The 72,089-nt window shown below is 47.9% G+C and overlaps 1 pseudogene; it reads right to left on the bottom strand.

Moving 5' to 3' along the window:
* Nucleotides 1-47,790: 47,790 nt before the first annotated feature.
* Nucleotides 47,791-70,387, bottom strand: LOC140000940 (kinesin-like protein KIF27; annotated as a pseudogene).
* Nucleotides 70,388-72,089: the final 1,702 nt, after the last annotated feature.

The following is a 72,089-nucleotide window of genomic DNA, read 5'->3' as shown; positions in this document are numbered from 1 at the left end:
CCCACATGCAACTGGACGCTCCGGGTTTGCTGTTTCCGAGCAACCCTAAATATAACCCTAGCCAGCATGGCAGAAGACTGAAAACTCGGGCCACAGAAAAAGCGTTTCAAGCCCCATTCACCCATCCAGAAGTGCCCCCAAAGGAAGGATTTGGGTAGAAGTGAACTCCCCAGGGGAGCCTTTATGCAGACCCACATGCAACTGGACCCTCCGGGTTCACTCTTTCACCGCAAGCCTAAATATAGCCCTCGGCGCAATGGGAGAAGACTGAAAACTCGGGCCCCAGAAAATGCTTTCTGAGCCCCTTTCGCCCATTCAAAAGTGCCCCCAGAGGAAGGCTTTGGGTACAAGTGAACTCCCCAGGGGAGCCTTTATGCAGCCCCACATGCAACTGGACCCTCCGTATTCGCTCTTTCACAGCAACCCTAAATATAACCCTAGCCCGCAGGGCAGACGACTGAAAAATCGGGCCCCAGAAAACGCGTTACAAGCCCCATTCGCCCATCCAGAAGTGCCCCCAGAGGAAGGCTTTGTGTACAAGTGAACTCCCCAGGGGAGCCTTTATGCAGCTCCACATGCAACTGGACCCTCCGGGTTCACTCTTTCACCGCAAGCCTAAATATAACCCTCGGCGCAATTGGAGAAGACTGAAAAAGCGGGCCTCAGAAAACGCATTGCGATTCCCCTTGGACCATCCAAAAGTGCCCCCAAAGGAAGGCTTTGGGTACATCTGAACTCCCCAGGGGAGCCTTTATGCAGCCCCACATGCAACTGGACGCTCCGTGTTCGCTGTTTCCGAGCAACCCTAAATATAACCCTAGACAGCATGGCAGAAGACTGAAAACTCGGGCCACAGAAAAAGCGTTTCAAGCCCCATTCACGCATCCAGAAGTGCCCCCAAAGGAAGGCTTTGGGTACAATTGAACTCCCCATGGGAGCCTTTATGCAGCCCCACATGCAACTGGACCCTCCGGGTTCACTCTTTCACCGCAAGCCTAAATATAACCCTCGGCGCAATTGGAGAAGACTGAAAAAGCGGGCCTCAGAAAACGCATTGCGATTCCCCTTGGACCATCCAAAAGTGCCCCCAAAGGAAGGCTTTGGGTACATCTGAACTCCCCAGGGGAGCCTTTACGCAGCCCCACATGCAACTGGACCCTCCGGGTTCACTCTTTCCGAGCAACAATAAACATAACCCTAGCCGGCACGGCAGACGACTGAAAAATCGGGCCCCAGAAAACGCGTTACAAGCCCCATTCACCCATCCAGAAGTGCCCCCAAAGGAAGGCTTTGGGTACAACTGAACTCCCCAGGGGAGCCTTTATGCAGCCCCACATGCAACTGGACCCTCCTTATACGCTCTTTCACAGCAACCCTAAATATATCCCTGGCCCGCATGGCAGACGACTGAATAATCGGGCCCCAGAAAACGCTTTCTGAGCCCCTTTCGCCCATTCAAAAGTGCCCCCAGAGGAAGGCTTTGGTTACAAGTGAACTCCCCAGGGGAGCCTTTATGCAGCTCCGCATGCAACTGGACCCTCCGGGTTCACTCTTTCACCGCAAGCCTAAATATAACCCTCGGCGCAATTGGAGAAGACTGAAAAAGCGGGCCTCAGAAAACGCATTGCGATTCCCCTTGGACCATCCAAAAGTGCCCCCAAAGGAAGGCTTTGGGTACATCTGAACTCCCCAGGGGAGCCTTTATGCAGCCCCACATGCAACTGGACCCTCCGTGTTCACTGTTTCCGAGCAACCCTAAATATAACACTAGCCAGCATGGCAGAAGACTGAAAACTCGAACCACAGAAAAAGAGTTTCAAGCCACGTTCGCCCATCCAAAAGTGCCCCCAGAGGAAGGCTTTGGGTACAAGTGAACTCCCCAGGGGAGCCTTTATGCAGCCCCACATGCAACTGGACCCTCCGTATTCGCTCTTTCACAGCAACCCTAAATATAACCCTGGCCCGCATGGCAGACGACTGAAAAATCGGGCCCCAGAAAACGCGTTACAAGCCCCATTCGCCCATCCAGAAGTGCCCCCAGAGGAAGGCTTTGGGTACAAGTGAACTCCCCAGGGGAGCCTTTATGCAGCTCCACATGCAACTGGACCCTCTGGGTTCACTCTTTCACCGCAATCCTAAATATACCCCTCTGCGCATTTGGAGAAGACTCAAAAAGCGGGCCTCAGAAAAAGCATTGCGATTCCCCTTGGACCATCCAAAAGTGCCCCAAAGGAAGGCTTTGGGTACATCTGAACTCCCCAGGGGAGCCTTTATGCAGCCCCACATGCAACTGGACGCTCCGTGTTCGCTGTTTCCGAGCAACCCTAAATATAACCCTAGCCAGCATGGCAGAAGACTGAAAACTCGGGCCACAGAAAAAGCGTTTCAAGCCCCATTCACCCATCCAGAAGTGCCCCCAAAGGAAGGCTTTGGGTACATCTGAACTCCCCAGGGGAGCCTTTATGCAGCCCCACATGCAACTGGATGCTCCGGGTTCGCGGTTTCCGACCAACCCTAAATATAACCCTAGCCAGCATGGCAGAAGACTGAAAACTCGGGCCACAGAAAAAGCGTTTCAAGCCCCATTCACCCATCCAGAAGTGCCCCCAAAGGAAGGATTTGGGTAGAAGTGAACTCCCCAGGGGAGCCTTTATGCAGCCCCACATGCAACTGGACCCTCCGGGTTCACTCTTTCACCGCAAGCCTAAATATAGCCCTTGGCGCAAAAGGAGAAGACTGAAAAATCGGGCCCCAGAAAACGCGTTACAAGCCCCATTCGCCCATCCAGAAGTGCCCCCAGAGGAAGGCTTTGGGTACAAGTGAACTCCCCAGGGGAGCCTTTATGCAGCCCCACATGCAACTGGACCCTCCGGGTTCTCTCTTTCCGAGCAACACTAAATATAACACTGGCCCGCATGGCAGACGACTGAAAAATCGGGCCCCAGAAAACGCGTTACAAGCCCCATTCGCCCATTCAGAAGTGCCCCCAGAGGAAGGCTTTGGGTACAACTGAACTCCCCAGGGGAGCCTTTATGCAGCCCCACATGCAACTGGACCCTCCGGGTTCACTCTTTCACCGCAAGCCTAAATATAGCCCTCGGCGCAATGGGAGAAGACTGAAAACTCGGGCCCCAGAAAACGCTTTCTGAGCCCCTTTCGCCCATTCAAAAGTGCCCCCAGAGGAAGGCTTTGGGTACAAGTGAACTCCCCAGGGGAGCCTTTACGCAGCCCCATATGCAACTCGACCCTCCGTGTTCGCTGTTTACAAGCAACCCTAAATATAACACTAGCCAGCATGGCAGAAGACTGAAAACTCGGGCCACAGAAAAAGAGTTTCAAGCCCCGTTCACCCATCCAGAAGTGCCCCCAGAGGAAGGCTTTGGGTACAAGTGAACTCCCCAGGGGAGCCTTTATGCAGCCCCACATGCAACTGGACCCTCCGTATTCGCTCTTTAACAGCAACCCTAAATATAACACTGGCCCGCATGGCAGACGACTGAAAAATCGGGCCCCAGAAAACGTGTTACAAGCCCCATTCGCCCATCCAGAAGTGCCCCCAGAGGAAGGCTTTGGGTACAAGTGAACTCCCCAGGGGAGCCTTTATGCAGCTCCACATGCAACTGGACCCTCTGGGTTCACTCTTTCACCGCAAGCCTAAATATACCCTTCGGCGCAATTGGAGAAGGCTCAAAAAGCGGGCCTCAGAAAACGCATTGCGATTCCCTTTGGACCATCCAAAAGTGCCCCCAAAGGAAGGCTTTGGGTACATCTGAACTCCCCAGGGGAGCCTTTACGCAGCCCCACATGCAACTGGACCCTCCGTGTTCGCTCTTTACAGCAACCCTAAATATAACCCTAGCCACCATGGCAGAAGACTGAAAACTCGGGCCACAGAAAAAGCGTTTCAAGCGCCATTCACCCATCCAGAAGTGCCCTCAAAGGAAGGCTTTGGGTACAACTGAACTCCCCAGGGGAGCCTTTATGCAGCCCCACATGCAATTGGACCCTCCGGGTTTGCTCTTTCCGGTCAACACTAAACATATCCCTAGCCGGCATGGGAGGCGACTGAAAACTCGGGCCCCAGAAAACGCTTTCCGAGCCCCTTTCGCCCATTCAAAAGTGCCCCCAGAGGAAGGCTTTGGGTACAAGTGAACTCCCCAGGGGAGCCTTTATGCAGCCCCACATGCAACTGGACGCTCCGTGTTCGCTGTTTCCGAGCAACCCTAAATATAACCCTAGACAGCATGGCAGAAGACTGAAAACTCGGGCCACAGAAAAAGCGTTTCAAGCCCCATTCACGCATCCAGAAGTGCCCCCAAAGGAAGGCTTTGGGTACAATTGAACTCCCCAGGGGAGCCTTTATGCAGCCCCACATGCAACTGGACCCTCCGGGTTCACTTTTCACCGCAAGAGTAACTATAGCCCTAGCCTCAAAGGGAGAAGACTGAAAAAGCGGGCCTCAGAAAACGCATTGCGATTCCCCTTGGACCATCCAAAAGTGCCCCCAAAGGAAGGATTTGGGTAGAAGTGAACTCCCCAGGGGAGCCTTTATGCAGCCCCACATGCAACTGGACTCTCCGTATTCGCTCTTTCACAGCAACCCTAAATATAACCCTGGCCCTCATGACAGACGACTGAAAAATCGGGCCCCAGAAAACGAGTTACAAGCCCCATTCGCCCATCCAGAAGTGCCCCCAAAGAAAGGCTTTGGGTACATCTGAACTCCCCAGGGGAGCCTTTATGCAGCCCCACATGCAACTGGACCCTCCGGGTTCACTCTTCCACCGCAAGCCTAAATATAGCCCTCGACACAATGGGAGAAGACTGAAAAAGCGGCCCTCAGAAAACGCATTGGGATTCCCCTTGGACCATACAAAAGTGCCCCCAAAGGAAGGCTTTGGGTACATCTGAACTCCCCAGGGGAGCTTTTATGCAGCCCCACATGCAGCTGGACCCTCCGGGTTCACTCTTTCACCGCAAGCCTAAATATAGCCCTCGGCGCAATGGGAGAAGACTGAAAACTCGGGCCCCAGAAAATGCTTTCTGAGCCCCTTTCGCCCATTCAAAAGTGCCCCCAGAGGAAGGCTTTGGGTACAAGTGAACTCCCCAGGGGAGCCTTTATGCAGCCCCACATGCAACTGGACCCTCCGTATTCGCTCTTTAACAGCAACCCTAAATATAACCCTAGCCCGCAGGGCAGACGACTGAAAAATCGGGCCCCAGAAAACGCGTTACAAGCCCCATTCGCCCATCCAGAAGTGCCCCCAGAGGAAGGCTTTGTGTACAAGTGAACTCCCCAGGGGAGCCTTTATGCAGCTCCACATGCAACTGGACCCTCCGGGTTCACTCTTTCACCGCAAGCCTAAATATAACCCTCGGCGCAATTGGAGAAGACTGAAAAAGCGGGCCTCAGAAAACGCATTGCGATTCCCCTTGGACCATCCAAAAGTGCCCCCAAAGGAAGGCTTTGGGTACATCTGAACTCCCCAGGGGAGCCTTTATGCAGCCCCACATGCAACTGGACGCTCCGTGTTCGCTGTTTCCGAGCAACCCTAAATATAACCCTAGACAGCATGGCAGAAGACTGAAAACTCGGGCCACAGAAAAAGCGTTTCAAGCCCCATTCACGCATCCAGAAGTGCCCCCAAAGGAAGGCTTTGGGTACAATTGAACTCCCCATGGGAGCCTTTATGCAGCCCCACATGCAACTGGACCCTCCGGGTTCACTCTTTCACCGCAAGCCTAAATATAACCCTCGGCGCAATTGGAGAAGACTGAAAAAGCGGGCCTCAGAAAACGCATTGCGATTCCCCTTGGACCATCCAAAAGTGCCCCCAAAGGAAGGCTTTGGGTACATCTGAACTCCCCAAGGGAGCCTTTACGCAGCCCCACATGCAACTGGACCCTCCGGGTTCACTCTTTCCGAGCAACAATAAACATAACCCTAGCCGGCACGGCAGACGACTGAAAAATCGGGCCCCAGAAAACGCGTTACAAGCCCCATTCACCCATCCAGAAGTGCCCCCAAAGGAAGGCTTTGGGTACAACTGAACTCCCCAGGGGAGCCTTTATGCAGCCCCACATGCAACTGGACCCTCCTTATACGCTCTTTCACAGCAACCCTAAATATATCCCTGGCCCGCATGGCAGACGACTGAAAAATCGGGCCCCAGAAAACGCTTTCTGAGCCCCTTTCGCCCATTCAAAAGTGCCCCCAGAGGAAGGCTTTGGTTACAAGTGAACTCCCCAGGGGAGCCTTTATGCAGCTCCGCATGCAACTGGACCCTCCGGGTTCACTCTTTCACCGCAAGCCTAAATATAACCCTCGGCGCAATTGGAGAAGACTGAAAAAGCGGGCCTCAGAAAACGCATTGCGATTCCCCTTGGACCATCCAAAAGTGCCCCCAAAGGAAGGCTTTGGGTACATCTGAACTCCCCAGGGGAGCCTTTATGCAGCCCCACATGCAACTGGACCCTCCGTGTTCACTGTTTCCGAGCAACCCTAAATATAACACTAGCCAGCATGGCAGAAGACTGAAAACTCGAACCACAGAAAAAGAGTTTCAAGCCACGTTCGCCCATCCAAAAGTGCCCCCAGAGGAAGGCTTTGGGTACAAGTGAACTCCCCAGGGGAGCCTTTATGCAGCCCCACATGCAACTGGACCCTCCGTATTCGCTCTTTCACAGCAACCCTAAATATAACCCTGGCCCGCATGGCAGACGACTGAAAAATCGGGCCCCAGAAAACGCGTTACAAGCCCCATTCGCCCATCCAGAAGTGCCCCCAGAGGAAGGCTTTGGGTACAAGTGAACTCCCCAGGGGAGCCTTTATGCAGCTCCACATGCAACTGGACCCTCTGGGTTCACTCTTTCACCGCAATCCTAAATATACCCCTCTGCGCATTTGGAGAAGACTCAAAAAGCGGGCCTCAGAAAAAGCATTGCGATTCCCCTTGGACCATCCAAAAGTGCCCCAAAGGAAGGCTTTGGGTACATCTGAACTCCCCAGGGGAGCCTTTATGCAGCCCCACATGCAACTGGACGCTCCGTGTTCGCTGTTTCCGAGCAACCCTAAATATAACCCTAGCCAGCATGGCAGAAGACTGAAAACTCGGGCCACAGAAAACGCGTTTCAAGCCCCATTCACCCATCCAGAAGTGCCCCCAAAGGAAGGCTTTGGGTACATCTGAACTCCCCAGGGGAGCCTTTATGCAGCCCCACATGCAACTGGATGCTCCGGGTTCGCGGTTTCCGACCAACCCTAAATATAACCCTAGCCAGCATGGCAGAAGACTGAAAACTCGGGCCACAGAAAAAGCGTTTCAAGCCCCATTCACCCATCCAGAAGTGCCCCCGAAGGAAGGATTTGGGTAGAAGTGAACTCCCCAGGGGAGCCTTTATGCAGCCCCACATGCAACTGGACCCTCCGGGTTCACTCTTTCACCGCAAGCCTAAATATAGCCCTTGGCGCAAAAGGAGAAGACTGAAAAATCGGGCCCCAGAAAACGCGTTACAAGCCCCATTCGCCCATCCAGAAGTGCCCCCAGAGGAAGGCTTTGGGTACAATTGAACTCCCCAGGGGAGCCTTTATGCAGCCCCACATGCAACTGGACCCTCCGGGTTCTCTCTTTCCGAGCAACACTAAATATAACACTGGCCCGCATGGCAGACGACTGAAAAATCGGGCCCCAGAAAACGCGTTACAAGCCCCATTCGCCCATTCAGAAGTGCCCCCAGAGGAAGGCTTTGGGTACAACTGAACTCCCCAGGGGAGCCTTTATGCAGCCCCACATGAAACTGGACCCTCCGGGTTCACTCTTTCACCGCAAGCCTAAATATAGCCCTCGGCGCAATGGGAGAAGACTGAAAACTCGGGCCCCAGAAAACGCTTTCTGAGCCCCTTTCGCCCATTCAAAAGTGCCCCCAGAGGAAGGCTTTGGGTACAAGTGAACTCCCCAGGGGAGCCTTTACGCAGCCCCACATGCAACTCGACCCTCCGTGTTCGCTGTTTACAAGCAACCCTAAATATAACACTAGCCAGCATGGCAGAAGACTGAAAACTCGGGCCACAGAAAAAGAGTTTCAAGCCCCGTTCACCCATCCAGAAGTGCCCCCAGAGGAAGGCTTTGGGTACAAGTGAACTCCCCAGGGGAGCCTTTATGCAGCCCCACATGCAACTGGACCCTCCGTATTCGCTCTTTCACAGCAACCCTAAATATAACCCTGGCCCGCATGGCAGACGACTGAAAAATCGGGCCCCAGAAAACGTGTTACAAGCCCCATTCGCCCATCCAGAAGTGCCCCCAGAGGAAGGCTTTGGGTACAAGTGAACTCCCCAGGGGAGCCTTTATGCAGCTCCACATGCAACTGGACCCTCTGGGTTCACTCTTTCACCGCAAGCCTAAATATACCCTTCGGCGCAATTGGAGAAGGCTCAAAAAGCGGGCCTCAGAAAACGCATTGCGATTCCCCTTGGACCATCCAAAAGTGCCCCCAAAGGAAGGCTTTGGGTACATCTGAACTCCCCAGGGGAGCCTTTACGCAGCCCCACATGCAACTGGACCGTCCGTGTTCGCTCTTTACAGCAACCCTAAATATAACCCTAGCCACCATGGCAGAAGACTGAAAACTCGGGCCACAGAAAAAGCGTTTCAAGCGCCATTCACCCATCCAGAAGTGCCCTCAAAGGAAGGCTTTGGGTACAACTGAACTCCCCAGGGGAGCCTTTATGCAGCCCCACATGCAATTGGACCCTCCGGGTTTGCTCTTTCCGGTCAACACTAAACATATCCCTAGCCGGCATGGGAGGCGACTGAAAACTCGGGCCCCAGAAAACGCTTTCCGAGCCCCTTTCGCCCATTCAAAAGTGCCCCCAGAGGAAGGCTTTGGGTACAAGTGAACTCCCCAGGGGAGCCTTTATGCAGCCCCACATGCAACTGGACGCTCCGTGTTCGCTGTTTCCGAGCAACCCTAAATATAACCCTAGACAGCATGGCAGAAGACTGAAAACTCGGGCCACAGAAAAAGCGTTTCAAGCCCCATTCACGCATCCAGAAGTGCCCCCAAAGGAAGGCTTTGGGTACAATTGAACTCCCCAGGGGAGCCTTTATGCAGCCCCACATGCAACTGGACCCTCCGGGTTCACTTTTCACCGCAAGAGTAACTATAGCCCTAGCCTCAAAGGGAGAAGACTGAAAAAGCGGGCCTCAGAAAACGCATTGCGATTCCCCTTGGACCATCCAAAAGTGCCCCCAAAGGAAGGCTTTGGGTACATCTGAACTCCCCAGGGGAGCCTTTACGCAGCCCCACATGCAACTGGACCCTCCGGGTTCACTCTTTCCGAGCAACAATAAACATAACCCTAGCCGGCACGGCAGACGACTGAAAAATCGGGCCCCAGAAAACGCGTTACAAGCCCCATTCACCCATCCAGAAGTGCCCCCAAAGGAAGGCTTTGGGTACAACTGAACTCCCCAGGGGAGCCTTTATGCAGCCCCACATGCAACTGGACCCTCCTTATACGCTCTTTCACAGCAACCCTAAATATATCCCTGGCCCGCATGGCAGACGACTGAAAAATCGGGCCCCAGAAAACGCTTTCTGAGCCCCTTTCGCCCATTCAAAAGTGCCCCCAGAGGAAGGCTTTGGTTACAAGTGAACTCCCCAGGGGAGCCTTTATGCAGCTCCGCATGCAACTGGACCCTCCGGGTTCACTCTTTCACCGCAAGCCTAAATATAACCCTCGGCGCAATTGGAGAAGACTGAAAAAGCGGGCCTCAGAAAACGCATTGCGATTCCCCTTGGACCATCCAAAAGTGCCCCCAAAGGAAGGCTTTGGGTACAAGTGAACTCCCCAGGGGAGCCTTTATGCAGCCCCACATGCAACTGGACCCTCCGGGTTCTCTCTTTCCGAGCAACACTAAATATAACACTGGCCCGCATGGCAGACGACTGAAAAATCGGGCCCCAGAAAACGCGTTACAAGCCCCATTCGCCCATTCAGAAGTGCCCCCAGAGGAAGGCTTTGGGTACAACTGAACTCCCCAGGGGAGCCTTTATGCAGCCCCACATGCAACTGGACCCTCCGGGTTCACTCTTTCACCGCAAGCCTAAATATAGCCCTCGGCGCAATGGGAGAAGACTGAAAACTCGGGCCCCAGAAAACGCTTTCTGAGCCCCTTTCGCCCATTCAAAAGTGCCCCCAGAGGAAGGCTTTGGGTACAAGTGAACTCCCCAGGGGAGCCTTTACGCAGCCCCATATGCAACTCGACCCTCCGTGTTCGCTGTTTACAAGCAACCCTAAATATAACACTAGCCAGCATGGCAGAAGACTGAAAACTCGGGCCACAGAAAAAGAGTTTCAAGCCCCGTTCACCCATCCAGAAGTGCCCCCAGAGGAAGGCTTTGGGTACAAGTGAACTCCCCAGGGGAGCCTTTATGCAGCCCCACATGCAACTGGACCCTCCGTATTCGCTCTTTCACAGCAACCCTAAATATAACCCTGGCCCGCATGGCAGACGACTGAAAAATCGGGCCCCAGAAAACGTGTTACAAGCCCCATTCGCCCATCCAGAAGTGCCCCCAGAGGAAGGCTTTGGGTACAAGTGAACTCCCCAGGGGAGCCTTTATGCAGCTCCACATGCAACTGGACCCTCCGGGTTCACTCTTTCACCGCAAGCCTAAATATACCCTTCGGCGCAATTGGAGAAGGCTCAAAAAGCGGGCCTCAGAAAACGCATTGCGATTCCCCTTGGACCATCCAAAAGTGCCCCCAAAGGAAGGCTTTGGGTACATCTGAACTCCCCAGGGGAGCCTTTACGCAGCCCCACATGCAACTGGACCCTCCGTGTTCGCTCTTTACAGAAACCCTAAATATAACCCTAGCCACCATGGCAGAAGACTGAAAACTCGGGCCACAGAAAAAGCGTTTCAAGCGCCATTCACCCATCCAGAAGTGCCCTCAAAGGAAGGCTTTGGGTACAACTGAACTCCCCAGGGGAGCCTTTATGCAGCCCCACATGCAATTGGACCCTCCGGGTTTGCTCTTTCCGGTCAACACTAAACATATCCCTAGCCGGCATGGGAGGCGACTGAAAACTCGGGCCCCAGAAAACGCTTTCCGAGCCCCTTTCGCCCATTCAAAAGTGCCCCCAGAGGAAGGCTTTGGGTACAAGTGAACTCCCCAGGGGAGCCTTTATGCAGCCCCACATGCAACTGGACGCTCCGTGTTCGCTGTTTCCGAGCAACCCTAAATATAACCCTAGACAGCATGGCAGAAGACTGAAAACTCGGGCCACAGAAAAAGCGTTTCAAGCCCCATTCACGCATCCAGAAGTGCCCCCAAAGGAAGGCTTTGGGTACAATTGAACTCCCCAGGGGAGCCTTTATGCAGCCCCACATGCAACTGGACCCTCCGGGTTCACTTTTCACCGCAAGAGTAACTATAGCCCTAGCCTCAAAGGGAGAAGACTGAAAAAGCGGGCCTCAGAAAACGCATTGCGATTCCCCTTGGACCATCCAAAAGTGCCCCCAAAGGAAGGCTTTGGGTACATCTGAACTCCCCAGGGGAGCCTTTACGCAGCCCCACATGCAACTGGACCCTCCGGGTTCACTCTTTCCGAGCAACAATAAACATAACCCTAGCCGGCACGGCAGACGACTGAAAAATCGGGCCCCAGAAAACGCGTTACAAGCCCCATTCACCCATCCAGAAGTGCCCCCAAAGGAAGGCTTTGGGTACAACTGAACTCCCCAGGGGAGCCTTTATGCAGCCCCACATGCAACTGGACCCTCCTTATACGCTCTTTCACAGCAACCCTAAATATATCCCTGGCCCGCATGGCAGACGACTGAAAAATCGGGCCCCAGAAAACGCTTTCTGAGCCCCTTTCGCCCATTCAAAAGTGCCCCCAGAGGAAGGCTTTGGTTACAAGTGAACTCCCCAGGGGAGCCTTTATGCAGCCCCACATGCAACTGGACCCTCCGTATTCGCTCTTTCACAGCAACCCTAAATATAACCCTGGCCCGCATGGCAGACGACTGAAAAATCGGGCCCCAGAAAACGCGTTACAAGCCCCATTCGCCCATCCAGAAGTGCCCCCAGAGGAAGGCTTTGGGTACAAGTGAACTCCCCAGGGGAGCCTTTATGCAGCTCCACATGCAACTGGACCCTCTGGGTTCACTCTTTCACCGCAATCCTAAATATACCCCTCTGCGCATTTGGAGAAGACTCAAAAAGCGGGCCTCAGAAAAAGCATTGCGATTCCCCTTGGACCATCCAAAAGTGCCCCAAAGGAAGGCTTTGGGTACATCTGAACTCCCCAGGGGAGCCTTTATGCAGCCCCACATGCAACTGGACGCTCCGTGTTCGCTGTTTCCGAGCAACCCTAAATATAACCCTAGCCAGCATGGCAGAAGACTGAAAACTCGGGCCACAGAAAAAGCGTTTCAAGCCCCATTCACCCATCCAGAAGTGCCCCCAAAGGAAGGCTTTGGGTACATCTGAACTCCCCAGGGGAGCCTTTATGCAGCCCCACATGCAACTGGATGCTCCGGGTTCGCGGTTTCCGACCAACCCTAAATATAACCCTAGCCAGCATGGCAGAAGACTGAAAACTCGGGCCACAGAAAAAGCGTTTCAAGCCCCATTCACCCATCCAGAAGTGCCCCCAAAGGAAGGATTTGGGTAGAAGTGAACTCCCCAGGGGAGCCTTTATGCAGCCCCACATGCAACTGGACCCTCCGGGTTCACTCTTTCACCGCAAGCCTAAATATAGCCCTTGGCGCAAAAGGAGAAGACTGAAAAATCGGGCCCCAGAAAACGCGTTACAAGCCCCATTCGCCCATCCAGAAGTGCCCCCAGAGGAAGGCTTTGGGTACAATTGAACTCCCCAGGGGAGCCTTTATGCAGCCCCACATGCAACTGGACCCTCCGGGTTCTCTCTTTCCGAGCAACACTAAATATAACACTGGCCCGCATGGCAGACGACTGAAAAATCGGGCCCCAGAAAACGCGTTACAAGCCCCATTCGCCCATTCAGAAGTGCCCCCAGAGGAAGGCTTTGGGTACAACTGAACTCCCCAGGGGAGCCTTTATGCAGCCCCACATGCAACTGGACCCTCCGGGTTCACTCTTTCACCGCAAGCCTAAATATAGCCCTCGGCGCAATGGGAGAAGACTGAAAACTCGGGCCCCAGAAAACGCTTTCTGAGCCCCTTTCGCCCATTCAAAAGTGCCCCCAGAGGAAGGCTTTGGGTACAAGTGAACTCCCCAGGGGAGCCTTTACGCAGCCCCACATGCAACTCGACCCTCCGTGTTCGCTGTTTACAAGCAACCCTAAATATAACACTAGCCAGCATGGCAGAAGACTGAAAACTCGGGCCACAGAAAAAGAGTTTCAAGCCCCGTTCACCCATCCAGAAGTGCCCCCAGAGGAAGGCTTTGGGTACAAGTGAACTCCCCAGGGGAGCCTTTATGCAGCCCCACATGCAACTGGACCCTCCGTATTCGCTCTTTCACAGCAACCCTAAATATAACCCTGGCCCGCATGGCAGACGACTGAAAAATCGGGCCCCAGAAAACGTGTTACAAGCCCCATTCGCCCATCCAGAAGTGCCCCCAGAGGAAGGCTTTGGGTACAAGTGAACTCCCCAGGGGAGCCTTTATGCAGCTCCACATGCAACTGGACCCTCTGGGTTCACTCTTTCACCGCAAGCCTAAATATACCCTTCGGCGCAATTGGAGAAGGCTCAAAAAGCGGGCCTCAGAAAACGCATTGCGATTCCCCTTGGACCATCCAAAAGTGCCCCCAAAGGAAGGCTTTGGGTACATCTGAACTCCCCAGGGGAGCCTTTACGCAGCCCCACATGCAACTGGACCCTCCGTGTTCGCTCTTTACAGCAACCCTAAATATAACCCTAGCCACCATGGCAGAAGACTGAAAACTCGGGCCACAGAAAAAGCGTTTCAAGCGCCATTCACCCATCCAGAAGTGCCCTCAAAGGAAGGCTTTGGGTACAACTGAACTCCCCAGGGGAGCCTTTATGCAGCCCCACATGCAATTGGACCCTCCGGGTTTGCTCTTTCCGGTCAACACTAAACATATCCCTAGCCGGCATGGGAGGCGACTGAAAACTCGGGCCCCAGAAAACGCTTTCCGAGCCCCTTTCGCCCATTCAAAAGTGCCCCCAGAGGAAGGCTTTGGGTACAAGTGAACTCCCCAGGGGAGCCTTTATGCAGCCCCACATGCAACTGGACGCTCCGTGTTCGCTGTTTCCGAGCAACCCTAAATATAACCCTAGACAGCATGGCAGAAGACTGAAAACTCGGGCCACAGAAAAAGCGTTTCAAGCCCCATTCACGCATCCAGAAGTGCCCCCAAAGGAAGGCTTTGGGTACAATTGAACTCCCCAGGGGAGCCTTTATGCAGCCCCACATGCAACTGGACCCTCCGGGTTCACTTTTCACCGCAAGAGTAACTATAGCCCTAGCCTCAAAGGGAGAAGACTGAAAAAGCGGGCCTCAGAAAACGCATTGCGATTCCCCTTGGACCATCCAAAAGTGCCCCCAAAGGAAGGCTTTGGGTACATCTGAACTCCCCAGGGGAGCCTTTACGCAGCCCCACATGCAACTGGACCCTCCGGGTTCACTCTTTCCGAGCAACAATAAACATAACCCTAGCCGGCACGGCAGACGACTGAAAAATCGGGCCCCAGAAAACGCGTTACAAGCCCCATTCACCCATCCAGAAGTGCCCCCAAAGGAAGGCTTTGGGTACAACTGAACTCCCCAGGGGAGCCTTTATGCAGCCCCACATGCAACTGGACCCTCCTTATACGCTCTTTCACAGCAACCCTAAATATATCCCTGGCCCGCATGGCAGACGACTGAAAAATCGGGCCCCAGAAAACGCTTTCTGAGCCCCTTTCGCCCATTCAAAAGTGCCCCCAGAGGAAGGCTTTGGTTACAAGTGAACTCCCCAGGGGAGCCTTTATGCAGCTCCGCATGCAACTGGACCCTCCGGGTTCACTCTTTCACCGCAAGCCTAAATATAACCCTCGGCGCAATTGGAGAAGACTGAAAAAGCGGGCCTCAGAAAACGCATTGCGATTCCCCTTGGACCATCCAAAAGTGCCCCCAAAGGAAGGCTTTGGGTACATCTGAACTCCCCAGGGGAGCCTTTATGCAGCCCCACATGCAACTGGACCCTCCGTGTTCACTGTTTCCGAGCAACCCTATATATAACACTAGCCAGCATGGCAGAAGACTGAAAACTCGAACCACAGAAAAAGAGTTTCAAGCCCCGTTCACCCATCCAGAAGTGCCCCCAGAGGAAGGCTTTGGGTACAAGTGAACTCCCCAGGGGAGCCTTTATGCAGCCCCACATGCAACTGGACCCTCCGTATTCGCTCTTTCACAGCAACCCTAAATATAACCCTGGCCCGCATGGCAGACGACTGAAAAATCGGGCCCCAGAAAACGCGTTACAAGCCCCATTCGCCCATCCAGAAGTGCCCCCAGAGGAAGGCTTTGGGTACAAGTGAACTCCCCAGGGGAGCCTTTATGCAGCTCCACATGCAACTGGACCCTCTGGGTTCACTCTTTCACCGCAAGCCTAAATATACCCTTCGGCGCAATTGGAGAAGGCTCAAAAAGCGGGCCTCAGAAAACGCATTGCGATTCCCCTTGGACCATCCAAAAGTGCCCCCAAAGGAAGGCTTTGGGTACATCTGAACTCCCCAGGGGAGCCTTTACGCAGCCCCACATGCAACTGGACCCTCCGTGTTCGCTCTTTACAGCAACCCTAAATATAACCCTAGCCACCATGGCAGAAGACTGAAAACTCGGGCCACAGAAAAAGCGTTTCAAGCGCCATTCACCCATCCAGAAGTGCCCTCAAAGGAAGGCTTTGGGTACAACTGAACTCCCCAGGGGAGCCTTTATGCAGCCCCACATGCAATTGGACCCTCCGGGTTTGCTCTTTCCGGTCAACACTAAACATATCCCTAGCCGGCATGGGAGGCGACTGAAAACTCGGGCCCCAGAAAACGCTTTCCGAGCCCCTTTCGCCCATTCAAAAGTGCCCCCAGAGGAAGGCTTTGGGTACAAGTGAACTCCCCAGGGGAGCCTTTATGCAGCCCCACATGCAACTGGACGCTCCGTGTTCGCTGTTTCCGAGCAACCCTAAATATAACCCTAGACAGCATGGCAGAAGACTGAAAACTCGGGCCACAGAAAAAGCGTTTCAAGCCCCATTCACGCATCCAGAAGTGCCCCCAAAGGAAGGCTTTGGGTACAATTGAACTCCCCAGGGGAGCCTTTATGCAGCCCCACATGCAACTGGACCCTCCGGGTTCACTTTTCACCGCAAGAGTAACTATAGCCCTAGCCTCAAAGGGAGAAGACTGAAAAAGCGGGCCTCAGAAAACGCATTGCGATTCCCCTTGGACCATCCAAAAGTGCCCCCAAAGGAAGGCTTTGGGTACATCTGAACTCCCCAGGGGAGCCTTTACGCAGCCCCACATGCAACTGGACCCTCCGGGTTCACTCTTTCCGAGCAACAATAAACATAACCCTAGCCGGCACGGCAGACGACTGAAAAATCGGGCCCCAGAAAACGCGTTACAAGCCCCATTCACCCATCCAGAAGTGCCCCCAAAGGAAGGCTTTGGGTACAACTGAACTCCCCAGGGGAGCCTTTATGCAGCCCCACATGCAACTGGACCCTCCTTATACGCTCTTTCACAGCAACCCTAAATATATCCCTGGCCCGCATGGCAGACGACTGAAAAATCGGGCCCCAGAAAACGCTTTCTGAGCCCCTTTCGCCCATTCAAAAGTGCCCCCAGAGGAAGGCTTTGGTTACAAGTGAACTCCCCAGGGGAGCCTTTATGCAGCTCCGCATGCAACTGGACCCTCCGGGTTCACTCTTTCACCGCAAGCCTAAATATAACCCTCGGCGCAATTGGAGAAGACTGAAAAAGCGGGCCTCAGAAAACGCATTGCGATTCCCCTTGGACCATCCAAAAGTGCCCCCAAAGGAAGGCTTTGGGTACATCTGAACTCCCCAGGGGAGCCTTTATGCAGCCCCACATGCAACTGGACCCTCCGTGTTCACTGTTTCCGAGCAACCCTAAATATAACACTAGCCAGCATGGCAGAAGACTGAAAACTCGAACCACAGAAAAAGAGTTTCAAGCCCCGTTCACCCATCCAGAAGTGCCCCCAGAGGAAGGCTTTGGGTACAAGTGAACTCCCCAGGGGAGCCTTTATGCAGCCCCACATGCAACTGGACCCTCCGTATTCGCTCTTTCACAGCAACCCTAAATATAACCCTGGCCCGCATGGCAGACGACTGAAAAATCGGGCCCCAGAAAACGCGTTACAAGCCCCATTCGCCCATCCAGAAGTGCCCCCAGAGGAAGGCTTTGGGTACAAGTGAACTCCCCAGGGGAGCCTTTATGCAGCTCCACATGCAACTGGACCCTCTGGGTTCACTCTTTCACCGCAAGCCTAAATATACCCTTCGGCGCAATTGGAGAAGGCTCAAAAAGCGGGCCTCAGAAAACGCATTGCGATTCCCCTTGGACCATCCAAAAGTGCCCCCAAAGGAAGGCTTTGGGTACATCTGAACTCCCCAGGGGAGCCTTTATGCAGCCCCACATGCAACTGGACCCTCCGTGTTCGCTCTTTACAGCAACCCTAAATATAAGCCTAGCCACCATGGCAGAAGACTGAAAACTCGGGCCACAGAAAAAGCGTTTCAAGCGCCATTCACCCATCCAGAAGTGCCCTCAAAGGAAGGCTTTGGGTACAACTGAACTCCCCAGGGGAGCCTTTATGCAGCCCCACATGCAATTGGACCCTCCGGGTTTGCTCTTTCCGGTCAACACTAAACATATCCCTAGCCGGCATGGGAGGCGACTGAAAACTCGGGCCCCAGAAAACGCTTTCCGAGCCCCTTTCGCCCATTCAAAAGTGCCCCCAGAGGAAGGCTTTGGGTACAAGTGAACTCCCCAGGGGAGCCTTTATGCAGCCCCACATGCAACTGGACGCTCCGTGTTCGCTGTTTCCGAGCAACCCTAAATATAACCCTAGACAGCATGGCAGAAGACTGAAAACTCGGGCCACAGAAAAAGCGTTTCAAGCCCCATTCACGCATCCAGAAGTGCCCCCAAAGGAAGGCTTTGGGTACAATTGAACTCCCCAGGGGAGCCTTTATGCAGCCCCACATGCAACTGGACCCTCCGGGTTCACTTTTCACCGCAAGAGTAACTATAGCCCTAGCCTCAAAGGGAGAAGACTGAAAAAGCGGGCCTCAGAAAACGCATTGCGATTCCCCTTGGACCATCCAAAAGTGCCCCCAAAGGAAGGCTTTGGGTACATCTGAACTCCCCAGGGGAGCCTTTACGCAGCCCCACATGCAACTGGACCCTCCGGGTTCACTCTTTCCGAGCAACAATAAACATAACCCTAGCCGGCACGGCAGACGACTGAAAAATCGGGCCCCAGAAAACGCGTTACAAGCCCCATTCACCCATCCAGAAGTGCCCCCAAAGGAAGGCTTTGGGTACAACTGAACTCCCCAGGGGAGCCTTTATGCAGCCCCACATGCAACTGGACCCTCCTTATACGCTCTTTCACAGCAACCCTAAATATATCCCTGGCCCGCATGGCAGACGACTGAAAAATCGGGCCCCAGAAAACGCTTTCTGAGCCCCATTCGCCCATTCAAAAGTGCCCCCAGAGGAAGGCTTTGGTTACAAGTGAACTCCCCAGGGGAGCCTTTATGCAGCTCCGCATGCAACTGGACCCTCCGGGTTCACTCTTTCACCGCAAGCCTAAATATAACCCTCGGCGCAATTGGAGAAGACTGAAAAAGCGGGCCTCAGAAAACGCATTGCGATTCCCCTTGGACCATCCAAAAGTGCCCCCAAAGGAAGGCTTTGGGTACATCTGAACTCCCCAGGGGAGCCTTTATGCAGCCCCACATGCAACTGGACCCTCCGTGTTCACTGTTTCCGAGCAACCCTAAATATAACACTAGCCAGCATGGCAGAAGACTGAAAACTCGAACCACAGAAAAAGAGTTTCAAGCCACGTTCGCCCATCCAAAAGTGCCCCCAGAGGAAGTCTTTGGGTACAAGTGAACTCCCCAGGGGAGCCTTTATGCAGCCCCACATGCAACTGGACCCTCCGTATTCGCTCTTTCACAGCAACCCTAAATATAACCCTGGCCCGCATGGCAGACGACTGAAAAATCGGGCCCCAGAAAACGCGTTACAAGCCCCATTCGCCCATCCAGAAGTGCCCCCAGAGGAAGGCTTTGGGTACAAGTGAACTCCCCAGGGGAGCCTTTATGCAGCTCCACATGCAACTGGACCCTCTGGGTTCACTCTTTCACCGCAATCCTAAATATACCCCTCGGCGCAATGGGAGAAGACTCAAAAAGCGGGCCTCAGAAAAAGCATTGCGATTCCCCTTGGACCATCCAAAAGTGCCCCCAAAGGAAGGCTTTGGGTACATCTGAACTCCCCAGGGGAGCCTTTATGCAGCCCCACATGCAACTGGACCCTCCGTGTTCACTGTTTCCGAGCAACCCTAAATATAACACTAGCCAGCATGGCAGAAGACTGAAAACTCGAACCACAGAAAAAGAGTTTCAAGCCCCGTTCACCCATCCAGAAGTGCCCCCAGAGGAAGGCTTTGGGTACAAGTGAACTCCCCAGGGGAGCCTTTATGCAGCCCCACATGCAACTGGACCCTCCGTATTCGCTCTTTCACAGCAACCCTAAATATAACCCTGGCCCGCATGGCAGACGACTGAAAAATCGGGCCCCAGAAAACGCGTTACAAGCCCCATTCGCCCATCCAGAAGTGCCCCCAGAGGAAGGCTTTGGGTACATCTGAACTCCCCAGGGGAGCCTTTATGCAGCCCCACATGCAACTGGACCCTCCGGGTTCACTCTTCCACCGCAAGCCTAAATATAGCCCTCGGCGCAATGGGAGAAGACTGAAAAAGCGGGCCTCAGAAAACGCATTGGGATTCCCCTTGGACCATCCAAAAGTGCCCCCAAAGGAAGGCTTTGGGTACATCTGAACTCCCCAGGGGAGCCTTTATGCAGCCCCACATGCAACTGGACCCTCCGGGTTCTCTCTTTCCGAGCAACACTAAATATAACCCTGGCCCGCATGGCAGACGACTGAAAAATCGGGCCCCAGAAAACGCGTTACAAGCCCCATTCGCCCATTCAGAAGTGCCCCCAGAGGAAGGCTTTGGGTACAACTGAACTCCCCAGGGGAGCCTTTACGCAGCCCCATATGCAACTCGACCCTCCGTGTTCGCTGTTTACAAGCAACCCTAAATATAACCCTAGCCAGCATGGCAGAAGACTGAAAACTCGGGCCACAGAAAAAGAGTTTCAAGCCCCGTTCACCCATCCAGAAGTGCCCCCAGAGGAAGGCTTTGGGTACAAGTGAACTCCCCAGGGGAGCCTTTATGCAGCCCCACATGCAACTGGACCCTCCGTATTCGCTCTTTCACAGCAACCCTAAATATAACCCTGGCCCGCATGGCAGACGACTGAAAAATCGGGCCCCAGAAAACGCGTTACAAGCCCCATTCGCCCATCCAGAAGTACCCCCAGAGGAAGGCTTTGGGTACAAGTGAACTCCCCAGGGGAGCCTTTATGCAGCTCCACATGCAACTGGACCCTCTGGGTTCACTCTTTCACCGCAAGCCTAAATATACCCTTCGGCGCAATTGGAGAAGTCTCAAAAAGCGGGCCTCAGAAAACGCATTGCGATTCCCCTTGGACCATCCAAAAGTGACCCCAAAGGAAGGCTTTGGGTACATCTGAACTCCCCAGGGGAGCCTTTACGCAGCCCCACATGCAACTGGACCCTCCGTGTTCGCTCTTTACAGCAACCCTAAATATAACCCTAGCCACCATGGCAGAAGACTGAAAACTCGGGCCACAGAAAAAGCGTTTCAAGCGCCATTCACCCATCCAGAAGTGCCCTCAAAGGAAGGCTTTGGGTACAACTGAACTCCCCAGGGGAGCCTTTATGCAGCCCCACATGCAATTGGACCCTCCGGGTTTGCTCTTTCCGGTCAACACTAAACATATCCCTAGCCGGCATGGGAGGCGACTGAAAACTCGGGCCTCAGAAAACGCTTTCCGAGCCCCTTTCGCCCATTCAAAAGTGGCCCCAGAGGAAGGCTTTGGGTACAAGTGAACTCCCCAGGGGAGCCTTTATGCAGCCCCACATGCAACTGGACCCTCCGTATTCGCTCTTTCACAGCAACCCTAAATATAACCCTAGCCCGCATGGCAGACGATTGAAAAATCGGGCCCCAGAAAACGCGTTACAAGCCCCATTCGCCCATCCAGAAGTGCCCCCAGAGGAAGGCTTTGGGTACAAGTGAACTCCCCAGGGGAGCCTTTATGAAGCCCCACATGCATCTGGACCCTCCGTATTCGCTCTTTCACAGCAACCCTAAATATAACCCTGGCCCTCATGACAGACGACTGAAAAATCGGGCCCCAGAAAACGAGTTACAAGCCCCATTCGCCCATCCAGAAGTGCCCCCAAAGGAAGGCTTTGGGTACATCTGAACTCCCCAGGGGAGCCTTTATGCAGCCCCACATGCAACTGGACCCTCCGGGTTCACTCTTCCACCGCAAGCCTAAATATAGCCCTCGACGCAATGGGAGAAGACTGAAAAAGCGGGCCTCAGAAAACGCATTGGGATTCCCCTTGGACCATCCAAAAGTGCCCCCAAAGGAAGGCTTTGAGTACATCTGAACTCCCCAGGGGAGCCTTTATGCAGCCCCACATGCAACTGGACCCTCCGGGTTCACTCTTTCCGAGCAACACTAAATATAACCCTGGCCCGCATAGCAGACGACTGAAAAATCGGGCCTCAGAAAACGCGTTACAAGCCCCATTCGCCCATCCAGAAGTGCCCCCAGAGGAAGGCTTTGGGTACAAGTGAACTCCCCAGGGGAGCCTTTATGCAGCCCCACATGCAACTGGACCCTCCGGGTTCACTCTTTCACCGCAAGCCTAAATATGACCCTCGGCGCAATTGGAGAAGACTGAAAAAGCGGGCCTCAGAAAACGCATTGCGATTCCCCTTGGACCATCCAAAAGTGCCCCCAAAGGAAGGCTTTGGGTACATCTGAACTCCCCAGGGGAGCCTTTATGCAGCCCCACATGCAACTGGACCCTCCGTGTTCGCTGTTTACGAGCAACCCTAAATATAACCCTAGCCAGCATGGCAGAAGACTGAAAACTCGAACCACAGAAAAAGAGTTTCAAGCCACGTTCGCCCATCCAGAAGTGCCCCTAAAGGAAGGCTTTGGGTACAAGTGAACTCCCCAGGGGAGCCTTTATGCAGCCCCACATGCAACTGGACCCTCCGTATTCGCTCTTTCACAGCAACCCTAAATATAACCCTGGCCCGCATGGCAGAAGACTTAAAAATCGGGCCCCAGAAAACGCGTTACAAGCCCCATTCGCCCATCCCGAAGTGCCCCCAGAGGAAGGCTTTGGGTACAAGTGAACTCCCCAGGGGAGCCTTTATGCAGCTCCACATGCAACTGGACCCTCTGGGTTCACTCTTTCACCGCAAGCCTAAATATAGCCCTCGGCGCAATGAGAGAAGACTGAAAAAGCGGGCCGCAGAAAACGCATTGCGATTCCCCTTGGACCATCCAAAAGTGCCCCCAAAGGAAGGCTTTGGGTACATCTGAACTCCCCAGGGGAGCCTTTATGCAGCCCCACATGCAACTGGACGCTCCGTGTTCGCTGTTTCCGAGCAACCCTAAATATAACCCTAGCCAGCATGGCAGAAGACTGAAAACTCGGGCCACAGAAAAAGCGTTTCAAGCCCCATTCACCCATCCAGAAGTGCCCCCAAAGGAAGGCTTTGGGTACATCTGAACTCCCCAGGGGAGCCTTTATGCAGCCCCACATGCAACTGGACGCTCCGGGTTCGCGGTTTCCGAGCAACCCTAAATATAACTCTAGCCAGCATGGCAGAAGACTGAAAACTCGGGCCCCAGAAAAAGCGTTTCAAGCCCCATTCACCCATCCAGAAGTGCCCCCGAATGAAGGATTTGGGTACAAGTGAACTCCCCAGGGGAGCCTTTATGCAGCCCCACATGCAACTGGACCCTCCGGGTTCACTCTTTCACCGCAAGCCTAAATATAGCCCTTGGCGCAAAGGGAGAAGACTGAAAAAGCGGACCTCAGAAAACGCGTTACAAGCCCCATTCGCCCATCCAGAACTGCCCCCAGAGGAAGGCTTTGGGTACAAGTGAACTCCCCAGTGGAGCCTTTATGCAACCCCACATGCAACTGGACCCTCCGGGTTCACTCTTTCACCGCAAGCCTAAATATAGCCCTCGGCGCAACGGGAGAAGACTGAAAAATCGGGCCCCAGAAAACGCGTTACAAGCCCCATTCTCCCATCCAGAAGTGCCCCCAGAGGAAGGCTTTGGGTACATCTGAACTCCCCAGGGGAGCCTTTATGCAGCCCCACATGCAACTGGACCCTCCGGGTTCCCTCTTCCACCGCAAGAGTAAATATATCCCTCGGCGCAATGGGAGAAGACTGAAAAAGCGGGCCTCAGAAAACGCATTGCGATTCCCCTTGGACAATCCAAAAGTGCCCCCAAAGGAAGTCTTTGGGTACATCTGAACTCCCCAGGGGAGCCTTTATGCAGCCCCACATGCAACTGGGCCCTCCGGGTTCTCTCTTTCCGAGCAACACTAAATATAACCCTGGCCCGCATGGCAGACGACTGAAAAATCGGGCCCCAGAAAACGCGTTACAAGCCCCATTCGCCCATCCAGAAGTGCCCCCAGAGGAAGGCTTTGGGTACAAGTGAACTCCCCAGGGGAGCCTTTATGCAGCCCCACATGCAATTGGACCCTACGGGTTTGCTCTTTCCGGTCAACACTTAACATATCCCTAGCCGGCATGGGAGGTGACTGAAAACTCGGGCCCCAGAAAACGCATTCCGAGACCCTTTCGCCCATTCAAAAGTGCCCCCAGAGGAAGGCTTTGGGTACAAGTGAACTCCCCAGAGGAGCCTTTATGCAGCCCCACATGCAACTGGACCCTCCGGGTTCACTCTTTCACCGTAAGCATCAATACAGCCCTCGGCGCAATGGGAGAAGACTGAAAAAGCGGGCCTCAGAAAACGCATTGCGATTCCCCTGGGAACATCCAAAAGTGCCCCCAGAGGAAGGCTTTGGGTACAAGTGAACTCCCCAGGGGAGCCTTTACGCAGCCCCACATGCAACTGGACCCTCCGTGTTCCCTGTTTACGAGCAACCCTAAATATAACCCTAGCCAGCATGGCAGAAGACTGAAAACTCGGGCCACAGAAAAAGCGTTTCAAGCCCCATTCACCCATCCAGAAGTGCCCCCAAAGGAAGCCTTTGGGTACAAGTGAACTCCCCAGGGGAGCCTTTATGCAGCCCCACGTGCAACTGGACCCTCCGGGTTCTCTCTTTGCGAGCAACACTAAACATAGCCCTAGCCGGCATGGCAGACGACTAAAAAATCGGGCCCAAGAAAACGCGTTACAAGCCCCATTCGCCAATCCAGAAGTGCCCCCATAGGAAGGCTTTGGGTACAAGTGAACTCCCCAGGGGAGCCTTTATGCAGCCCCACATGCAACTGGACCCTCCGGGTTCACTCTTTCACCGCAAGCCTAAATATAACCCTTGGCGCAATGGGAGAAGACTGAAAAAGCGGGTCTCAGAAAACGCATTGCGATTCCCCTGGGACCATCCAAAAGTGCCCCCAGAGGAAGGCTTTGGGTACAAGTGAACTCCCCAGGGGAGCCTTTATGCAGCCCCACATGCAACTGGACCCTCCGTATTCGCTCTTTCACAGCAACCCTAAATATAACCCTGGCCCGCATGGCAGACGACTGAAAAATCGGGCCCCAGAAAACGCGTTACAAGCCCCATTCGCCCATCCAGAAGTACCCCCAGAGGAAGGCTTTGGGTACAAGTGAACTCCCCAGGGGAGCCTTTATGCAGCTCCACATGCAACTGGACCCTCTGGGTTCACTCTTTCACCGCAAGCCTAAATATACCCTTCGGCGCAATTGGAGAAGTCTCAAAAAGCGGGCCTCAGAAAACGCATTGCGATTCCCCTTGGACCATCCAAAAGTGCCCCCAAAGGAAGGCTTTGGGTACATCTGAACTCCCCAGGGGAGCCTTTACGCAGCCCCACATGCAACTGGACCCTCCGTGTTCGCTCTTTACAGCAACCCTAAATATAACCCTAGCCACCATGGCAGAAGACTGAAAACTCGGGCCACAGAAAAAGCGTTTCAAGCGCCATTCACCCATCCAGAAGTGCCCTCAAAGGAAGGCTTTGGGTACAACTGAACTCCCCAGGGGAGCCTTTATGCAGCCCCACATGCAATTGGACCCTCCGGGTTTGCTCTTTCCGGTCAACACTAAACATATCCCTAGCCGGCATGGGAGGCGACTGAAAACTCGGGCCTCAGAAAACGCTTTCCGAGCCCCTTTCGCCCATTCAAAAGTGGCCCCAGAGGAAGGCTTTGGGTACAAGTGAACTCCCCAGGGGAGCCTTTATGCAGCCCCACATGCAACTGGACCCTCCGTGTTCGCTGTTTACGAGCAACCCTAAATATAACCCTAGCCCGCATGGCAGACGATTGAAAAATCGGGCCCCAGAAAACGCGTTACAAGCCCCATTCGCCCATCCAGAAGTGCCCCCAGAGGAAGGCTTTGGGTACAAGTGAACTCCCCAGGGGAGCCTTTATGAAGCCCCACATGCATCTGGACCCTCCGTATTCGCTCTTTCACAGCAACCCTAAATATAACCCTGGCCCTCATGACAGACGACTGAAAAATCGGGCCCCAGAAAACGAGTTACAAGCCCCATTCGCCCATCCAGAAGTGCCCCCAAAGGAAGGCTTTGGGTACATCTGAACTCCCCAGGGGAGCCTTTATGCAGCCCCACATGCAACTGGACCCTCCGGGTTCACTCTTCCACCGCAAGCCTAAATATAGCCCTCGACGCAATGGGAGAAGACTGAAAAAGCGGGCCTCAGAAAACGCATTGGGATTCCCCTTGGACCATCCAAAAGTGCCCCCAAAGGAAGGCTTTGAGTACATCTGAACTCCCCAGGGGAGCCTTTATGCAGCCCCACATGCAACTGGACCCTCCGGGTTCACTCTTTCCGAGCAACACTAAATATAACCCTGGCCCGCATAGCAGACGACTGAAAAATCGGGCCTCAGAAAACGCGTTACAAGCCCCATTCGCCCATCCAGAAGTGCCCCCAGAGGAAGGCTTTGGGTACAAGTGAACTCCCCAGGGGAGCCTTTATGCAGCCCCACATGCAACTGGACCCTCCGGGTTCACTCTTTCACCGCAAGCCTAAATATGACCCTCGGCGCAATTGGAGAAGACTGAAAAAGCGGGCCTCAGAAAACGCATTGCGATTCCCCTTGGACCATCCAAAAGTGCCCCCAAAGGAAGGCTTTGGGTACATCTGAACTCCCCAGGGGAGCCTTTATGCAGCCCCACATGCAACTGGACCCTCCGTGTTCGCTGTTTACGAGCAACCCTAAATATAACCCTAGCCAGCATGGCAGAAGACTGAAAACTCGAACCACAGAAAAAGAGTTTCAAGCCACGTTCGCCCATCCAGAAGTGCCCCTAAAGGAAGGCTTTGGGTACAAGTGAACTCCCCAGGGGAGCCTTTATGCAGCCCCACATGCAACTGGACCCTCCGTATTCGCTCTTTCACAGCAACCCTAAATATAACCCTGGCCCGCATGGCAGAAGACTTAAAAATCGGGCCCCAGAAAACGCGTTACAAGCCCCATTCGCCCATCCAGAAGTGCCCCCAGAGGAAGGCTTTGGGTACAAGTGAACTCCCCAGGGGAGCCTTTATGCAGCTCCACATGCAACTGGACCCTCTGGGTTCACTCTTCCACCGCAAGCCTAAATATAGCCCTCGGCGCAATGGGAGAAGACTGAAAAAGCGGGCCGCAGAAAACGCATTGCGATTCCCCTTGGACCATACAAAAGTGCCCCCAAAGGAAGGCTTTGGGTACATCTGAACTCCCCAGGGGAGCCTTTATGCAGCCCCACATGCAACTGGACGCTCCGTGTTCGCTGTTTCCGAGCAACCCTAAATATAACCCTAGCCAGCATGGCAGAAGACTGAAAACTCGGGCCACAGAAAAAGCGTTTCAAGCCCCATTCACCCATCCAGAAGTGCCCCCAAAGGAAGGCTTTGGGTACATCTGAACTCCCCAGGGGAGCCTTTATGCAGCCCCACATGCAACTGGACGCTCCGGGTTCGCGGTTTCCGAGCAACCCTAAATATAACTCTAGCCAGCATGGCAGAAGACTGAAAACTCGGGCCCCAGAAAAAGCGTTTCAAGCCCCATTCACCCATCCAGAAGTGCCCCCGAATGAAGGATTTGGGTACAAGTGAACTCCCCAGGGGAGCCTTTATGCAGCCCCACATGCAACTGGACCCTCCGGGTTCACTCTTTCACCGCAAGCCTAAATATAGCCCTTGGCGCAAAGGGAGAAGACTGAAAAAGCGGACCTCAGAAAACGCGTTACAAGCCCCATTCGCCCATCCAGAACTGCCCCCAGAGGAAGGCTTTGGGTACAAGTGAACTCCCCAGTGGAGCCTTTATGCAACCCCACATGCAACTGGACCCTCCGGGTTCACTCTTTCACCGCAAGCCTAAATATAGCCCTCGGCGCAACGGGAGAAGACTGAAAAATCGGGCCCCAGAAAACGCGTTACAAGCCCCATTCTCCCATCCAGAAGTGCCCCCAGAGGAAGGCTTTGGGTACAAGTGAACTCCCCAGGGGAGCCTTTATGCAGCCCCACATGCAACTGGACCCTCCGGGTTCACTCTTTCACCGCAAGAGTAAATATAGCCCTAGCCTCAAAGGGAGAAGACTGAAAACTCGGGCGCCAGAAAATGCTTTCCGAGCCCCTTTCGCCCATCCAAAAGTGCCCCCAAAGGAAGGCTTTGGGTATATCTGAACTCCCCAGGGGAGCCTTTATGCAGCCCCACATGCAACTGGACCCTCAGGGTTCTCTCTTTCCGAGCAACACTAAACATAGCCCTAGCCGGCATGGCAGACGACTAAAAAATCGGGCCCAAGAAAACGCGTTACAAGCCCCATTCGCCAATCCAGAAGTGCCCCCATAGGAAGGCTTTGGGTACAAGTGAACTCCCCAGGGGAGCCTTTATGCAGCCCCACATGCAACTGGACCCTCCGGGTTCACTCTTTCACCGCAAGCCTAAATATAACCCTCGGCGCAATGGGAGAAGACTGAAAAAGCGGGCCTCAGAAAACGCATTGCGATTCCCCTGGGACCATCCAAAAGTGCCCCCAGAGGAAGGCTTTGGGTACAAGTGAACTCCCCAGGGGAACCTTTACGCAGCCCCACATGCAACTGGACCCTCCGTGTTCGCTGTTTACAAGCAACCCTAAATATAACCCTAGCCAGCATGGCAGAAGACTGAAAATTCGGGCCACAGAAAACGATTTTCAAGCCCCGTTTGCCCATCCAGAAGTGCCCCTAAAGGAAGGCTTTGGGTACAAGTGAACTCCCCAGCGGAGCTCTTATGCAGCCCCACATGCAACTGGACCCTCTGTATTCGCTCTTTCACAGCAACCCTAAATATAACCCTGGCCCGCATGGCAGACGACTGAAAAATCGGGCCCCAGAAAACGCGTTACAAGCCCCATTCGCCCATCCAGAAGTGCCCCCAGAGGAAGGCTTTGGGTACAAGTGAACTCCCCAGGGGAGCCTTTATGCAGCCCCACATGCAACTGGACCCTCCGGGTTCACTCTTTCACCGCAAACCTATATATAACCCTCGGCGCAATGGGAGAAGACTGAATAACGGGCCTCAGAAAACGCATTGCGATTCCCCTTGGACCATCCAAAAGTGCCCCCAAAGGAAGGCTTTGGGTACATCTGAACTCCCCAGGGGAGCCTTTATGCAGCCCCACATACAACTGGACCCTCCGTATTCGCTCTTTCACAGCAACCCTAAATATAACCCTGGCCCGCATGGCAAACGACTGATAAATCGGGCCCCAGAAAATGCGTTACAAGCCCCATTCGCCAATCCAGAAGTGCCCCCAAAGGAAGGCTTTGGGTACAAGTGAACTCCCAGGGGAGCCTTTATGCAGCCCCACATGCAACTGGACCCTCCGGGTTCTCTCTTTCCGAGCAAAAATAAACATAGCCCTAACCGGCATGGAGGACGACTGAAAAATCGTTCCCAAGAAAACGCGTTACAAGCCCCATTCGTTAATCCAGAAGTGCCCCCAGAGGAAGGCTTTGGGTACAAGTGAACTCCCCAGGGGAGCCTTTATGCAGCCCCACGTGCAACTGGACCCTCCGGGTTCACTCTTTCACAGCAACCCTAAATATAACCCTGGCCCGCATGGCAGACGACTGAAAAATCGGGCCGCAGAAAACGCGTTACAAGCCCAATTCGCCCATCCAGAAGTGCCCCCAGAGGAAGGCTTTGGGTACAAGTGAACTCCCCAGGGGAGCCTTTACGCAGCCCCACATGCAACTGGACCCTCCGGGTTCACTCTTTCACCGCAAGCCTAAATATATCCCTCGGCGCAATGGGAGAAGACTGAAAAAGAGGGCCTAAGAAAACGCATTGCGATTCCCCTGGGACCATACAAAAGAGACCCCAAAGGAAGGCTTTGGGTACAAGTGAACTCCCCAGGGGAGCCTTTATGCAGCCCCACATGCAACTGGACCCTCCGTATTCGCTCTTTCACAGCAACCCTAAATATAACCCTGGCCCGCATGGCAGACGACTGAAAAATCGGGCCCCAGAAAACGCGTTACAAGCCCCATTCGCCCATCCAGAAGTGCCCCCAGAGGAAGGCTTTGGGTACAAGTGAACTCCCCAGGGGAGCCTTTATGCAGCCCCACATGCAACTGGACCCTCCGGGTTCACTCTTTCACCGCAAGCCTGAATACAGCCCTCGGCGCAATGGGAGAAGACTGAAAAAGCGGGCCTCAGAAAACGCATTGCGATTCCCCTGGGACCATCCAAAAGTGCCCCCAAAGGAAGGCTTTGGTACATCTGAACTCCCCAGGGGAGCCTTTATGCAGCCCCACATGCAACTGGACCCTCCGGGTTCTCTCTTTCCGAGCAACACTAAACATAGCCCTAGCCGGCATGGCAGACGACTGAAAAATCGGGCCCAAGAAAACGCGTTACAAGCCCCATTCGCCAATCCAGAAGTGCCCCCAGAGGAAGGCTTTGGGTACAAGTGAACTCCCCAGGGGAGCCTTTATGCAGCCCCACATGCAACTGGACCCTCCGGGTTCACTCTTTCACCGCAAGCCTAAATATATCCCTCGGCGCAATGGGAGAAGACTGAAAAAGCGGGCCTCAGAAAACGCATTGCGATTCCTCTGGGACCATCCAAAAGTGCCCCCAGAGGAAGGCTTTGGGTACATCTGAACTCCCCAGGGGAGCCTTTACGCAGCCCCACATGCAACTGGACCCTCCGTATTCGCTGTTTACAAGCAACCCTAAATATAACCCTAGCCAGCATGGCAGAAGACTGAAAACTCGGGCCACAGAAAAAGCGTTTCAAGCCCCGTTCGCCCATCCAGAAGTGCCCCTAAAGGAAGGCTTTGGGTACAACTGAACTCCCCAGCGGAGCTTTTATGCAGCCCCACATGCAACTGGACCCTCCGTATTCGCTCTTTCACAGCAACCCTAAATATAACCCTAGCCCGCATGGCAGACGACTGAAAAATCGGGCCCCAGAAAACGTGTTACAAGCCCCATTCGCCCATCCAGAAGTGCCCCCAGAGGAAGGCTTTGGGTACAAGTGAACTCCCCAGGGGAGCCTTTATGCAGCCCCACATGCAACTGGACCCTCCGGGTTCACTCTTTCACCGCAAGCCTAAATATAGCCCTCGGCGCAATGGGAGAAGACTGAATAAGCGGGCCTCAGAAAACGCATTGCGATTCCCCTTGGACCATCCAAAAGTGACCCCAAAGGAAGGCTTTGTGTACATCTGAACTCCCCAGGGTAGCCTTTATGCAGCCCCACATGGAACTGGACCCTCCGGGTTCGCTGTTTCCGATCAACCCTAAATATAACCCTAGCCATCCTGGCACTCAACTGAAAACTCGGGCCACAGAAAAAGCGTTTCAAGCCCCATTCACCCATCCAGAAGTGCCCCCAAAGGAAGGCTTTGGGTACAACTGAACTCCCCAGGGGAGCCTTTATGCAGCCCCACATGCAACTCGACCCTCCGTATTCGCTCTTTCACAGCAACCCTAAATATATCCCTGGCCCGCATGGCAGACGACTGAAAACTCGGGCCCCAGAAAACGCGTTACAAACCCCATTCGCCAATCCAGAAGTGCCCCCATAGGAAGGCTTTGGGTACAAGTGAACTCCCCAGGGGAGCCTTTATGCAGCCCCACATGCAACTGGACCCTCCGGGTTCACTCTTTCACCGCAAGCCTAAATATAGCCCTCGGCGCAATGGGAGAATACTGAAAAAGCGGGCCTCAGAAAACGCATTGCGATTCCCCTGGGACCATCCAAAAGTGCCCCCAGAGGAAGGCTTTGGGTACAAGTGAACTCCCCAGGGGAGCCTTTACGCAGCCCCACATGCAACTGGACCCTCCGTGTTCGCTGTTTACAAGCAAACCAAATATAACCCTAGCCAGCATGGCAGAAGACTGAAAACTCGGGCCACTGAAAAAGAGTTTCAAACACCATTCACCCATCCAGAAGTGCCACAAAGGAAGGCTTTGGGTACAAGTGAACTCCCCAGGGGAGCCTTTATGCAGCCCCACATGCAACTGGACCCTCCGTATTCGCTCTTTCACAGCAACCCTAAATATAACCCTGGCCCGCATGGCAGACGACTGAAAAATCGGGCCCCAGAAAACGCGTTACAAGCCCCATTCGCCCATCCAGAAGTGACCCCAAAGGAAGGCTTAGGGTAAATCTGAACTCCCCAGGGGAGCCTTTATGCAGCCCCACATGCAACTGTACCCTCCGTATTCGCTGTTTACAAGCAACCCTAAATATAACCCTAGCCAGCATGGCAGAAGACTGAAAACTCGGGCCACAGAAAAAGCGTTTCAAGCCCCATTCACCCATCTAGAAGTGCCCCCAAAGGAAGGCTTTGGGTACAAGTGAACTCCCCAGGGGAGCCTTTATGCAGCCCCACATGCAACTGGACCCTCCGTATTCGCTCTTTCACAGCAACCCTAAATATATCCCTGGCCCGCATGGCAGACGACTGAAAAATCGGGCCCCAGAAAACGCGTTACAAGCCCCATTCGCCAATCCAGAAGTGCCCCCAGAGGAAGGCTTTGGGTACAAGTGAACTCCCCAGGGGAGCCTTTATGCAGCCCCACATGCAACTGGACCCTCCGGGTTCACTCTTTCACCGCAAGCCTGAATACAGCCTTTGGCACAATGGGAGAAGACTGAAAAAGCGGGCATCAGAAAACGCATTGCGATTCCCCTTGGACCATCCAAAAGTGCCCCCAGAGGAAGGCTTTGGGTACAAGTGAACTCCCCAGGGGAGCCTTTACGCAGCCCCACATGCAACTGGACCCTCCGTGTTCGCTGTTTACGAGCAACCCTAAATATAACACTACCCAGCATAGCAGAAGACTGAAAACTCGGGCCACAGAAAAAGCGTTTCAAGCCCCATTCACCCATCCAGAAGTGCCCCCAAAGGAAGGCTTTGGGTACAAGTGAACTCCCCAGGGGAGCCTTTATGCAGCCCCACATGCAACTGGACCCTCCGGGTTCTCTCTTTCCGAGCAACACTAAACATAGCCCTAGCCGGCATGGGAGACGACTGAAAACTCGGGCCCCAGAAAACGCTTTCAGAGCCCCTTTCGCCCATTCAAAAGTGCCCCCAGAGGAAGGCTTTGGGTACAAGTGAACTCCACAGGGGAGCCTTTATGCAGCCCCACATGCAACTGGACCCTCCGGGTTCACTCTTTCACCGCAAGAGTAAATATAGCCCTAGCCTCAAAGGGAGAAGACTGAAAAAGCGGGCCTCAGAAAACGCATTGCGATTCCCCTTGGACCATCCAAAAGTGCCCCCAGAGGAAGGCTTTGGGTACAACTGAACTCCCCAGGGGAGCCTTTATGCAGCCCCACATGCAACTGGACCCTCCGGGTTCTCTCTTTCCGAGCAACACTAAACATAGCCCTAGCCGGCATGGCAGACGACTGAAAAATCGGGCCCAAGAAAACGCGTTACAAGCCCCATTCGCCAATCCAGAAGTGCCCCCAGAGGAAGGCTTTGGGTACAAGTGAACTCCCCAGGGGAGCCTTTATGCAGCCCCACATGCAACTGGACCCTCCGGGTTCACTGTTCCACCGCAAGCCTAAATATAGCCCTCGGCGCAAAGGGAGAAGACTGAAAAAGCGGGCCTCAGAAAACGCATTGCGATTCCCCTGGGACAATCCAAAAGTGCCCCCAGAGGAAGGCTTTGAGTACAAGTGAACTCCCCAGGGGAGCCTTTATGCAGCCCCACATGCAACTGGACCCTCCGTATTCGCTCTTTCACAGCAACCCTAAATATAAGCCTAGCCAGCATGGCAGAAGACTGAAAACTCGGGCCACAGAAAAAGCGTTTCAAGCCCCGTTCGCCCATCCAGAAGTGCCCCTAAAGGAAGGCTTTGGGTACAACTGAACTCCCCAGCGGAGCTTTTATGCAGCCCCACATGCAACTGGACCCTCCGTATTCGCTCTTTCACAGCAACCCTAAATATAACCCTAGCCCGCATGGCAGACGACTGAAAAATCGGGCCCCAGAAAACGCGTTACAAGCCCCATTCGCCCATCCAGAAGTGCCCCCAGAGGAAGGCTTTGGGTACAAGTGAACTCCCCAGGGGAGCCTTTATGCAGCCCCACATGCAACTGGACCCTCCGGGTTCACTCTTTCACCGCAAGCCTAAATATAACCCTCGGCGCAATGGGAGAAGACTGAATAAGCGGGCCTCAGAAAACGCATTGCGATTCCCCTTGGACCATCCAAAAGTGCCCCCAAAGGAAGGCTTTGTGTACATCGGAACTCCCCAGGGGAGCCTTTATGCAGCCCCACATGCAACTGGACCCTCCGGGTTCGCTGTATCCGATCAACCCTAAATATAACCCTAGCCAGCATGGCAGAAGACTGAAAACTCGGGCCACAGAAAAAGAGTTTCAAACACCATTCACCCATCCAGAAGTGCCACAAAGGAAGGCTTTGGGTACAAGTGAACTCCCCAGGGGAGCCTTTATGCAGCCCCACATGCAACTGGACCCTCCGTATTTGCTCTTTCACAGCAACCCTAAATATAACCCTGGCCCGCATGGCAGACGACTGAAAAATCGGGCCCCAGAAAACGCGTTACAAGCCCCATTCGCCCATCCAGAAGTGCCCCCAGAGGAAGGCTTTGGGTACAACTGAACTCCCCAGGGGAGCCTTTATGCAGCCCCACATGCAACTGGACCCTCCGTATTCGCTCTTTCACAGCAACCCTAAATATAACCCTGGCCCGCATGGCAGACGACTGAAAACTCGGGCCCCAGAAAACGCGTTAAAAACCCCATTCGCCAATCCAGAAGTGCCCCCAAAGGAAGGCTTTGGGTACAAGTGAACTCCCCAGGGGAGCCTTTATGCAGCCCCACATGCAACTGGACCCTCCGGGTTCACCCTTTCACCGCAAGCGTAAATATAGCCCTCGGTGCAATGGGAGAAGACTGAAAAAGCGGGCATCAGAAAACGCATTGCGATTCCCCTGGGACCATCCAAAAGTGCCCCCAGAGGAAGGCTTTGGGTACAAGTGAACTCCCCAGGGGAGCCTTTACGCAGCTCCACATGAAACTGGACCCTCCGTGTTCGCTGTTTACAAGCAACCCAAATATAACCCTAGCCAGCATGGCAGAAGACTGAAAACTCGGGCCACAGAAAAAGAGTTTCAAGCCACGTTCGCCCATCCAGAAGTGCCCCTAAAGGAAGGCTTTGGGTACAAGTGAACTCCCCAGGGGAGCCTTTATGCAGCCCCACATGCAACTGGACCCTCCGTATTCGCTCTTTCACAGCAACCCTAAATATAACCCTGGCCCGCATGGCAGACGACTGAAAAATCGGGCCCCAGAAAACGCGTTACAAGCCCCATTCGCCAATCCAGAAGTGCCCCCAGAGGAAGGCTTTGGGTACAAGTGAACTCCCCAGGGGAGCCTTTATGCAGCCCCACATGCAACTGGACCCTCCGGGTTCACTCTTTCACCGCAAGCCTTAATACAGCCCTCGGCGCAATGGGAGAAGACTGAAAAAGCGGGCCTCAGAAAAAGCATTGCGATTCCCCTGGGACCATCCAAAAGTGCCCCCAGAGTAAGGCTTTGGGTACAAGTGAACTCCCCAGGGGAGCCTTTACGCAGCTCCACATGCAACTGGACCCTCCGGGTTCTCTCTTTCCGAGCAACACTAAACATAGCCCTAGCCGCCATGGGAGGCGACTGAAAACTCGGGCACCAGAAAACGCTTTCTGAGCCCCTTTCGCCCATCCAGAAGTGCCCCCAGAGGAAGGCTTTGGGTACAAGTGAACTCCCCAGGGGAGCCTTTACGCAGCCCCACATGCAACTGGACCCTCCGGGTTCACTCTTTCACCGCAGGCCTAAATATAGCCCTCGGCGCAATGGGAGAAGACTGAAAACTCAGGCCCCAGAAAACGCTTTCTGAGCCCCTTTCGCCCATTCAAAAGTGCCCCCAGAGGAAGGCTTTGGGTACAAGTGAACTCCCCAGGGGAGCCTTTATGCAGCTCCACATGCAACTGGACCCTCCGGGTTCACTCTTTCACCGCAAGAGTAAATATAGCCCTAGCCTCAAAGGGAGAAGACTGAAAAAGCGGGCCTCAGAAAACGCATTGCGATTCCCCTTGGACCATCCAAAAGTGCCCCCAAAGGAACGCTTTGGGTACATCTGAACTCCCCAGGGGAGCCTTTACGCAGCCCCACAAGCATCTAGATGCTCCGAATTCACTCTTTCACCGCAAGCCTAAATATATCCCTCGGCGCAATGGGAGGAGACTGAAAAAGCGGGCCTCAGAAAACGCATTGCTAGTCTCTTTCGCCCATCCAGAAGTGCCCCCAGAGGAAGGCTTTGGGTACAAGTGAACTCCCCAGGGGAGCCTTTACGCAGCCCCACATGCAACCCGACCCTCCGGGTTCGCTCTTTCCGAGCAACAGTAAAGATAGCCCTAGCCAGCATGGCAGAAGACTGAAAACTCGGGCCACAGAAAAAGCGTTTCAAGCCCCTTTCGCCCATCCAAAAGTACCCCCAGAGGAAGGCTTTGGGTACAAGTGAACTCCCCAGGGGAGCCTTTATGCAGCCCCACATGCAACTCAACTCTCGGTATTCGCTCTTTCAAAGCAACCCTCAATATAACCCTAGCCAGCATGGCAGAAGACTGAAAACTTGGGCCACAGAAAAAGCGTTTCAAGCGCCATTCGCCCATCTAAAAGTGCCCCCGAAGGAAGTCTTTGAGTACAACTGAACTCCCCAGGGGAGCATTTACGCAGCCCCACATGCAACTGGACCCTCCGAGTTCACTCTTTCACTGCAAGCCTAAATATAACAATAGCCAGCATAGCAGAAGACTGAAAACTCGGGCCACAGAAAAAGCGTTTCAAGCGCCATTCGCCCATCTAAAAGTGCCCCCAAAGGAAGGCTTTTGGTTCAACTGAACTCCCCAGGGGAGCCTTTACGCAGCCCCACATGCAACTGGACCCTCCGTGTTCACTCTTTCAACGCAAGCCTAAATATAGCCGTAGCCGCAAAGGGAGAAGACTGAAAAAGCGGGCCCCAGAAAACGCATTGCGAGTCTCGTTCGACCATCCAAAAGTGCCCCCAGAGGAAGGCTTTGGGTACAAGTGAACTCCCCAGGGGAGCCTTTATGCAGCCCCACATGCAACTGGACCCTCCGGGTTCGCTCTTTACAAGCAACCCTAAATATAGCCCTAGCCAGCTTGGAGAAGACTGAAAACTCGGGCCACAGAAAAAGCGTTTCAAGCCCCATTCGCCCATCCAGAAGTGCCCCCAAAGGAAGGCTTTGGGTACAAGTGAACTCCCCAGGGGAGCCTTTATGCAGCGCCACATGCAACTGGACCCTCCGGGTTCGCTCTTTTAGAGCAAAACTATACATAGCCCTAGCCGGCATGGGAGACGACTGAAAACTCGGGCGCCAGAAAACGCTTTCCGAGCCCCTTTCGCCCATCCAAAAGTGCCCCCAGAGGAAGGCTTTGGGTACAAGTGAACTCCCCAGGGGAGCCTTTATGCAACCCCACATGCAACTCGACCCTCCGCGTTCGCTCTTTCCGAGCAACACTAAACATAGCCCTATCCGGCATGGCAGAAAACTGAAAACTCGTGCCCCAGAAAACGCATTCCGAGCCCCTTTCGCCCATCCAAAAGTACCCCCAGAGGAAGGCTTTGGGTACAAGTGAACTCCCCAGGGGAGCCTTTATGCAGCCCCACATGCAACTGGACCCTCCGGGTTCACTCTTTCTACACAAGCCTAAATATAGCCCTAGCCGCAAAGGGAGAAGACTGAAAAACCGGGCCCCAGAAAACGCGTTGCGAGCCACTTTCACCCATCCAAAAGTTCCCGCAAAGGAAGGCTTTGGGTACAAGTGAACTCCCCAGGGGAGCCTTTACGCAGCCCCACATGCAACTGGACCCTCCGGGTTCGCTCTTTCTTAGGAAGCCTAAATATAGCCTTTACCGGCATGGGAGAAGACTGAAAATCCGGGCCCCAGGAAACGCATTCCGAGCCCCTTTTACCCATACAAAAGTGCCCGCAAAGGAAGGCTTTGGGTACAAGTGAACTCCCCAGGGGAGCCTTCACGCAGCCCCACATGGAACGAGACCCTCCAGCTTCACTCTTTCATAGCAAGCCTAAATATATCCCTTACCTGCACATAAGACGGAATATCCGGGCCTGAGGAAACGCATTCTGAGCCCCTTTCACCCATCCAAAAATGCCCCCAAAGGAAGGCTTTGGGTACAAGTGAACTCCCCAGGGGAGCCTTCACGCAGCCCCACATGCAACTGGACCCTCCGGGTTCACTGTTTCCGAGCAACCCTATATATACCCCTAGCTGCCATCGGAGACGACTTAAAATTGGGCCGCAGGAAACGCATTCCGAGCCCCTTTAGCTCATCCAAAAGTGCCCGCAAAGGAAGGCTTTGGGTACAAGTGAACTCCCCAGGGGAGCCTTTACGCAGCCCCACATGCAACTGGACCCTCTGGGTTCACTCACTCCGGGCAACCCGAAACATAACCCTGGCCGACATCAGAGACGACTGAAAACTCGGGCCCCAGAAAAAGCGTTGCGAGCCCCTTTCACCCATCCTAAAGTGCCCCCAAAGGAAGGCTTTGGGTACAAGTGAACTCCCCAGGGGAGCCTTTACGCAGCCCCACATGCAACTGGACCCTCCGGGTTCACTCATTCCGAGCAACTCGAAACATAACCCTGACCGGTATTAGAGACGACTGAAAAGTCAGAACCCAGAAAACGCGTTCCGAGCCCTGTTCGCCCATCCAAAAATGTCCCCAAAGGAAGGCTTTGGGTACAAGTGAACTCCCCAGGGGAGTCTTTACACAGCCCCACATGCAACTGGACCTTCCGGGTTCGCTCTTTCCGAGCAAACCTAAACGTAGCCCTAGCCGGTGTAGGAGAAGACTGAAAAACCGGGCCTGTATGTATGACATCTGCTGTAATAATAATAACAAAAAAGAAATACGTTTAATATGCAACAAATTCAATGTAGATGGTCAAGCTGGGGATTGGTCTGCATGTAAATGATACAGAGTCTATTGTGGGTATTTTAAAGGATGTGTTAAAGAAGTCTCTCTTGTTGTGATATCATTGATGCTGTCTGAAGAAAGTTCTTGACCAGGAAGTTTCTGAAGTTTTCCACAGGTGTCTGAATTCAAGGATTGCATTGCTTTTCCAGAGAAATGAACTTTAGAAGAAAAGAAAATCCGAGGGAAGTTAGAGCAGAAAGGCTTATACCATGTCAAGAAAACTGGGTATCCTGGGATAAATGCTTAGCTCTACAGACAAAATGAGGTTTCCATGCAGGGAAATTGTTTGCCTGAATTTTCTGAAAGAGTTTCCCAATGACTAAGCAAATGAATGGGAAAGGCTCTTGAGAACGCCCTTTGTTCTTCCAGGTCCTATTTCGATACATACTCTGATACGTCCAGAGGGAAATCCGTTTCATCCTCATGTGGTTTACTTTGCTGTGAGTCTGATCAACGGAGACACAGGGCAGCCATGCACAGTAGTCCTCTCCGGTAAGAAAGCGTTCTCCTTCCAACAGGGATGTCAGGGTGAGCTCTGTAGTGAGACAGGGAACAAGATGAAGGCTGGTGATTCCTAGGTCTGAGCGAGCACCATTGTAGGTTACCGACCCGAAGATAAGGGAGTACAAGACTCTTTGCAGAGATCACGGAAACAGCAAGAACTGGCTGACTGCGGAAGTCTGTCAAAGACACGAAAGGCTGAGAGGTGGAGAAAGAAAGCTCTTATTAAAATTCAGTCTGTTCCTTGGTAAGTTATGAAGGAAATTAAAAATATATAATAAGTAGGTCAAAATCCTTTTTTATTTTATTTTATTTTATTTTATTTTATTTTATTTTATTTTATTTTATTTTATTTTATTTTATTTTATTTTATTTTATTTTATTTTAATTTCTATACACAGCTCTGTTTTTTATGTATTTTTACCCTATAGTCAGCTTTCAATTTATCTTATTTTTGGACTGAAAATGTGTAACTATCACAAATTATAAAAAAGAAGTTGAAAAGTAAACTGCAGTTCCTGGCACCAAGATGAGTTACAAGTGCTTAAAAATGTAGAGTAAGAGCTAACCCAACAGACTGGTTTTTGCTACAGCCTTTCTCTGATTAGCCCACCTCTCTGGTAATTTCTCACTCATCTTCAGCCGTGTCTTAACCTTACTTCTTCTGTCCATAAGCAAACCTGATTGTTGAAGTGAATCTTGTCTTTATGTCCTTGGTCTTGCTTTCAAGCCATAGCCACTGGAAAAGAGTGGAGTCTGGGAAGAAGACCCGAAGAGAAACTTTCATAGGAAGAAAATGAACTGGTTTTACTGTCCATCAGTGTCACCATTTTACTGTGCTGGAGAGAGTGAAGCAATGCAACAACAAATCTGTAAAAATATGATCTTGTCCTTGTTCTTTCCTCCTTTGAAAGAAAGTTTGTCTTGCAGTCTCCTGTTGGATGTCCTCTTTCATCCCAGGGTGTTAGTTGTCATGCCATAATTTGCATTCCCATTTCCATCCAGTAGAACAGCCGGACTTGTCGAAGAATGCAGCCAAAGCTGGTTGCAATACCACCACCTCCAATCCCAGCAGTTTCTGTACTTCCTCGCAGGTGTTTGTCTTCCATGGGGGTGACAGCTGAATTGTGTGCAGAAGGATTGACTGAGGCTGGCACACATACAAAGGCAAGTCTCCTCTTGGCTTCCTGTCTTCCTCTGGCCAGATGTTGCCACTGTGGAGCAGAGGCTGCTGGAAACAAATTCTTGTTCAAGCAGTCATTTGCTCAGTTCGGACAACAGGCTTCCAGCACTAAGTCTTGAGCAATCTTCACTGGGAAAGCTATGTGTTTCTGCAGCAAGGCTCTTTTTTCTTTCAGGGGCTTCTGCTCTGAGACAATTTGGAGTAGAGAGAAGCATTTTCTGAAAGACTCTTCTGGGCAGAGGATCTTCATTGTTAGTCTTGTAGTAGCACATGCTCTGAGATTTCCATCAAATTAGGTTTTGGACATAGATGTAGATAAGATTGTCATTGGGTTTCTAGGTCTGTATTTCTTGATGTCAACTAGGTACGGAACAAATCAAAGAGGCACACTGTATTCTTGTGCCTCTTTCCTCCTAATGAATTAATCCTTCCCTTTTTCTACAAGAATGGGTGAAATAAATGTCATGCTCGTGTAAGGTGATCTACAGCTTATCTTCTGGCACAACCGCAATGTTGTCATCTGAAATCCAAGGTTACTCTGCACTGTAACCTAGTCATCAGCTGTCATCCAACTTGCGAGCATTTCTAACCAGTCCTACCTTACCAGTCAGGCGTTTTTGTTAAATGCTCCAGGGAATTCTATACATATTGTACAAGTGTGACTTTTGCTTCAATATGCACATTACAGACCCTTCACTTCAGAATGAGAACTACCAAGAATTCACGAGCTTCTTCCTCTAAGCCCAGAATGCACGTTGATGTGTTTGCGTTCTGCTCTGCAAAATGGCATGGCAACTTTACAACAGCTACAGACTTCTGCGTAGTAGCTTTTTACTTATTGTCAATCCCAGCTAAGATGCTTGCTTTTCCCATGAGTCTTGTTTTCCCCATTATTTTTCCACTTCAGGAAAGACATTTGGTTATCTCTTTTCCTTTATCCGCACGTGACACTGCCACCTGTGTTTTTCTCAGATCTATTTCATGGCTGATCTTTGTCTCCACTTCCTCTGTTATAAATCCCTACATCTGTTAGATTTGGACTCCTGTTTTCAAACACCTTGGTAACTTTTTGCTTTTTGAGATGCTTCTACTTTCTTAAAGAAGAAAGACCTGGATGTACAAGTCAAGTATCTCCAAAGAAAGGAAGCATGCAGAATTCATGAGAAAAGCCACAAAGCAAATTGCCAGCTGATTCACAGCATACCTGATCATTTTGTTTTCCAAGATATTAAAAACACCACGGCTGTGCTGGCCAAGAGGAAATGTGGCAATTCCCTTTGGGCTTGGAGTACTTACGACACTCAAGATACTAATGCTTATCTGGTATCTTTTCAATATTGAGTACCTTGTGTTCTTTTGCCCAAGGTGAAGACAGGCAGTTTTGGAACCAACAGACTACACCTGGGTAGCCAGATAGCATACCATATAGGCATCCTTCTTCACTTCTATGAAATTCTGAAGTGGTTCACCTGGGAAATACAACAGCAGCATAGTTGTTAGACAGCCAGTAATGTGAAAGGCTTTGTTCAATTGACTGCTGCTTGTAAGCAATAATTACATCATGACAGAAAGTGACAGCGTGACATAATTTTTTAGTGCATAACTCCGGTCTGTATGTGAATAGCTGGATTAGTATGAATGGGAAAGAACCACATAAGTAAATCTACACAGGAAATAAAGATAGATAGAATCATTTTTGTCTGTTCTTCTAAAAGCTGTCTATTAATTATGAAGCCACAGCACTGCTTCAAATGCTGGAATTGACACTGTTCCTGTAAATTGACACTGTTCCTTTCATTTCATTAGACCAACTATACAGAGTTGTATAGAGAAGACTATTCTTGTGAAGAAGAGTTGTATAGCATAGCCTAAGTACCCTAAATCTAAGCAGGTAAAATCATACCTAGTAAAGAACATGTCTTTCTTTCATGAGGTAAGTGTAAGAGCATTCCCAAAATTCCGTCCTGACTTGGGGAACAAAAAACCAAAACTGTGCAAAAGAAATCATGAGCCACTGGGATGAGTGCTCTGGCAAGCAGACCCAGATTCTTCAGATTCTTTGCAGCAAATCTACCCAGGCTATCATTTGCACTTCCTATCTACTTCAGTGCAACCAACTTTTGATTTATCCTCGGAGTATTTCTCAAGTTTTTCAGTCCTTCCCCAGACCTCTCCCCTTCACACGGTCCATGAAGCCCACCTTCAGCCAGAGAGGAGGCATGGCCACCCTGAAGAAATAAAATGAATGGGGACAGTCCCTGCCACCTCATCCTAGTACTACGTACTGGGACCAGGTTGCCATAGGCATCTGTCCCTGGAGTGGAGCAGGGTGGAGCATTAATCAGAAAGGAATTTGTCTCTATTGCCGAGAGCAAGCCACATTCCTCATGGATATCACAAGTCTTCTTTTCATTCCCTGTGGAGCTCTTGAAGCCCTCTGCTCAGGGAACCTCACTGCTGGAGACCCCTGTATGTTCTACAGGGACTCCTGGTACCTCAAGTGACCTGAGGTGTGGATTTCACAGCTCAACTGGAAGCTTGAGCGATGCATAAGCCTTAGGTATTGCAACCTGTTCCTTCCTTAGATCTCTCCTTACCTACGTATGGACAAGATTGTCAGGTGTTGTTTTTGAACCTTCCAGTACCCACTAATCACTGAATTGAAAAAGCCAATCTGCAAGCAAGGACTGGATTTCCAACAAAAAACGGAGAGAAGCACTGGAAAAGCTGTTGTGAACAATAGCCCCCTCTTGTGTGTTAAAGGAGCAGCAGGTCTGTGTCTGCATAGGCCTGAGCTTTGGAGCTTTACGCAAACTTGGTAAACTTGTGAGGAAAGCAACCAGTGCAAGTGGCTTCCCCAAGGGGCGACTGGCCAGAAGCGAACGCCTGACAGTGACTGCCCAAGCTGACAGCTTAGCTCTGGTCTGGATATATCATAAGCTTTGTTGTGCAGGGTAGAAGTGAATTTCCATCATGAAAAACAGCCCGGTGCTGTATGATATCATGTTTATTTCATACAGAAGCAAGGAGGGAGGAAAACTTGACTGTTTTCTAAGACTCTTGCACATCCTCAGCACATTGAGCACGTAGGTCCTAGCACTGCACTAGTAAGGGAAGACCTCAATCAGGAGCAGATTATTCTTGATTAATTTAAACTGGGGGAGCGGGAATCACACCAGACAAAGACGTCCTTTTCACCAACATAGTTTATTTTGCCTGTCACGGCTCTACACGAAGACAGTAAAAAGGTAACAAATAAGGCAATATTCCCTCCTTCCCCTTCCCTCTCCTCCCCTCCACTTCCTTCCCCGACTCTCTCCTCCCCTATACTCCCGTACATTCCCCCCACACACACTCCCCTACACTCTCCTCACCTACACTCCCCTACACACACCTCCCCTACACACTGCTCCCCTACACTCCTCTACACTCTGCTCCCCTACCCTCTTCTTCACCCAGTTCCCCTACACTCCCCTACATTCTGCTCCCCTACCCTCTTCTTCACTCAGTTCCCCTACACTCCCCTACACACATCTCCCCTACCTTCCCCTTCACTCAGTTCCCCTACACTCCCCTTCCCTACACTCCACTCCACTCTCCTCTCCTACACTCCCCTATACTCTCCTCCCCTACGCTCCCCTACACTCTCCTCACCAAACAATCCCCTCCCCTACACTACCCTACACTACCATACACTACCCTACACTCCACTACACTCTGCTCCCCTGCCCTCCCGTGCCCTCCCCTGCCCTCCCGTGCCCTCCCCAGAACTCCCCTGCCCTCCCCAGAACTCCCCTGCCCTCCCCTGCCCTTCCCTCCCCTCCCATTCTCGTTTTTACCCTTCCCTCCCCTCCCTCCCGTTCTCTTCATTCCCTCCCCTTCCCTCCCATCTTCTCCTTTCTTCTTCTCCTCTCTTCTCCTTTCTTTCACAAATTGCAATGGAGAACAGGGAGAAGCATCACTTCCAGTCACTTCCGTCGTTCTCGTAGCTTGTGTCACTGCCTGATTCGTGGCAATCCATCAGCAGTATCCAGAAGCGTTCCAGCTGCTGTGCTACTAGGTGAGCAGCAGTCTCCAAGTGGCAATCACGGACTTCTTGCTGTGGCTCGGACACGGCACTTTCAAGTCCACCCTGGCTTGGCCATGTCCTCTTGCTACGTCCCCACCTACATTACAGTTCTGCTTAGAAGCCGAAGCACGGTGCTGAAGTAGTTCCACTCCTTCCATTTGCAACGATTGAGTTTGTCTAGCCAAGTGGTTTCTGTCCATAGAACACAAGAAAGAGGTTTTGCTTAGAAACAACGCAAGGAGGACTTCTTTTCCACATGGGCAAGGAATAGTCACGCTTTTCTAATAGAGACTCCAGTGGAAGAGAGAATGACAGATCATTCCGAGAGCTTTGAAATATCCCTTGGGGATGCTTAGTGCAGAGGACCAGAGGAAAGCTGTCCAAAGGACACCAGAGAATCACTCTGAATTACTTCCTCACAGACACATGTCCTTACTATGTCTGATATGGCTTCATGTCTGATATGGCTTCAGCTGGTTTCAGGGTTCTTGTTCACCTAAAACCTAAATTCGGAGTTGTAAATGAAGATGGAAAGATTGACAAATGTATAAATCACTGATGGGGAAAAAAAAAAAAAAGAAAAAAAAGTGCTTTGAGAACTTTGGCCATTAGCCCTGGAAAGCATCAAAGTACTGTCCTCTGAAGCAAATGCCTTCTTCTCTTGATACCTAAAGAGGTAAATCAATCCAATGTTGTAACATTAGAAAAGCAAACACTAAACACAAGCAAAGGAGAAGAACACAAGTAAGCAATTGCAATGCCTATGGGGCTATTGCAGGCTTAGGCAAAGAACTATTGTACCATGAAATCTTGGGATAGAAGAAATATTATGTGCATTTTTTACTGTTTCATTTGTTGAGCTAATTTAGAAGTGGATATAAAATTGTTTTCTTTTTTTTTTTTTCCTCTTGAGTTCACTCCTTTTTATAGGATTTCATAATAGAATAGATATATACTAAATAAAAAAAAAAAAAAAAGATTCCAAGCAGGTAATCATATTCACAATTATTTTTTCAATCCAGAAACAATAGCAAGGATGAGCTGAAAAGTATTTCTATGCCATTAGAGTGTCAAGGTGTGTCCCATACGTTAGTAACAGTCAGAGGATTCATTTTGGAGAACAAAAGATATCTTGAAAGAAGTAAAGACAGAAGTAAATATGCATGCATGTACATCTCTCTCTCTCTACAGAAACATAAGAAACTCGTATGCAGGTTAGCTTCTTGCGCTCTCTTCTCAAAGTTCTAGTGAATACAGCATCAGTGTGTGTTCCAAACATTACCCTCAGTCCAGCACGGATACACACGAGAGGTCAGTCTGCAGGTTGCGCAGGCCAAGAAACTGCTCTGGCTTGATGGGAAGAGCCAAGGCAGAAGTTGCTGTCAGAGAAAAGATGCTGTCAAAGCGTGTCACGTCCATGCTAGAGCCTCTCTCCCATGATCTAGCTCTACTGCATCTAGATGCAGCTATACTAGAGCGTCGCTACTTAGCCAGTCTGGGGGATCTTAGGAGCCTTCTGAAGACCCAGAGGAGGGGCTCTTTGTCCTTTCTGTTTTAACAGCCAGTGAAAACTCTTACCGTTTGACACAGAGTGGCTGAAAAACACAAAGTGGACTTGCAATCTTCACAGCTTCGAAGCAAGTGGAGATTGTGGAGGTTGTGGAGTAACCAAGGAAACTGTTGATCTAGAAGCAGCCTACAGATTGTGTTTAGCCAGGGCCTTGTATTGCCCTTCTGGCTGATCTGCCAGCAATTCAAGAAAGTCTCCCTGGCAAGCCAGCCCTGGAGTCACCCAAAACTTGGTGAAACCCATGAGATTAGAAAGGAGACAGTTGCACTCCATAAACTGCAGGTTTCTGTGCTTTTTGCTTGCTTGCTTGCTTGCTTGTTTTCCAGGCTGAATTGGATTAGCTGGACGAGTTGGCAGCTGCCTACAGACAAATACCTTAGCAGGAGTCTAAACTACGGGATTGCTCTAACTGAGTACAATGAATTGGACTTGACGTCCTTAGGAAGTCTTTCCAGCTACGCTTTCTACCACTACAGAAATGCACCTGATTCTTTCACAAAGCTTACGGGTGCTGACTGCAAATACTCCTCATCATTCTCCATTGCCTTCCTCATCTCCATTCTCTTTTGGCCCGTGAAGCTTTTCCGAGCAGAGATGAAGATCAGCTCTAATACGCAGTCTGGGATTCTGCAAAGGAAAAGAAGAATCCTCCTGAAAACTCTTTGCAACCTCACCCGCCATCCCCAAAGCAAAGAAGAGCAAAAGAACACCGCTTGATCACAGCAAGCATCAACTCGAGCATAGGTCTCCTGCAAGTGTAGCGGGGTTCAACAGCTGCCAAACAAGCTTAAGGAGCACACCCAGAATCAAGTCCATCAAACCGTGTCTTCAAACAGGTGCTTGAAAGAGTTAGGTTTTCTTAGGCGTGAGGAATGAAAAAGAAAGCAAGAACTGACAACTTACCAGCACACAGTTTCCCTCGAGCTTGCTTGGCTTCATTCCGCACCTGAGGCTGGGCTCCCAAGCAGGATTGAGCAGCATTGTGCAGAAATGCCAAAGCCTCCCCAGCTGTGCTGGATCTTCAGCCCCAAGGGCTTTGGCTCTGTTGCCTCCTCAGCAACATGGGCAATTGCCCAGGCAAGCCGGTGTCCAGCAGCTCGACTCAGGAAGCGCAGCCCCCCCTTGCCACCGCTTGCCACTCACACCAGGAGCCCCCGCGGTGGTGGCAGCCGTTGCGCGGCGCTTGGTGCAGTGCGGTGCGGTGTGGGCAGAGGGCTGCGGGCTCCTTCTCCTCGGGGGCGGCTCTGCCATGGGGCGTCCGCCGCGGGGCTGCTGAGGCGGCGGGGGGCTCCATGGGGGAGCGGAGGGCAATGTGCGCTGGGGCTGGGACGGGCCTGGGGCTGGGGCACCGCGCCGCCGCCGCCATGCCAAGCGGCACTCCTGGCATCTGTGCTGCAGAGCCAGCCAGTGTGATGCCTTGGCGTTTGTGACTTCACAGAATCACAGAATGTCTACGTTGGAAGAGACCTCAAGACCATCGAGTGCCAAACAAAGGCAACTCTGCATTTCCTTCTTAAACACCCGGTTTCTTCAGAAAAACAAAACAAAACAAAACAAAAGAAAAACAAAACAAAAAACACAGAACTTCATCCCTCACACGGGATTCCCGAAGTGAGCCTGCAGGGGCTGCCAAAGGCAGCAGCTCCTCAAGCACTGCTCCCACACGGCTCCCTACCACGGGCTCCATCCATCCCCCAGGAGCAAACTTGGTCAAACTAAGCCCCTTTGGAGATATTGTATGGCAGGCCTTACCAAATGCCGGACAAAGGAGAAGATCTAACCCATTTAGGAAACCAATATTTGCAACAACATCTTACAGTTTGGTGCAAGCAAGTAGAACAAATCAAGAAGAATGTTTTAGGCACTAGACCTTTTATTTGCCTCCCAAGGGGAAGGATGCACTTTAATCAATATTAGTTGCTGTATGTGTGTAAATGAGGCAGGAGGAATTGAGACTGAGCACGAAAACATTTGGGGAAAGACTACGGTAATAAGGTGATTAGTCTAAGGTGATTACGTAAGGTAATTCAAGATGACACCTCCTGGGGTTTTCGAGAATTATGCAACAAAATAACCTTTTGGTTACCCAACTTTTCTTGGCTTAAGCAATCGTTTAGAGGAATCCTGATCTTCTTTTTAAGAGTAGTAGTCTTGACTTGTGTAGTGGTACAATGTGCATTTTGGTGCTGTATGAAGGACTAGATTATGATACCTGGAAGTGTAACTGAAACAAGCACCAAGTCAAAACTGGTAAGAATTTAATGAAAACTTTTAATCAAGAAGGATTGTAATAAGCCAAAGAATTTGCTTAGGCTCAAGAAAAGGGGGGACTTGAGACAGGGAACAAGATAAAGACTGGTGATTCCTAGGTCTGAGCTAGCACCATTGTATGTTAAGCACCCGAAAGACGAGGAAGTAAAAGACTGTGTCTTTTACTTTCCGCTGGCTCTTTGCTTGTAATACAAGCTTCACCATTCTAACTTGCAATTTAGGCAATCTTAAAACAACTGAACCATGACAGTAAAATATGAAATTCTTCGTATTTTCAAAAGTAGTCTGCAATTTCAGTAGCAGAACACACAAAACATAGTCTTTGAATGTGACTTTAATGTACACAGGGATTTTTGTTATTTTTAAAGCTCATCACTTTTTTATTACATTGTATTATGCCCCAAAATATATTCAGAGGAAAGATAACTAAAGGTAATTATACAAAAATACTGAGCGCTTCTTACAAACATTACAAACATATGGATTTGAAAAAGTTAGAAATTCACAGGGACATTCACCCTTCTACATTTCGCTACAGTTTGGCTGCGATGGATGTTTCGTCACAGCAAAACATGTCCTGGACTACAAGCTTCTTTGTGTATTAGACACAGAATAATCTTCCCCATGCTCATTTACAGTCCAACCTGTGCAATATTCATGTTCACACCGCCACAGCATACTTTCGAGTAATGAACCTCTAGGCTTATTATCCTGCCTGGAGAGCTAAACCTCAATTCACTCTGGTAGCAACAGATGCATATGTGACCAGCATCTACGTGTTACAAAGACATGGCACTACCTCAAGTGTGACGAAATAGAACCATCAGTTAAGAGGAAGAATGAGTCACGCTGAGCCTTAAGACGAAACACGGGGCCAAGAAGGCTGCACTGTGCGTGTGAAGTGGTGGTGGTGGCAGTGTGAGGTGTAAGACAACCAAGATAATGACAATGATTAAACCATTTTTGCTTCTACACTAGAACTACTTCATTTTAAGTTTGAGTTGTGGTTAGTAGGACCTGGAACAATCAAAAAAACTTTTCATAGTTGTTTGTTGGTCCTTTTTTTTTTTTTTTTTTTTTTTTGGTCAAAGCATAGATCACATTAGGAAGCTTATCTTCTTACTACAAATATCTAGGTCTTTTAACCTTAATAAAGAATGATTTTAGTTAACTGGAAGTATGGACCTCCTCATTGACAATCTTCCAAGAAATAACTTCTATGAAATCAAGTGCTGGCAGCAAAATCAAGTTGATTGTTTAAAATACTGGCATCTAAAAGCATAGCATATTACACATTTGTTAATTATAATGCCATTCAGAGTCTTTCAGATCATAAAATACCGTTTTCTCAACCACAACAGTGTGAGACTGTAGCTTCTGAAATTATGCTCGAATCCACAGAAAACCAAACACGAATTTAGAACAGTGTTATACCACTGCCTCTATTACAAACTGATGTTGTCTCTCCTTTGCAAGTGTGGGGAGATGTAGTACCTTCCTGGATAAGAGTTAGTTCAGTAAAAATATGAGTTTTATGTCTATCTGATATACTTCTGTCTGTTTGCTACCCCTCAAATGATCTACTGACAAACACAAAAGCATTTTAAGATCATGTACTTACATTTAGTAGGTGCCATTAGTTGATGGGGTGACTCTCCAAAAAAGCCCTTCAATTTCTTCTTCAGCTCTCTGCTGGTTTTCTCTAGAATAAAAGAAGTCTTTTTCCAGTTGCTGGACTTTTACTTCATACTCTTTCAAGGTTTCTGCAATACCTTCACCATCTTGTTCTAGGGCAAGTAAAACTAGTATGAGAATCAAATCTTCACTTCACTTCTCTGTGCCAAAATCAAGATGCCCAGCTAGAGAATGTCCTGTATTTTGCTGACACTCTGCTTTCAGGGTGTACATTTAAACTAGTATGACAGAGGAGCAAAAAGCCCATGCCAACCCCAATTCTCCATTTTAATAGGAGCATTTAGAGGATAAAGATCAAGGGGATTGCTATCTTTCACCTTTCCAATGTCAACAAATTGAATATAAAAATGTGACAATTCTGACCGTTTTTTAAAAATGGTCAGCTTTTTTCTTTTATACAAGCACCTTGTGTCTGTTCATCAGCATCCTACACGACATCAGAATTAGTAACAGCCAAAATGTTATCTTTCTACCTCATACCTTCTATTTTCTTTCATATGAAACACAGTATTTCTCAACAGTGACTAAAGATAATATCTGCTGTACAATTCCCCTTGGAAAACAAACAAGCACCCTTGAAATGATGCAGTATCAACTGTAGTTTTTTCTCATGTTCTCTGTGTTGTAGCGTCAGCTGCCTGTCACACTGCAACTTGATGTGCTCAAGTGCAGATTCCAATTCACGTATTATATTTTCCTGGTCTATGACCTTCATCTCCTGTTCTTCAGTCTGCAGTTGTAATTTACGTTCAGACTCTCGCAGGCCAACAATCTAAGACAATCTAATACACTTCTATCAAACCATTTCAACAAATGCTTTTACAGTTCTGCTTAATAGATGAATGGATACAAAAGCAATTGTCTGTATAAGCTGTAAGCTTATACTGGAAACAGATTTGCCTGCTGACACGAGTTCACACTTCAGAATTGAGCTCTGTAGATTTTGATCACATGGACTAGTGGATTTTTTAATGCCCTGTGCAGAACTTAAACTGATACAAGAGTTTTTTTCCTGTTTCTGGAAAACTGCCAATTTGTGTACCACAGACAACTTGTTCACAAAATCACCCAAGGTTCACCCATGGGCAAAGAGAGACACCAAGTCCTAATGCATTTCTTTTTTATGTTTCCAGGTGTCATTACGATTCTTCAGTATATGGTGGTAAGCGCTTGTTTGCAGAAAGATTTTATAATGGATTTGGAAAAAAGAAATACTATCCTGAGGTTAATAAAGACTGCAGGTGGGAAGAATTTCAATACGACACCACTGTTTAAATATGTTGCTACTTGAGAAGTTAGCAGCATAAAGCAGTGGAAAGGAGCAAGGAAATTTCCAGAGTTGCAACACCTTTTAAGCTAATGACACCAAAACAAGATACAAACAAGTAATAGAAAAGCATCCTTTTTTATGTTGATGTCAAGATGCAAAATATCCAAATTAACAACAGATGTGAGTAACCTAAGCAGGCTTTCAAGGAAAGTGGATTAAATTGACTTTACTTCTTGACACTATTTCATTTAACTATTTAGCGCAATAACAGGTAATAGGCTAAAATATTGATCATTAGCCAAAGCAAACCTTGTTAAAGTATTTGAAGAGGATAGCTCTGAGCTCATCAGCAGACAAGGAAACTAGTTTTCCTATTCCATTATCCTCACTCTGTGAAAGGATCTGTGAAGAGGATCTAAGCAAGTACTGGCGACTCTGAATACTTTCATTCTTGTAATTAATAGCAGCCTCCAGGGCTTCAATTCCTTCTTCCAGCTGCAAAAGGACATGTTCTTCCTACACAGAAACACAGGAGTGAGATTGTAAAAAAAGTACAAAACAAACCTTTGTGTGCATAAGACATTAACTTCATTCTCAAAGGTGAATCTAAATTGAAGAGCAAGACTAACTAGTAGTAGTACAGAGAATGGAATGGGAAAAATAAGAGGAAGAGTACAAATCTAGAACCTGCTTGGAGCAAGCAGGAAATGTCTTGATATCCCTTCCACAGACCAGAGTTCAAACAAATGGTTCATCACCACAAAAGCCTACATTCTATTCTTCCTCCATTTTCCCCTCCCCACAATTTGATGACTTCTATTACTTTTTCAGTTGAACTACTTTTCTAATTAGCGATTAATAAACCAATCAGATCTGTAAGCAGTTTGGTGACCATTATCTGTGCAGGAAGGTGGCAGAAATTCACGCCCTGAAGTATTGCAGAAGATTCTGTGGAGTGAAGCAAATAGGATTCTTTCTGGCATGCTATCAGCTCAGTAATAGGCCCCAACTGCTGCTTCTCAAGACCTAAAACAAAACTGTGTATTTGACATCAATTTATTCAATCTTCAACTTAATTATACTGATCAATTCAAGTGTGTAACATCCATAATATGGCTTATTTTCATTGTAACTATATGGAGGCCTTCAGGTGAGGTTTGGTCTTTCACAAAAGCCTATGAAAAAAAAAATCAAGGGACATCACTATTAGAGTACTTCACCTTGTTTTATGTCCTGATAGGAAAATAGCTGCCTAAGATAAATTGATGGACATCCTGTTTCATTATTTCTAATTATAGAATTGTTAGGCCAGCGACATTTGTCCGGACTCTAGATAAAGTAAGTAAGTTCCTCTGAAAGTATATGTTGTTCCCTGTTATGGAAGTAGTGCCATTATAGCAGTACTTTCATGTCGGCTGTTAACAAAAACACCCAACCTCAGTTCCTTGATTCTCTACTGTCTAATACTGGGAGACATTTTAGGTCATGATTGGAATACTTTATTATACAACATTGCCTAAAACTTTGATGTATCTCAGAGATAGTTACTTACTTCAGCTGACAACACTTTTCAGTTACCCTCTTTCAGTTTCTCATCCACACTATTTCTTCTCCTGAGTAGCTGATCCCTTTCCTTCTGAAGAACCTGAATTTTTTCCAGAATGTCTGTCTTATCTTCAGTAGTGCTGTCCTGAAGCTGCATACCTTTATCACACAATTCCTGGTCCAGCATACTTAAGCGAGTAGACAATTTCATACTATCTTTGTTTAAAGCCTTTAAAAAAAAAAAAAAGAGAGAGAGAGAGAGAGAGAGAAAGAAATAAGAGGAAGAATGAAAGAAACCGTAAGTATAAAACTCCTTCCCCATAAACATGTACATGAGACTGTCGCATCCTAAAGTGGAAGACCTGTCTACTTCTTGTAAAGGGACGCCATTTAGGCTAAGTAGACAGCTACCATAAAATTTACTATTTAATCAAAAGATGAAAGAAAACAAAGAAAAGCAATGTGCAGTTTTCTACATATCTTACATGAGTTAGTCATTACGGTGGCAATGACATTTCAATTTCTGTTTCTCAGTAGCCAAAGTAAATAATACAGAATGTTTCTCTGCCATGTTCTCTACTTTGCAGGCACTGAGCAATTTTTTAGATATCGTTATTTAATGTGCTGCAATAACAGAACTTTGGAAGTCAGATTTTGTTTTGTTGTTAGAATTTCGGGGATATCATGTAAATAAAGGTTATTACATTCTATTATTCATGTTTAAAATGTTCATTTGATCAAGCCACACAATAATGTAATGGCAGCGCTAGAGATACAAGTTGCATGGCTTAAACCTCTTCTGTTATCCGGCTGCCCTCCTCCCATAGTCTTTTCAGGCAGCTCTACAATTGTGTTAAATTTCTTTCTTTCTTTCTTTTTTTTATTTCTTAAATCACCTGGCTAGATCTCAGTTTCTTGATTTCTAGGAGGCTCTTCTCTTGCAATAATGCTTCTTTTTTAGCTACAATGGCTTCTCTTTTCTTTAAATCTTCTTCTAGTTCCGCTAACTGTTGGTGCTGTTGCAGAATTCTTTCAATTTCTTCATCCAGCCATTTCTTTTGCTCTTCTAACTTCTACAATTTAAACAGAGATCCAGAGAGCATTAACGAGGACTATTTGGGTCAGAATTTTATGACTATGTTTTTCCTCTTTTAGAGTAACTGATAAAACGTGAGAAATCAACATTTCAATTCTTAACATTAAGTGTTCAACAGAATCCTGATTCAGGATAATACAGAAATAGGACTGACTTAAGGAGAGGCTCAGCAATGTTATATTACTACATCTTATGCAAACAATTTTATCAGATGCTTTTAAGGAAATGTATTATTTTCCTAAAAACAGTTATAGAAATAGATGTCATATATAGAATGACAACAACTAAGTTTGAAAGGTACCACAAGAAATCAGCTAGCCCATCCTCATTGCATGATTCTTGCCCAAGACCAAGATTTGTGGAAAAACACATCGTGATGAGAAACTCTGATGCTGAAAGAAAGAAAAAATGGGAGTTCTGATCCTGCTAGCAGAGTCTATTATAAGTCTCTTCTGAAGCAATGGTTTATCAGTGGGCATATTGCTGGTATGGCTAAGAAGTTGCTTTTATTTCATTTTTTAAATTGATTTTCACCTCTAAAGACTTTGGTTAACTCATGAAACTCTCATGTTCCAATGTCTAGTTCTGAAATCATGCAGGTAGCACTGTTGCACAGGAAACCTACTATTCTAACACTGTCATGAACAACCAAAACCATAGCCATTTGTCATATTTGTCAGATGGGAAAAGAAATAAACAAACAAACCATGCAACATTTATAACAGAGCTCATCAGAATCACCTTCAAACCTACCAGACAACCAAACTCGTTGAATTTCCAGCTATCTGCATTACTACCTTTGACAAGTCATAGAAAAAACAAAGACATTACAGCCCTCTCCTTTCGTTCATTCAAAACCAGTTAAAGAGCTTCTTGACTTGTCTCAGTTTTTGCTACAACAAAAAAATAACAATTTAAAAAAAAAAACAGGGGAGGGAGGACGGAATACTCTTCTTCCAAACGCTTTACAAAGATGACACGGGGTGAATAAAGACACCTTTCTTTTCAGTGTCCACACAGATTTGGAATAGATTAGCTACCTCTGATTTCTGTAAAGTCCACACCGAGTTATTTTTCTTCTTTTTAAATGCAGCAATCTCTCTGTCTTTAAGAATCTTCTGTTGCTGTTCCATCTTAAGCTGAAGTTCCTCTAAACAAAAACAAACAAAACTTTCTTTCTGCCTCAGTCAGTGTGTTTTTCAAACACATTTAATGACAGAATCTACACAATCATGAAATCAGAAATATTGAACTAATTTACATGCAAAATTGCAACTCAGGGCTAGACATCACATAATAACATTCAAAAAAATAGCTGAAGAGAAAGGAAGAATGAAGATTTCTGTGAAAATACTTATACACAATTTCTTCAGTGTCAAGTAAGCAATTACTTAAAAGGACAAAATCTGGTAGTATAGTACATTGCCTTTGGGAAAACAAAGGTCAAACTGGTTGATCTTATTCTTTGTCATAAGGAAACAGAAAGAATCCTACTTTAATTTGTAGCTGGTCCCGCAGAAGCTCTGCTTCTAGTTGCTTCTTTTTTTTCACTCTCCTCACGCAGTCTTTTCTCTAGCAGGGTCTGCTGATGCTTCATCTGAGCCACGTTCTGCTCAAGTTCTATCGCTCGTTTTTCACTTTGGTTAGATAGAGAAGCCAGATTCTTAGTGTCTTGCTTCTTCTTCTGTAAGGCCTGAATGTTCATGGAAAATTTCAGCTTAACAACAGGAAAACTTAAAACTAAAACCCGACTCAGGTTAATTCTCTATTTCACTGAGTTAGGACAGTGAGCAAGACTTGCTACATTTTGCCACAACAATCACACATTATCTCTAAGGTCTCTGAGCCTTCGTAAAATCATCAAAGACAGAACTATCTAACTACTTAGTTGTTAAATAGTAGTGGGTATAACTGTGTGAAGGTTCTCATTGGCTACTTCAATCCAACTAGCTTCAATTGTGTGAAGCTGGTGAGAGTTTCACAAGCAGAGTGTACGGATTTCAAAGGTGATGCTGAGACAGGAATTTGCAAATCCTAATGGTCATATTGGAAATACCTGCACTTTCAGCTTAGCTGCATCCATCTTCTTTCGGAACTCTCTTTGCAGCTTGGCTTTCTCAGCTCCTTATTCTCCAGCTCCTGAAGCTGCTTTTGAGTTTCGGCCAGTTCCATTTTGGCCTGCTCGGATTCTTGTTCCGGTTTAGTTATCTTCAAAGAATATTGCCTGCTTACACACTCTGCATCCTTACCTTAAAGACATCATATCCAAATAGTTTTAAAACAGCAAGATAATAATTTGCAATGTATCACTTAAACCTGTAATTGAATCGTTACTTACTTCATCCTGATTAAACCAAAAATTTCTGAGACATTTTCCAAACCTAAACAAACAGCTCCCTTATAACACTGAAATATAGATGAACAAAGGAATCTTAAATCTGAACTCTTCATAAATCATCTGATGTCACCAAAGAAAGTAACACCTGAGTGCCACATCAAGTGAAAATTTTCTGCCTACTGCAGTCCTTGACAAAATAGCTTGCCTGTATTATTATGTTTTTTGTTGTTTGTTTGTATGTTTGTTTGTTTGTTCCCCAGAAGAATATGCTACATATTTCTCAGCTTTCAACTTGGTAATCAGCAAAAAACTCTCGATTGTGTTTCTACTGATTTGCCCTGTTCGGGCAATCTGATTTGCTCTGTTTGGGATTCCATGAGTACTGTTACTGGGGGCGCACAATGTTTCTCAATGCCAAAAGACTGCCTCAGGAGAATATGTACACACTAGAAGAGTGTGATTGAAACAGGTAAGCACAGATCTTTAGGGTCATCACAATGATAAGTTTCTGGCAAGCATATATATATCAGGACAGGTGTGTAATGATATAGGCTAACAGGGACACTGACCTTTTCCCTCATCCACTTCTGACTCCTGCTTCTCTACTGCTATGATGGCAATGAAAGCATTCCCAGCACAGTGTCGTATCTTCTCTCCTATCCCAGACACTGGGTGACAAACACATGTCCATGAAGAGATCAGTTGCACTAAGCATACGTGAAAAATTACACTATAGGTGGACAAACACAATAAGCTACAAAACACAAAAAAATATTTAACAAACAAATCTGCAGATCACAGCTGAGTAGGACACAATAAAAATTTGCAGCCTTCAATGCACTCATAGCAAGTAATTCATAGAAGTTAGGAAACTGTAAGTTACCAGAAGTATTCCCACAGAAGAAAATTACCCAAAAACTAAGACATGCAGGTCTTCAGAAGTTTTGTGTCTTTTTTCTTGCTTATTTCTGAATGTCTTCATTTCAATTTTTCAGTCACTTACCTGTTCTTACTAATTCCTTAATAAGTTCTTCTTTCATTTTGATGTTAAGTGCAAGTTCTCCCATTTTTTGCTTGGCCTCAGTGAGTCTCAACTCTGAATTCTTTAACTTCTGCATGTTAAAAACATGACTTTTCTGGAGGCAGTCGATTTCTTCACCTTGAAAGAAAACAAAGCAATGTGGAAACCAAAAAAAAAAGGAATAAAAATGGAATAAAAGGAATACACTCTTTAGCCAAAAGACAGTGATCTGAAATATAGTATGTATAGAATTCTTACAGATGAAGCGAAAGAGCCAAAAGGAGAGAGTATTGCAAAGAGTCTTTTCCCTGCCGTCTAAATACGGAAATGACAGCATGCATTAGCATTTAAAGAATGCTAATGAATGCTAATCTGAGAGAGAAAAAACATATTTAATTTAAGCATTTTCAGTGCATCTCTGATGAAATAATAGCATGTTTCCTTTTCTTGAACTAGTACTAGATTTGTAGGTCAAGTGCTTTCTCGCTAGTAAGTAGTACTCAAACATTAAGGTCACTGATGTCAATTTCAGAAAAGGGAAAAGGAAAATAATTAAAAAATAAATTTATGTTGAGCTATAATGAAAAAAGTATTTGTAGCAAATAAAGACATTTTGATGAGAAAAATAATTACATGTGATAAAGACATTATTGCATATTCTAGTACTATATCTAACACAATTTACTCTCATGACTTCCATTTTACCTGTGGCTGTATCAGTCTGTGGCACAGATTTGTCACATAAGCTGGACTTGTCAACTTGACATTTCATGTCACTTTGCTCAAAGGGAAAGCACAGAGAAGCCTGTTTTCGTGTCCATTTTTGGTTTATTGAATGCCTAAGAAAGAATGGAAAACATGATACATTCTAAACACAAAGGGATTTTTTTTTCTTTTAACTTTATATAAAGTACATGATATTAAAGAGAAGAGTGCCAAACTGAGAAAGCTTACATAAGCATTTGCACCTTCTTCTTCCCATGCTTGATCTTGTTGGATGATGTCCCCAAAACAAAGATCATGCAATCTTTATCGCATCAAAAAAATGTGGTTTTTAAACTAGTTTCATAATATGCCTAGTTGGTCCTGCAAATTTATTTTAAGTAGTATCACAAATGGCCTCACATTACAGTAGGATTAGGCAGTAATATTATATTTGCTATATATTTATCTGTAACAAAAGTTAAAGAAAAAATTACCTAAATGAGAAAAAAAAAAATAAATTACTTTTGACTGTCTGTATTTTCTTTCTCTTCATCACTCTGATAGAGAGGTGGCAGTGAAGGACTTCATCTTGATCTTCTATGTAGCTCAGTATCATCTGGCTACGAGCACGGAATCCTGCCATCATCCGAGCCAGGGAAAAAGCAGGGGGACTGGTATACACCTGCCAAAAAGCACCAAAAAAACACTTGGAATAGTTCAGTAATTCTTTATTGATATTCCAATAGTATTTCAGTTTAAAAGTCTTTCACTACCTGACCTTGTATGCAGAATTGCAGGTGTTTAAATAATATTTCTGAGTACCTGTGTACCAGAAGGTTTTGCAAGAGAAGGTTCTGCTTAGAACACTTGTCCCAAGTGCAAAAGAAGGTACTGTTACCAACTTATTACCCAAAATGTTCAGTTTATCAGTACAGAATAATCATTCATTTTGGTAATGCTTCCTATCTGAACTGTTAAACATTGCACAAAAAGATCACTAAAGACTACAGCTTTATGACTGTGATAAATTCTGTGTTTTAAGTCAATTTGTATGGGGCTTTGAGCAACCTGATCTAGTGAAAGGTGTCTCTGTCCATGGCAGAGTTGGACTAGATGATTTTTAAAGGTCCCTTCAAACTCCAGCCATTCTGGGATTCAAAATGTAAGCCCATAGATTTTGGACAACTGGGACATAGCGTGTGTTGCAAGACATTCAAAAGTACTTTTTCAGTCTTCAATGCTAAAATGCTTCAAAGCTAAACAGCAGCTGACAAGAGGTCACCATAATTTGTCACGCCCAATAGAACTATTGAACAATAACTGTTAAAAAAAATGTAATGCTTAGGTAGACCTTACCTTTCGTGTCTCTGTCCCCGAAGATGGGTAAAGCGAGTGTAGCAGACTCTTTGTGAGTGGGACACTGTATGGCCTTCTTGCAGATGCCGTAACAGCAGGCCCATCTCCACAAGCACTTGAGAAGTCCCAAGTTTTCACAACCATAAACTTCTCTAATTTTTCTTTTAGCTGATCAATAAGGATTTGCTGTTCCACCATTTCTTCATTCTCATATGAAAAAAACAAAAACAAAAACGGTTGCTGATCATCAGGTTTGCATCATACCTTTCTAAATTCATTATAAAGGTCAGTCTTCTTGTATATCATTCACTAACTCTAAATTCTTCTGCAGTGCACAGGCAAATTCTGCAACAAACTGAAAATTCTCTGGCATGACAGGTAGAATCTTACCTCTCCCCAAACTCCAATCATTTTTTTGAGACATTTTTGTCTCTAAAGGACCTGTCCTATATAAATTATGTCAGCTAGATTTAGACATCTAGTGAGAAGTAGATGACATATTTATCAGCCCTTGCTTGCCTTATTTGTGTGTTCATGGATAAATAAAACGGTAATTCAAGAAAAATGTTCAAATGAAGCACATGGTCTGAGTTTAAAGAATGAAATGTACATACATGTAGGCTTCCTCTTCCTCTTGGAGTGGTCCAACTTGAAAGATTATTTTTATTAATTAACATTCATAAAATTGGACGTGACCCCAGGATCCCCTGTATCAACCGTTACTTTCTTTTCTACCCAGCCTCAAATTTGTCGGTAATGCTAGTTTGAAGAACTTACTTGCCTTTCCTACAGCAATCTCTGTGCATTGTTCAAAATTACATATCTTCACTGAACTGATTTATCCATAAGGCCAAGACCATACAATTTTCAGTCTTCTCTGTTCCTTTCAGAATACATCGAAAATCTTGCCTACCAACAGGAAATTTGAATAACAGCTAGAGATAGTTAACTAAAGTATGCATTCTCCTACTTTGAATCATATATTTTTTATTTATTCTTTTTTTCTCATCTTCTTAGACTGCAAGTCCTTTCCCCATACATAGACAATGCCCCACAAATTGACATTTTGTTGGAATACAATACATAATATTTCTGTGTCATAGCAAAAAGAATATATATGTCAATACCATACATTTTATGATTGTGGAAGTAGTAATGGGCAACTCCACCTTACAACTTTTTTTTTTTTTTAATCCCTATAAGACTCTGTCCCTTATGCCCTTGTACATATAACCCCATAGTGCATAACCTGTTACATAAATACATGGGTACAAACATTTACATGCTACTTTTACAGTTCTTATTCTGTCATGTATCATTGAAATGACACTTTCCTGTGCATACAACTTTAAGCCATTTGACACAAGCATTTGATTTAATTATTATACTGATTTTTCTGTTTTTAAGTAACAGTGAGAGCTGCGATCTTTTGCCTACAGTACAACTGTTTCTGTTCATAACATCTGCCTCGTATCCTCCATAGGATACAATTATAAGCATAATCGTATATAAGCATCTATGTGTATTAGAAGCATGGATTGTTTCAGTCTAATAAGCTGACAATATGCAGTATGGGTTAAAAAAGGAAAACACACAAAAAAAGACTATCCAGAAATGACAGAACAGAAAAAAAGTTACAGAGGGAAGGAAAAGATGGTGACCAGTGTACTTACCTTTCATTCATTGACTCTCCCCAAGCCATCAGCAAAGAAGAGGAAAAAGGAGGAAAAGGAGGAAAAGGAGAATAAGGAGGAAAAGGAGAATAAGGAAAAAAAGGAGAAAAAGGAGAAAAAGGAGAAGAGTACTAACTAGCCATGTTTATGCTGTTCCCTTTAAAAAAGGTCAGATCTATCATCCTATAAAGTCAGATCTATCAACTATCCTATATATGGTCTCCTGGATCTTGAAATGCTATTCACTTACTACCCATTACAATTTCATTAGCATATACAAGATCTAGAGAGGGAAGGAGGCAAGCAGTGTTTCCACTGTGTCACTCAGCTTCTTGTAATAGTAAACTCTCAGAATACTAGGATGAAATTCTGTCTTAAAAAGTCAAAAGGCAACAATACTTTACTCTCACACTGAATAAAGATATAACAAAGCATGTTTCTACACAGCCTTTCAATTAAAGCATTCTGTAGGAACTTGATGGTCTTTTTGAGATTCTAAACAATCTTTTAAAGCCTTTCAAGTCCTAAATCATGAATCGTCCTGAAACAACTTAGCAACAACACAGATCTGGAGGAAGGCAGGAAGCAAAGAGAGGGTGAATGAATCACTTAATATCATACAGGAAGGCTGTGGCACAGTTAGGCTGATACACAAACTTCAGGAATCACAGTACTGTGATTCACCCACTAGATGATCTCAGCTCATTAGGGAATACAGCTCTAATTCAAACAAGGTGCTTGTAAGACTGGTAGGTGTTTACATCCAAAAAAATTCTGAAGGATCTGTCTTGAAATCATGAGTACATTCCTATAGTGGACGGATGGTTTGATATAGATATATGTAATATATGCCAGAGGAAAAATACCTATAATCTATGTCTTTCTTCAGTCTTCTTTAAAGATTCCAGTTGCTCTTCATTTTCCTGTATTAATGTCTTTATCTGATTCTGCAATATCTTCAATTCATGATCCTTCTGGCTGAATACTTCTTCATCCATAGCTAGAGCCTGCTAGATAATAAAAGGAAAATTCAGCCAGTGGAAAAGCAGGCATTGTTATTCTTGAAGTTGGAAAATTAAATACATACATATATTTATTTGTTGTTCAAAGATGTGAGTGGAACTGCAAAGTTGTGACGTATATATGGCAAATTCTCCCACCATAGAATCACAGAACAGCTGAGGCTGGAAAGGACCTCTGGAGGTCACCTGGTTTAACCCCTGGCTCAAGCAAGGCCACCTTGAGCAGGTTGCCCAGGACCATGTCCAGGTGGCTTTTGATGGTCTCAGAGGATGACTCCACTTCTTTGGGCAACTTGTTCCAGTGCACAGCCACGGCCACCACACAGTACACAAGTGCTTCCAGATGTTTGCCTAGAAGCTCTTGTGTTCCAGTATATGCCCACTGCCTTTTGTCCTGGCTGCACGTTCACTGCACCTTCCCTTCAGGTATTTGTAAGACATTGCTAAAATCCCCCACTGAGCCTCCTCTTCTCCAAACTGAACAGTCCCATCTCTCTCAGCCTTTCCTCATTGGAGAGGTGCTCCAGTCCCTTAAGCATCTTTGTGGCCCTCTGCTGCACTTTTTCCATTATGTCCCTGAACCTCTTGCATGGGGGAGCCCGGAACTGAACAGAATCAAGCAGAATGCAGTAGAGAAGTTGGAAAGGACCTACAAAGATCATCAAGTCCAACTGGCTGACCACTTCAGGACTAACCTAAAGTTACACCATGTTATTGCAGGCAGTGCCCAAATGCCTCCTGAATACTGACAGGCATGGGGCACCAAACAGCTCACTAGGAAGCCGGTGCCAGTGTCTGACCATCCTCATGGTACAGAAATTTTCCCTGATGTCCAGCGTGAACTGGACATCCCCCACAGCTTTGTGCCATTCCCATGCATTCTTCCCTCAGTTACCAGCAGCACAGACCAGCACCTTCCCTCCTCAGCAAGTTGCTGAGAGCCATGAGGTCGCCTCTTGGCCTCCTATTCTTCAGACTGGACAACACAAGTGTTCTCAGTCTCTCCTCATAGGACCTGCCTTCCAGCCCTTCTACCAGCTTTGTTGCCTTCCTCTTCACACTTTCAATTATCTTCACATCCTTTTTCAACTGGGGTGCCCCTGAGCACACGATACTCAAGGTGAGGCCACATCAATGCTAAATATGGTGGGAGAATCACCTCTTTTGACTGGCTGCCTATGCTGTGTATAACGCACCACAAAATACAGTTTGCAACTGCAACTGGACACACTACTCCAGCTGTGGCCTCACTGAGCGGAAGGATCACATCTGTTGACCTGTTAGTGACACTTTGCCTAGTGCAGCCAACAAAACCACTAGCCTTCTTAGGAGGAAGGGCACATGGCTGACTCATGTTCAACTTGGTGGCCACCAGGACGCCCAGCTCCTTTTCTGCAGGGCTGCTTTCCAGCAGGGTGGCCCCCGGCATGCACTAGTGCCTGCAGTTGTTCCTCTTCAGGTGCAGGACTCTGAACTTGCCCTTGCTGAACTTCATGAGGTTCTTGTCAGCCCACCTTTCTAGGCTGGCAAGGTCCCTGTGGCTATGGCAGCATGGCCCTCTGGGGAATCAGCTGCTCCCTTCAAAAGTGGTTTCCACCAGTCGTTTCTTTACTTCTGTTTCTCATCTATTGATTTTGTTTTGACAAGTTTCTTTCTCCCAAAGGAAATAATGGACCCATAACCAACACTACCTTACAAAGTGGGTATTTAAATCCAATTACTTTCTTCGGTGTGTTGTGAGATTTGGCTGTAAAATCTCAGCATCAATCATAATATTAATACACTTCTCAAACAAAAAAATAAGGATGGCCCTCCTCATTTTTCATCTCAAAGAAGAGCCTAAAGATTAAAGAAATTATAATGTTATTTTTTTTCAGATGTTTTTCTGGGTAAGTGATCCAATAGTGATTGAAGGTTACTTCCAAATGTAGTTGGCCTTCCAGAAAACCTTTAGGAGCCAAATGCAAAGTATAGACACACTATGTCTTACCATTCTAAAGACAGATACTTCTGTACAACTCTATCTTTTCTGTACAACCTATATCTTTCAAGTAAATACAACTCTTAAGAGCTGCTCAAGAGCCTTTATTGCCCTGTTTATTTTAGCATCTCCCTAACCATCTCCTCCTAGCTGTGGATGGCATGCTTACCTGGGTATCTTTCAGTTTAAACCCAGCTCTTACACTGTTTTGAACCTGGGAAGCAGAGCTTTACAATAAGCCAGAGAAAAAAAATGAAGAATAAATAACAGAGCTGTAATTTAGGATGATGAGAACCAAGAAAAGCCAGAATTTGTGTATGCGATTGCAAGGTAACAATCTACAGGCTTACCAGAATTCAGTGTGAAAAATGAAAATAGGTTGATTTTATAAAATTCTAACTTGTTGGAACTCTATCTCCTCCTCCTACAAGACAGACACATTAGCTTTCCTGATTTGTTCATAGGTACCTAAACAATCAACTTAGAATGAAATACCTGGCAGTTCTTTAGTTCTCTCCTCAGCTGAAGAATTGTGATATGATGGGGCTCTTGCATGGTGCCAGTTCCAGTGTCAATTTGCTGCACGGTGAGAGCTTCCTGCTTTTTAAGCTAACATCATCATTCAAATCAACCAGGAATGGGAAGGCTTCGTCCAAACAGTTTCTGTAGCTGAAGCACTGAGCTTGAAGCCGGGTGAGCTGTTCTTCTAGCAAACTGATTCGGGTTCTTTCTTGATTTAAGTCATGTCAACACTGATTACCAACTTGTTGGTTCTGCAAAGCTTCTCGGAGCAATCTGATTTCAAGTTCCATTTCATCAATCCGGTCTTGATCAGGGTTGTAGTTGACAACTGGTTTATTTCTAATGTTTTTGGCTCTGTTTGCATATTTGAGCGAATTTACAGATTCATCAAAGTCTGATGAGGATGGACTTATACATGTTATCATGACAGTCTTGGCGTTCCCTCCTAGGGAGTCTTTCAGAATGCGAGTGATTTTAGCATCCCTGTATGGAATATGTACGCTTTTCCTTTTTGGGTCTCCAAGAGCACTGATGACATTTCCCAAGGCCAACAAACCACTATTGATTTGAATTGATTCTTTGAATCCTTCACCGGTATTTCCAGTCTTTGTCACCTTCTCTGATCCTGCCAAATCCACAAAATGGAACTTTGAAGCAATCATCTGGACTGATTTCCAAGATGAATCCTGTGGATCACTATTTTTTTTGAGACTCTGCAGATTGTTTCTGACAAATACTGATAGTAAAAATGGCATGTGATCGACTAGAGTGTTCGTTCATTTGTGTTGTGCCTGCGTGACGAGCTGCATTGCCACTTTCCAACAGGCTCATCACTTCATCTGCACATTCTACTTGGAATTCCTTAGCACCAACAATCACTTCAAACACCAAAAGAAAATCAGAATAATTACATTAATTTTAAACTTTTCAGTAAAAGTTTACTGCAATTATGAAGAGTCAATCTATAAACACAAATCACAGAAGCATACAAGCCTGCATTATTATAAGGTCGTAGCACATAGCTAAATAAAATAAAACAGTATGTGGAAAGCATGAAGTATAGCACATCTGAAACCTGCAGAAATAGAATATATGGGTGTATTTTGTCACACCATTTGAAACAGTATTGTAAACAGAATACACAGAATACACTTAGGTGTTTACACATCGTCTTATGCAATTTGCAACCTAGTGCTATCTAGAAAAAAAGTATGAGCAAACCTAGCTCAAAGCTTACTTTGTCAGTTAAAAAAAAAAAAAAGACAGAAATTTTGAAAGTTTGTAGTAAAAGTGACTCCCAGCCTATGTTAAGAACATAGTTCTTAGTGGAATGGAAGCAGATATTTACAGCATAAGTAGCTTAACAAATATAACTTTGAAGTGAGAAGCAAAGGCTTAATCTTAAAGCATTCATTCAACTGAATAATCATGCACAATTGTGTTTCTATGCTGAATTTGCAGAAACAGTAACAGTACTACCTTACCACCTGATGCTGCTTCTGGAGGAACATTGATATTGTTCATAGGAATCTCAAATGAAGGCTGCTTCAGATCAGCTAAACTGAACTGATATTTTGAAAACGTGACTTCATCTAGTATTAGTCATCGGTAAGCTCTCTTTTCAAGAGGTGGAAACAATAATTTGTGCACACAACAGAAATCAAATGCACAAAGTTCTAGAGCTGAAATCCTACCTGTATTTCCCTTTTCATCTTCTCAGATATGTAAATCTTTCACAGAGGTCTCCAACTCCAATAAATCTCAAAGTTCTTCCTCGTAAACCTCTATATAAGATACCTTCACTCGGAAATTGATGTTATGGTTTTCAGAAATATGCTGAAATAACTCCTGAATAGCCCGTGGGATTATGCCTTTTTCATCCTCTGAAAATGATGCTAAAATATAAACACAGATGTCACAGATACTTGCAGTCATTCTGTCACACAAATTACAAAGACTAAAACTAAAGAGAAGTCTGCGAGGTTTATCACTCAATATAATAAGGAATAGGAAGAGCTCAGTTTTCCCAAGTTTTCATGTAAAGATTTGCTTTTCTGTTGATCAGAAATGCATGGAAATGATACAGAACTTTACTACTTTCTGCGGGTACGAGACTACAAGAAAATTAAATTAGTAAAAAATCACGCTAGAAGAAAAAAATATTTTGAACTTGCTAATGAATTAATGATAAAACTTCAAATCCTTTATGCAAAAAGAACGAATACATAATTTTCAGGGTTTCAAATTCAGAATCAAGGACCAAGAAAAATCCAGATAGTCTTCTAATTCCTGCTACTCCACTTCTTCTCTCTTCTTCAGCAGAACAGACAAACAAATTGTGACTTCTCGATATGGAAGGGAAGATAACCAGAGCTGGTGATACAGGATTTCAGGGAAAGTCAGAAAGCAAAACTGTATACATGCAGAAGCTGAAGAATTCTTCTGCGAACTAATACAGAAAAATAGTAGTTTCCAGTCTCAGGTGTTTGAGAAACACTGACTTGGAAATACCAAGTAAGTCGAATAGTAGAGTTTCAGATATCTGCCTTTAAAAAAGCAAAATTTGAATTCCACATAAAGTTCAACAAGACCAATATGCAAGGTTCTGCACTTGTGCTGGAACAGTTCCAAGCACAACTACAGTCTGGACAGAAAACAGATTGAGAGCAGCCTTGAGGAGAAGGACCTGGCAGTGTTGGATGATGAGAATCTCCACCTGAGCCAGCAATGTGTGCTTCCAGCCCAGAAAGCCAACCATATCCTGGGCTGCATCAAAAGCAGCACGGCCAGCAGGGGGTGGGAAGTGATTGTCCCCCTCTGCTCTGCTCTCGTGAGACCCCACCTGGAGCTCTGGGTCCCCCAGCACGAGGACGTGGAAGTATTTGAGAGAGTCCAGGAGGGCCACAGGGATACTTAGAGAGATGGAGCACCTCTCTTACGAAGACAGGCTGAGGGAGTTGGAGTTGTGCAGCCTGGAGAAGAGGCTTTAGGCACAGCAGCCTGCCAGTGCCTAAAGGGGGCCTACAGGAAAGCTGGGGAGGGACTCTGGAGGGACTCTTTGGCAGGTGGTGTAATGATAGGACAAGGAGGAATGGCTTTCCAACTAAAAGAGGGTTGATTTGGATTAGATATTCAGAAGAAATTCTTTACTCAGAGGGTGGCAAGGCACTGGCACAGGTTGCCCAAAGAAGCTGTGGATGCCCCGTCCCTGGGGGTGTTCAAGGCCAGGCTGGATGGGGCCCTGGGCAACCTGGTCTAGTGGGTGACATCTTTGCCCGTGGCAGGGGGTTGCAACTGGGTGATCTTTAAGGTCCCTTCCAACCCAAACCATTCTAGGATTCTATTCCATTAAATTTATCTATGAAATCTCTTTGTCAGACTCTGAAAAAAGTCCAAGAGTGAGTTTGCTCCATACAATTACCTAAAGCAGATACTTTCTAAGTAGGATAAATGTAGCCAAAATTTCTAAAGCACTGTGTTTCAGAAAGTAGTGTAAGTTGCCTGTTAGAATAGAGAATGGGAAAGAGCACTTTAATTTTTTTTTATTTTTTTTTTTCTCTCATACTTTTGGTATAGCCTAACGGACACAGAATTTGTGTTTAGAACACAACCGTCACATAAACTTTGGAATATATATGTCTTTTTTTGCTATACATTTTTTCATTATCTCTTAAAAATTCTCAAGCATCATCTGTTATGTATTAAATACTTAATTTGCAGAACTACATTGTTCACACACACACAAAAAAAGACTTTTTACAACGTACCAATGTGACCACCTCCAATGGTGTAAGTCTTCCCAGAACCCGTCTGTCCGTATGCAAATACTGTAGCATTATATCCCTCAGCCAAAGACACTAGAAGAGGTTTAATGCAAACTGGATAAACTTCTTCTTGGGTTGAGTTTTTGCCAAATACAACATCAAAAGTGAAGACACGGTCTTTCCCAATGATTATTCGCTGTGTATTTGGGACTAATCTCACGCATGCTTGGTGGTCATGAAGTACTTCCTTGGAAAGCAGAGGTCTGACCCTTACTGCAACTTTAACCAGGATCTCCTCCATGCCGGCCTCCATCTCTGTGCTCCCCACTCAGTATTCAGGAAGTCATTACGAGATCTGTTACAATTCCTCTGTTCACCTCATTTGCAATTTTCTGCACCTAAGAAAAAATGTTCTCCGAGTTAAATAATAAAGAATTAACTCCCTGCTGAAACAGAATGTTGAAGAGTTTCCCAAAGAATACATAAGCATCATTACACCCTGGAAAGGAACTGTGATAAAAAAGCAGATATGTTAACAACTGTTAAACCAGTGCAGAAACTAATTTTGCTTCTATTACCTTCTAAGCTAGCAGACTTAACCTTTGGTCTGAAAGTGGTCAGACTTTCTGTTTGGATGTTATACTGCCGGATGAAGCAACAATATTGTAAGATCTTGTTAATGAACTCTTGATAAAGCATAGACTTACAATGAACCTTATTTTCTCACTGCTACAGTACCGATGCATAGGCAACAGAAATTATTCAAACAAAACCTTTTTATCCTGAATTTATACCTATAGACACACACGTGCTTGAAAGCCATCTTCTGCTTACAAGGGCCAAGTATTTAGAATTTCAGAAGCACAGAAAGCTGTCGTGTTGCTTACATGGTGGGTATGATTTTAAATAGTTGTGATTACTACACACCAAGCATTCCTCTGATTTTAATCCGTCTCTTTATGCCCATATGGAACTATTTTTTATTAGTTATATATTTCAGCAACCATGGTTCCTTATACTGCCCCCCATCTATTAATTCTGAAGCACAAGAAGAAGCATCGAATAGGATTTCTTTACAAATGTCTACCAGAAACACTCCAAAGCCTCGATGGGTATCAAATGCTGCCGGATCCCAAACACATCTTCTGCTCTTGCTGATTCTCAGTCAAGGCGGCTTTGCCATGCAAAGGAAAGTTTGCTGAACTTCCTTCTTGTTCAACTCCCACGCAGCCTTTTTGCTGTTACCCAACTGGCAGAACTCACCAGCTAAGCACATCAAATTCAGCCTGCATGAAAATGCAACCAGATTGAAACACAAGTCTTCTGTGGTTGCAAAGAGAAGAGTTTTGGCATTTCACTCACACCCATTTGCATTGAGGGCTTGTCCATTCAGAGCTGAGAAACTTTGGAAGCTGACAAAAAGCCTTGTTGTACAGAACAGAGCAAAGGGAAGCCAAGAAAGAGAAGCAAGAGCCTGAAATCCTGCTCATTTCAGAAAGGGCACAGCAATCACGAGCACATACTGAAAACTTACTGACTCCCCCCCCTGCCCCCCCCTCCCAAAATGACACCCAAACCAGTCGCGGGAGGGGAGGGGCGGAGGAGGGGAGAGATCCCATTTCCTACTTCCTCAAACAAACACCAAGCAAAATGCCGGCTCAGCGGCGCTGTGGGGCGGCTCCCCCCAGCCCCAGCCCCGGCCCCCGCTCCAAACCTGCTCCGGGCGGCGGGAGGCAGCCTCCGGGCGGGCTGAGGGGCCGGCGGGCCGCGCCTGGGCCGCCCGCGCTGCTGGTGACAGCGCCTCGCTAGGCAACGGCCGCAACCTTCGGCGGCGCCGCCCCGCCGCGCACAGCGGCCCCCCGCGGCAGGAGGGCGCGGGCAGAGCGGGGGTTGAGGGGTGGGTGTGAGGGGACACCGGGGGGCAGCCCCCGGCCCCCAGGGACGCGCACAGCTCGCCCTCGAGTCCTGGGGAGGGTGGAGGGGGCCGTCTGCTTGTGGTCAAAGCAGGGGTGCGAAATGCGGCTTCCATCGCCGCGCTCGTCATGGAGGAGAGCGTCTCCTTACGGCTCCGGTGGAGCTCAGCAGTAAAGGCTGAGTTTTCCCTCAAACACAAGCGGTCTCCAAGTAGGCGAGCCACGCTCACAACTGCTCGCAGCTGCTGGCCCAGCAGCCGCCGGGAGTGCCCAGGCACACGTCCACACACAGACACATCTGTAGACACAATGCCGACAGAGCTCAAGGAGCAAAACGCGAACGGATTCTGTCCGATTTGTATATGAAAAACAACAGATAAGACCGAGTCGGTCCCATTCATGACATGGAACACTGCTTTAGCAATTTGTAAGTGCACAGAGCTTACTCCACCCTAAAGACTTGATAAACAAAGAGACATTTAGAAAGCTAAGCTGTGAAATGACTGAAACAAAAAGGTGTATTTCCAGCTTCAGTTCCCTAAAGCGTGTAAGTACTTCTCAGAAACATAAGACAGGACAATGTAAAGATGTAATCTGCGATTAAGTAGTTCTTCTTTCACAGGGAAAACCAAAACCAATGACTTTTCAGGGACAGCAAAAACTCTTGATGAGACAACAACCTTACTCACTGTTGAAAATATAATCCCTTTACATCATTGGCCTCACTCTGCTGCTGTTCTCTCCTTTTTCTTCTTTTCTCTCTTTTCTTCACATTTATAGATCTACACCCTGAAGCTAGAGATTTACCAGCACGTCGGCCACTTCTGCCTTTTCCAGGCTCTGAATCAGTATCACTTTCCAGTTGTAGTAAGGCAAAACGAGATGCAGTGGTAGGGACTGAACTGATTAGAGCAGATTCCATTGCCATGTCTGAAATTCTAGGGAGCTGGCTTCTTTTAATTATCAGTTTCCTGGGAAAGTAGCACAGAAGGTAGAATGAAAACATTGTTTGATCAAACAAGCAATAATTCATATCATTAAACCACAGAAGTGGTTTTTTTTGGCTCAGAAAGCATAAGACAGGGCTGGAATTGGGGGAATGAGGGAGAAATCAAAAAGATACAGTATAATTTATTTATATTTTAACCGACTACACTGTATTACCTTAGGTAACTAAAGAAGAATTACATTTAAAAAAAAAAAAAAAAAAAACTGTCTACCAAACACATTTTAGGCTAATACATTTGCTCTTGAGAGATTTCGTGGAAAAAAGGTGGCTCTACAAGAAGCTGGTCTTCATGTTCTGGGTGGAAATGAATAGAATAGAATAGAATAGAATAGAATAGAATAGAATAGAATAGAATAGAATAGAATAGAATAGAATAGAATAGAATAGAATAGAATAGAATAGAATAGAATAGAATAGAATAGAATAGAATAGAATAGAATAGAATAGAATAGAATAATTTAGTGCTTAAAAACTATTTCAGATGCCATCCCCAGAGCCTGACAAACACAATTTAAAAATGAAGTAGATAATACACATACACAAGCTCCAGTTTGGGGTAAGCAGCCTTATCTCTTCTTTTACAAGAAGTTTAATTTTGTTTGCAATGCACTGGAGATTCAGCAAGCAGTTTTCTCCACAGGGAGGTGAGCCC

Source organism: Anas platyrhynchos, chromosome 35 (genome assembly GCF_047663525.1).
Source record: "Anas platyrhynchos isolate ZD024472 breed Pekin duck chromosome 35, IASCAAS_PekinDuck_T2T, whole genome shotgun sequence".
In the NCBI taxonomy this organism is placed as follows: domain Eukaryota; kingdom Metazoa; phylum Chordata; class Aves; order Anseriformes; family Anatidae; genus Anas; species Anas platyrhynchos.
Note: the sequence above shows the minus strand (reverse complement) of the source record. Positions and strands in the feature narration are given on the sequence as shown.